The sequence below is a fragment of the Microcaecilia unicolor genome, chromosome 10 (genome assembly GCF_901765095.1).
Source record: "Microcaecilia unicolor chromosome 10, aMicUni1.1, whole genome shotgun sequence".
Classification (NCBI taxonomy): domain Eukaryota; kingdom Metazoa; phylum Chordata; class Amphibia; order Gymnophiona; family Siphonopidae; genus Microcaecilia; species Microcaecilia unicolor.
In genome coordinates this window covers 217,738,196-217,792,258 of record NC_044040.1, presented here as the reverse complement: position 1 = coordinate 217,792,258, position 54,063 = coordinate 217,738,196, and the positions used below count along the sequence as shown (strand labels likewise).

General features: G+C 44.8%; 1 protein-coding gene across 1 annotated transcript; it reads left to right on the top strand.

The window, feature by feature from the left end:
* Positions 1–659: 659 nt before the first annotated feature.
* Positions 660–42,872, top strand: B3GNT7 (UDP-GlcNAc:betaGal beta-1,3-N-acetylglucosaminyltransferase 7). Its single transcript, XM_030216117.1, has 2 exons — positions 660–1,051; positions 40,097–42,872. The coding sequence occupies exons 1-2, from the start codon at positions 1,041–1,043 to the stop codon at positions 41,274–41,276; spliced, it is 1,191 nt and encodes a 396-aa protein (XP_030071977.1). The 5' UTR covers positions 660–1,040; the 3' UTR covers positions 41,277–42,872.
* The last annotated feature ends 11,191 nt before the right edge of the window (positions 42,873–54,063 follow it).

Genomic DNA, 54,063 nt, shown 5'->3' with positions numbered 1-54,063 from the left:
CATGCTTTCCTTGCGTCACTTTGCCTGCACTGGGGTTCTAATGATTGTCAGCCCTCCATGCTGTATTTATGCTTTCTGTGTATGTGTGCTGCCCACATTGGGGTTCTAATGAATATCTGCCTGTCAGTCCTCGGTGCTGTATTCATGCTTTCCTTGCGCCACTTTAATGTTAATGCCTGCATTGGGGTTCTAATGAATGCCTGCTCGTCAGCCCTCCGTGCTGTGTTCATGCTTTCTGTGTGTGTGTGTGTGCTGCCCGCATCGGGGTTCTAATGAATATCTGCCTGTCAGTCCTCGGTGCTGTATTCATGCTTTCCTTGTGTCACTTTAATGCCTGCATTGGGGTTCTAATGAATGCCTGCTCGTCAGCCCTCCGTGCTGTGTTCATGCTTTCTGTGTGTGTGTGTGCTGCCCGCATCGGGGTTCTAATGAATATCTGCCTGTCAGTCCTCGGTGCAGTATTCATGCTTTCCTTGCGTCACTTTAATGCCTGCATTGGGGTTCTAATGAATGCCTGCTCGTCAGCCCTCCGTGCTGTATTCATGCTTTCTGTGTATGTTGTGTGCTGCCCGCATTGGGGTTCTAATGAATATATGACGAGGATTAGCCCAGCAGCTCTTGATTTCTGAAACCTCTTAAAGCTAGGCAAGCCATCGGTGAAGAGAAAGGTGAGTGCGCTGTGTCCAAGGTAGGCAGTTCTTGCTCTGAAGCTGCTGCCTCGCCTACTTTCACGTGAAATCCGAGGGTGAGAGGGGAGGGCTGGAAGGACAAGTTTCTGTGCCGCGACTGCTCCTACATCCCTGTACCTAACAAGCAAACAGGTTTTCTCCATCCTGTCCAGGGCTGCCGGCAGTGAAAGGGTAAACTTCCTGCCTGTGGCTCCACCTCAGGCAGGGGAGGAGGAGAGACTGTCCCTCCCTGGAGATCACCAGGAGTCCAGGACTGGTCAGTGGTCATCAGTGCGCGGCTCTGGCTGGAGCAGGGAATGTGTGTCTGTCTGTCTGTCTGTGGACCCTGAGCTGCCCAGTTACCCCTCCAGGATGTTCCAGTGGTGAGTACCTGAGGGGGTCCATTGCACTGTGCTTCCCTTGATTCTCGGAGAGAGAGGGGGGGGGGGGGGGACTCAATGGTCAGAAGCTGGATGGGGAGGGGAAGTGGGTTTTTTTTTTAAACAATTTTATTTCGTGGAGCCCCAGACAGTGATTTCAAGATTACAAAGCAGGAGTTAATTATGCAGATGGGTGTAACGACTTTATACTGGTGGGGTTGGGGGGGGGGGGGGGAATTGGGAATCCTACCCACTCTCTTCCTTCCTCCGTGTTTCGCTTTCTGTAACGCCAAAAAGCCTCTAATAAATTGAAACGAATTAAACCAAGATTTGAAAGCAATTTTGTGTAACCTCATAATGCCAAGATGACCAGTGATGTCACCAAACGACATCTCGTTGGTTTCTAATCAGTGCACAGACTATTTTAAAAATCGTCATTACGAAATATTAAACAAAAACTGCCTAAGATACAGTCGCAGTTATTGATTTAAACATTCACATTATATCTTGACGTGATCTGGGTACAAGAAATCCATATAATTTGGTCTTAATTTAACTTAGGCATAACATTGCAGGTCCCCAACGTGAACCATGTTCAACAGGTAACACTCACAAGCTCTTCTATGCTGGAGGGCAGTGAAATTGTCTGGGTGAAGATCTTTTGGGGTCTGCCACTTTCTCCCTGAAGGAACTTGTTAGGCAGCTGCAGCTTTATTCCCAAGGAAAATTAAGAACAAATTATATAGTAACCTAGTAAATGACGGCAGATAAAGATCTGAACGGTCCATCCAGTCTGTCCAACAAGATAAACTCAGTTTACATGGTATGTGATAATTTATACCCGAGTTTGATTTGTCCTTGCCTTTCTCAGGGCACAGACCATAGAAGTCTGCCCAGCACTGTTCCTGTACTAAACGTTCTGAAGATTCTGGAATCCTAAAGAGTTACAAGATTCCGGAATCCCAATTAGTAGCAACATTCCATGTAGAACCCCAAAGAGTAACATAGTAAATGACGGCAGATAAAGACCTGAACGGTCCATCCAGTCTGCCCAACAAGATAAACTCATTTTACATGGTATGTGATAATTTATACCCGAGTTTGATTTGTCCTTGCCTTTCTCAGGGCACAGACCATAGAAGTCTGCCCAGCACTGTTCCTGTACTAAACGTTCTGAAGATTCTGGAATCCTAAAGAGTTACAAGATTCCGGAATCCCAGTTAGTAGCAACATTCCATGTAGAACCCCAAAGAGTAACCTAGTAAATGACGGCAGATAAAGACCTGAACGGTCCATCCAGTCTGCCCAACAAGATAAACTCATTTTACATGGTATGTGATACTTTATACCCGAGTTTGATTTGTCCTTGCCATTCTCAGGGCACAGACCGTAAAAGTCTGCCCAGCACTGTTCCTGTACTAAAAGTTCTGAAGCTAACGTCGAAGCCCCTTAAAATTTACACTCCAGCCCATCCCTATCTATTCAGTCACAATCAGGGCACAGACCATGGATCTCTTGTACCCAGATCACAAATCCAGAACTGGCTAAAGGTTAGGCAGCTGTGGAAGTATCCGAGTACCTTGCTGCTATGTGTCTTAGGAATTTACCCTTTTATTATTTTATAAATAATTATTTAAAATGATAAGTGTGCATATTTGCCTCCACAATGAGTCATTGCTGCAGATTTCTCTAACTCTTGGATTTAGGTTTTAGATGGTTTTATTTGTTTGGATTTTGCTCACACCTTTTTCAGTAGTAGCTCAAGGTGAGTTACATTACTACTACTTAACATTTTTAAAGCGCTACTAGGTTTACGCAGCGCTGTACAATTTAACATGGAAGGACAGTCCCTGCTCAAGGAGCTTACAATCTAAAAAGACAGGTGTACAATCTAAAGACAAGTGTAGAGTCCGTCTGGTAGGTAATACTATATTTCATGAGAGGTTAGGTGCCGAATGCAGCATTGAAGAGGTGAGTTTTAAGCAGAGATTTGAAAATTGGTAGGGAGGGAGCTTGGCGTAGGGGTTGAGGAAGATTGTTCCAGGCAAAGGGTGAGGCAAGGCAGAATGAGCGGAGCCTGGAGTTGGCAGTGGTGGAGAAGGGAACTGAAAGGAGGGATTTGTCCTTGGAGCGGAGGTTACGGGCGGGAACATAGGGGGAGATGAGGGTAGAGAGGTAGTGAGGAGCCGCAGACCGGGTGCATTTGTAGGTAAGGAGGAGAATCTTGAATTGAATGCGGTATCTGATCGGAAGCCAGTGAAGTGACTTGAGGAGAGGGGCGATGTGAGTATATTGGTTCTGGCGGAATATAAGACGTGCGGCAGCGTTCTGAACGGATTGAAGGGGGGATAGATGGCTAAGTAGGAGGCCTGTGAGGAGTAAGTTGCAGTAGTCAAGGCGAGAGGTAATGAGCGCGTGGACGAGAGTTCGTGTGGTGTGCTCAGATAGGAAAGGGCGAATTTTGCTGATGCTGAAGAGGAAGAAGCGACAGGTCTTCACAGTCTATTGGATATGCGCAGAGAAGGAGAGGGAGGAATCGAAGATGACTCCAAGGTTGCGGGCAGATGGAACGGGGTGGATGAGGGTGTTATCAACTGAGATAGAGAGTGGAGGAAGAGGAGAGGTGGGTTTAGGTGGAAAGACGAGGAGCTTGGTTTTGGACATGTTCAGCTTCAGGTGGTGGTTGGACATCCAGGCAGCAATGTCGGATAAGCAGGTTACATTCAGATACACTGGATATTTCTCTGGCCCAGGAGGGTTCACAATCTAAATTTGTACCTGAGGCAATGGAGGGTTAAGTGACTTGCCCAAGATCACAAGGAGCAGCAGTGGGATTTGAACTCTGCTGTCCCAGGTCCTCAGTCCAATACTCTAATCATTGGGTTACTCAGCCACAAAATCTAGTGTTGAGCTGCTGTAGGAAACTGAATTCTAAGTTCCTGAATGTTTCTTAATTGGTTGATTTTATTTCGACTTTTGCTCACACCCTTTCGGTAGTAGCTCAAAGGTGACTTACATTTAAGGTCACTTAGCTTTAGACAATGTCTCTCTTCTATCTTTGTATTTCTCTGCCAGTGGAGTAAGGCTTGTCGGACTTTCCTATTCGGTTTTGTCTGCCTGTGGTCCCTTATTCGGTATTTCCTGAGGGCCCCTCTGTGTTCAGCCTGCATGGCCGAGGTGAGGGACATTGCTAGTGTGTAGATTAAGTTTAGGGTTCGGTCAATCCACCTTCTTCTTTATTCCCAATGAAAGTGTATTGGTGGTGTTCTAGAGCTCAGTTCTACATGTGTAAGTCTCGATCCGCCTTGTTCTCTTTTCCCAATGAAAGTGTATTGGTGGTGTTCTAGAGCTCAGTTCTACGTGTGTAAGTCTCGATCCGCCTTGTTCTCTTTTCCCAATGAAAGTGTATTGGTGGTGTTCTAGAGCTCAGTTCTACCTGTGTAAGTCTCTATCCGCCTTGTTCTCTTTTCCCAATGAAAGTGTATTGGTGGTGTTCTAGAGCTCAGTTCTACGTGTGTAAGTCTCGATCCGCCTTGTTCTCTTTTCCCAATTTGGAAGTGTTGTAGGGCTCAGTGTTTTGTGTGTGTGTATACAGATTAAAGTCTCGATCTAGAGATGGGAATAACATAGTAGATGACGGCAGAGAAAGACCTGTACGGTCCATCTAGTCTGCCCAACAAGGTAAACTCATATGTGGTACTTTTTGTGTATACCTGACTTTGATTTGTATCTCACTATATTAAACTTGGGTTCAAAATAATTTATCTTTTTTTATTTTTATGTATGCACTTTAAAAAAAATACTATAAAGTGTTTTAAATTATTTTAAATGTGCTCAGACCATACCGTTTACACCCATTATATCCCCAAGAGGAATATGTGGTGGTGTCACAATGGAACCATCATTGCACATATGATGTTCCACCTCCTAATATTTGTGTATGTACATACAGCTGAGCCCAAGTAGATCTTAATCACCGGTGTATGTGTATATCTATAATACATATGTATAAGTCATAAACTACTCACATTAAATATTGCTAGACTTGAGCTCAAACCTCCACCCATAAATTATGGTGCTTTCCTTATTACCATCTAATACATGGATAATAAAACATACCATTCAACATTTGTTTGAACCTAAAGGAGGTAAATGTTAATTCATGACACCCTGATCTCACTTCCCCCATATATCTTACATAAACCAACCCACAATGCGATATACACCAATATTCACATAATTATTTCACTTCCCTTGGGGTATATTGTGCTCGTGCTTCGTGGAGTGAGGAAGGGTTCCAGAGGCGATCCTACCCGGGGGATTTATGATGCCTGTAAATTGGTTTAAAAGATTAGTATTTTTCCCTTTCTGATGAAGACTTTTGAAACTCGGCCAGAGTTAAAGGGAGCAGTTATTTTGATGGCAAGATTGGAATGGATGAATGATATGTGATTTTAATGAAGCAAATATTGAATGGTATGTTTTATTATCCACTAGTAAAAAAGGCCTGTTTCTGACACAAATGAAACGGGCGCTAGCAAGGTTTTCCTCGGAGTGTGTATGTTTGGGAGAGTGTATGTGAGAGTGACTGTTTGAGAGTCAGAGTGAAAGAGTGAGTGTGTGAGAGAGAGAGTGAGTCTCTCCCTGAGCCCTGCCCTCCCAATCCATGGCCATCCATGTTTCTCTGTCACCTGCCCCCTCCATTCATCCCTATCCTGCATTTCCCCTCTCTGCCTGAGGCCTGCCCTGCAATCCATATCCATCCATGCCCATCTGTCCCCTCTATTCATCCCTATCCAGCAATTTCCCTCTCTCCCTGAGTCCTGCCCTCCCAATCCATGCCCATCCATGCTCCTCTGTCCCCTGCCCCCTCCATTCATCCATTTCCAGCAATTCCCCTCTCTCCATGGGCACTGCCCCCTCCATTCATCCCTATCCAGCATTTCCCCTCTCTGCCTGAGGCCTGCCCTGCAATCCATATCCATCCATGCCCATCTGTCCCCTCCATTCATCCCTATCCAGCAATTCCCCTCTCCCTGAGTCCTGCCCTTCCAATCCATGCCCATCCATGCTCCTCTGTCACCTGGCCCCTCCATTCATCCCTATCCAGCAATTGCCCTCTCTGCCTGAGGCCTGCCCTGCAATCCATATCCATCCATGCCCATCTGTCCCCTCTATTCATCCCTATCCAGCAATTTCCCTCTCTCCCTGAGTCCTGCCCTCCCAATCCATGCCCATCCATGCTCCTCTGTCCCTTGCCCCCTCCATTCATCCCTTTTCAGCAATTTCCCTCTTTCCCTGAGCCCTGCCCTCCCAATCCATGCTCCTCTGTCCCCTGCTGCCTCCATTCATCCTTTTCCAGCAAGTCCCCTCTCTCCCTTCCATGGCCCCCCCCTCGCATCCATGCTCCTCTCTCTCCCATGTCCCAGCCTGGCCCGCCCCCCCCTTCGCATCCATGCCCCCCCCTTCGCATCCATGCCCCCGCCCCCCTTCGCATCCATGCATCCCTTTTTTGTTTTTTTTATTCTTTTTAACTTTACCTCCGTGGCGTTTCCGGCAGCGAAGCGTCAGGGAAGGAGGCGGCGCTCCCGACGTCTAGCTTTCCCTTTGCTGTGTTCCGCCTTTTTTTGAAGGCGGAACACAGCGAAGGGAAGACTAGACGTCGGGAGCGCCGCCTCCTTCCCTGACGCTTCGCTTCCGGATTTGTTTGTTTAGACGCGAGGGCGGGGCAGAGACGGCTGGCTGGCTTGAAGGCTTCACACCACGAATCCACGAACCCTTCAGCCTGGGAGTGACGTCAGATGGCTTCATGGCTTCATGGCTTCACAGAACGTTGTCCTCAGAACGTTGAGGGTGCGTTTTATTATATTAGATGTATTAGATGGTAATAAGGAAAGCACCATAATTTATGGGTGGAGGTTTGAGCTCAAGTTTAGCAATATTTAATGTGAGTAGTTTATGACTTATACATATGTATTATAAATATACGCATACACCGGTGATTAAGATCTACTTGGGCTCAGCTGTATGTACATACACAAATATTAGGAGGTGGAACATCATATGTGCAATGATGGTTCCATTGTGACACCACCACATATTCCTCTTGGGGATATAATGGGTGTAAACGGTATGGTCTGAGCACATTTAAAATAATTTAAAACACTTTATAGTATTTTTTTTTTTTAAAGTGCATACATAAAAATAAAAAAAGATAAATTATTTTGAACCCAAGTTTAATATAGTGAGTTTAAGGTTTTACTTGGTTTGTGGATTTGTTCTTCCTGATTTTTTGTGATTTGATTTGTATCTGCCATTTTCAGGGCACAGACCGTAGAAATCTGCCCAGCACTAGCCCTGCCTCCCACCACAGGCTCTGCCACCCAATCTCCGCTAAGCTTCTGAGGATCCATTCCTTCTGAACAGGATTCCTTTATGTTTATCCCATGCATTTTTGAATTCTGTTACCGTTTTCATCTCCACCACCTCCCACGGGAGGGCATTCCAAGTATCCACCACTCTCTGCATGAAAAAATACTTCCTGACATTTTTCTTGAGTCTGCCCCCCTTCAATCTCATTTCATGTCCTCTAGTTCATTTGCAGATTAATATCTTTCAAATATTTGAACGTCTGTATCGTATCACCCCTGTTTCTCCTTTCCTCCAGAGTATACATGTTCAGGTCAGCAAGTCTCTCCTCATATGTCTTGTTATGCAAATCCCATACCATTCTCGTAGCTTTTCTTTGCACCGCTTCAATTCTTTTTACATCCTTAGCAAGATATGGCCTCCAAAACTGAACACAATACTTCAGGTGGGGCCTCACCAATGACTTGTACAGGGGCATCAACACCTCCTTTCTTCTGCTGGTCACACCTCTCTCTATACAGCCTAACAACCTTCTAGCTACAGCCACCACCTTGTCACACTGTTTCATCACCTTCAGATCCTCAGATACTATCACCCCAAGATCCCTCTCCCCATCCGTACATATCAGACTCTCACCGCCTAATACATACGTCTCCCGTGGATTTCTACTCCCTCCGAACTGCCACCCATCCTCCAGAGCCCATCTGTGGTCAGTAGTTTGCCAGCCCAGACCTCCTCAGGCACCGCGAGCGGCGGGACAGCAGAGGGCGAACAGAGAGGATGGCTTGAAGAGCGGAGACACGTGGCGACTGAAGCAAGAGAGAGATCGAGAGACGACTCCATGGGACGCCGATCACCCAACCAAGGCGACTATCACTGGCATATCGGGAGACCTAGTGCCCCGGATAACACTGGATGAAGAGAGACGCGAGGCGATTCAAGCAGGGTTGAGCAGATGAACAAGACAGGCCTAGAGGTGCGGAAATCGGGAGACGCCATCGGGGGGAGCCAACCATCCAGCCGAGGACGCCCTGGCTTCCAACACTCGCTGAAGAGAGGATCGACCAATCGATTGATGGAGAGCTGCAGAGCAGAGACTACCTCTGAGTTGCTGCCGGTAAATGCTCCCTCTGAATGACTTAAACACTTCACTTGTTTAACAACGCTACAGCATGCTGAAAGACTTCCTTTAAATGCTCCTTTAAATGATTTAAATGCTGTGCTTGCTTAGTAACACTGTAGCATACTGAAAGTCTTCCTTAAATGCTCCCTCCAAAGGTCTTAAATGCTCCTTCTAACTGCTTTGAATGCCTCATTGCTTAGTAACACTGTAACATGCTGAAAGGCTGCTTTTAAAAGTGTTAAATGATCTATCTGCTCAGCAATGTTGTAGCATGTTGTAAGACTTCCTGAAATGCCCTAAAAACTTTAAGTGCTTCCTCTAAATGCTCTAATATTAATGCACTAAACACTGTCTTCATAACTAACAAGTATAATACTCTAAAGCAATAGCATTACTGTTTGATAACCGAATCCTCTAACGCTTTAAACACACAAACTAACACTGATATGAACTCCAGCAAACTATTCCTAATTACCTACTGTCTCTCCTTAACTCACCACGCACTCACAACCCCTAATATAAACAACACTACTCCCACAATTCACAAACCATACACAACATGCCTATCCAAAATATGAAACAATGGCACAAAAAACCTACCAGCCACGATCACCATCAACAGACAGGAAATAAAGTACATAACAAACTCACACATCAAGAAGACAGACGGCTGATAAAAATTATCACTACCTCAAACCCAACTGAACATCACCAACAAATACAAATAGGATACATCAATGCCAGATCGGCAGTTAATAAAACCACGATACTAACCGACTGGATTACAGCCGACCACCTCGACTTCCTACTCATTAGCAAAACTTGGATCCATGACTCCAAAGATCCAATAATTTTAGAGCTCCGTCCCCCAGGATACAAAATTACCCACTGGACAAGAGAAGGAAAAAGAGAAGGAGGCAAAGCAATAATCTATAAATCTCAATTCACAGTCACAACAATAGCAGAAACTATTCTTCCCCAACTCGAAATAGCCTCAGTCAGAATCAACCACTCCAACCTACGTGATCATCTAAACCTAATCCTGTTTTACAGACCCCCAGGCAACTGGCAAGATGCACAAACGCACTTTCTGGATTTCATATCGAATACTTGTGTTTCCACCCAGAACCTTCTCATAGCAGGAGACATCAATCTGCACCTTGAAGATACCAACTCATGCAATGTACGCGAGTACAAGGACTTCCTCCAACTATGGGAGCTCCACTGGTCAAACATAAAACCCACCCATAACAAAGGTCATACACTAGATATCATCACCCACAAATTCTCATCAGAACAAAATCTCACACTAACAGACATAAAATGGACAGCCACGCCATGGTCCGATCACTACAGTGCAAACCTTTCCCTCCACTGGAGAACAAAAAAGACACAACAAAAACAAGAACAACAAACATATACTACGAGAGGCAAAATAGACCCACTAACATTCTGGCAACAATTCTACACCGACGAATGGACAACACCCACAGACTCACCCCAATATCTCCAAGAACGGGACAACAGATGCAGAACAGTTCTAGACAACATAGCACCACTTCAAACCAGAACCTCACATAGAAAAAACTCAATACCATGGTTTAACGAAGAATTGAAAGAACTAAAAACTCAGGTCAGAAGATTAGAAAGAGCATGGAGCAAGAAAAAAGACGAACACACACTCAAAGACTGGAAACAACTACAAAGAAAATACAAATACACCATCAGACAAACGAAAAGGACGTACTACAAAACCAAAATAGGACCAAATTACAAGGATACACACAAACTCTTCTCACTCGTAAACAATCTCCTAAATACTACAGTGGTTACCTCCAACAATACAAACACCCCATCAGCAACTAATCTTGTGAACTACTTCAAAGAAAAAATCATAAAACTCCGACTCATGATACCCACTAATATTTTTCAATCATTTTTATTAAGTTGACATAATCAGCTGTAACATTTCACATTACACAAGTAAGTTCCAGAACAGCAGTTGGCATATCTTCACATTTTGTATTTTTATTAATATTAGTAGTTTCCCCCCCTAAACTACTCCCCCTCCCCTCCCCTACCCCCCCTTCCCTCCCCCTTTCCCTTCTATGTCCAATAACAAGCAGAGGTTGATACCCACCAATATTACGGACTACACAAACATCCTTGAATGTCTAGACCCAAAACCTGGGGAAAGCCCAGCAGATCGATTATGGACCAACTTTGACATGCTCTCATCAGATGAGATCTCACATTGGCTCAGAAAATACGCCAAATCACGATGCAAATTAGACATTTGCCCTACCAGTCTAATAAGATCTGCACCCAAACAATTTAAAACAGACCTCACGGACCATGTAAACCACAGGCTGCAAAATGGGCTCTTTCCCACAGATAAAATAAACATCCTACTTACCCCGCTTCCAAAAGATGCTAAGAAAAGCTCAATGGACCTAACTAACTATCGCCCAGCAGCATCTATTCCGCTCATAACCAAACTCATGGAGGGCATAGTGACGAAACAACTTACTGAATACCTAAATAAACACTCAATTCTGCATGAGTCTCAATCAGGATTTCGGTCAAATCACAGCACTGAAACGGTTCTAGTGTCCGCAATGAACTCATTCAAACAAGCAATTGCAACTGGCAAAAACATACTCCTCCTACAATTTGACATGTCCAGTGCCTTTGACATGGTTAATCATGGAATACTACTACATATACTAGAATACTTCGGAATAGGAGGTACAGTTCTCAAATGGTTCAAAGGATTCCTGACCACAAGATCATACCAAGTAACAACGAACGCGGATAGATCACCCCCATGGATACCTGAATGTAGAGTCCCCCAAGGATCCCCCCTCTCACCAACCTTTTTCAACCTAATGATGATACCTTTAGCCAAACTTCTAGCCAATCAAAACCTCAACCCTTACATATATGCAGACGATGTCACAATTTACATCCCGTTCAAACATGATCTAAATGAAATCACCAACGAGATCAACCATGTAAGCCGCATTGAGCCTGCCAAGAGTGGGAAAGCGCGGGGTACAAATGTAACCAAAATACAAAAAAACAAAAAAAGCTTCCACATCATGCACACCTGGGCGGATGCATTCCAACTAAAACTTAACGCAGAAAAAACACAATGTCTTATATTCACCTCACAGCATAACACAAAAAACTTCTCCACCATAAACACACCATACTGTTCTCTTCCTGTGTCACAAAACTTGAAAATTCTTGGAGTTACCATTGATCGAAACCTCACTCTCGATGCCCACGTGAAGAACACGATGAAAAAGATGTTCCACTCCATGTGGAAGCTCAAAAGAGTAAAACCTTTCTTCCCGAGACACGTCTTCCGAACCCTGGTACAGTCAATGGTAATATGCCACCTGGACTACTGCAATGCACTGTATGCTGGCTGCAAAGAACAGACTATCAAAAAACTCCAAACAGCCCAGAATACTGCCGCCAGACTCATATTTGGAAAAACTAAATATGAAAGTGCAAAACCCCTAAGAGAGAAACTTCATTGGCTCCCACTTAAGGAACACATTGCGTTCAAGATCTGCATGATTGTACACAAAATCATTCACGCAGACGCCCCAATCTACATGCTAAACCTTGTGGACCTACCTCCCAGAAACGCCACAAAATCGTCCCGCAAATTTCTCAATCTGCACTTCCCCAGCTGTAAAGGTCTAAAATACAAGCTGATGTATGCCACTACCTTCTCGTACATGAGCACGCAGTTATGGAATGCATTACCCACAGACCTGAAAACAATTGAGGAAATAACTAACTTTCGCAAATCTCTGAAGCCATATTTCTTCAACAAGGCCTACAAAGAGGACCTATAGCCCAACAATCCACCTCACCAATCCATCCAGTTATGAAAGTCCACCTTCTAATCTTACCCGCCCAATCACTTCCTTCTTCTTCCCCTTACTTAATTTCTACATCTTACTAATTGTATCTGATATCCTGGAATGACAATATCATTACTAAACTATGTAAGCCACATTGAGCCTGCAAATAGGTGGGAAAATGTGGGATACAAATGCAATAAATAAGTGCATCATTTTGCATTTCTTCGCATTGAATTTTAATTGCCAAACCTTAGACCATTCTTCTAGCGTCTGCAGATCCTTTTTCATGTTTTCCACTCCCTCCTGGGTGTCCACTAGTGTACCACTAGTGAGGTAATTACATTTGCTGATGACACAAAGTTATTAAAGGTTCTTAAATCGCAAGAGGATTGTGAAAAACTGCGAGAGGACCTTACGAAACTGGGCATCCAAATAGCAGATGATGTTTAATGTGAGCTAGTAAAAGTGATGCATGTGGGAAAGAGGAACCCGAATTATAGCTACGCCATGCAGGGTTCCACATTAGGAGTCACCGACCAGGAAAGGGATCTAGGCGTCACTGTTCATGATACGTTGAAACCCTCTGCTGAGTGTGCAGCAGTGGCTAAGAAAGCAAATTGAATGTGAGGTATTATTAGAAAGGAATGGAAAACAAAAATGAGGAATGTTATAATGCCTTTTGTATTGGCCCACTGAGCAACCACACCTCGAATATTGTGTTCAATTCTAGTCACCACATTTCAAAAAAGATATACTGGAATTAGAAAAGGTGCAGAGAAGGGCGACGAAAATGATAAAGGGGATGGGACGACTTCCCTATGAGGAAAGGCTAAAGCGGCTAGGGCTCTTCAGCTTGGAGAAAAGGCGGCTGAGGGGAGATATGATAGAGGTCTATAAAATAATGAGTGGAGTGGAACGGGTAGATGTGAATCACTTGTTTACTCTTTCCAAAAATACTAGGGCTCAGTGTTGTGTGTGTAGATTAAAGACCCAGTCCAGAAGTGTACTGGTGTTCTAGGGCTCAGTGTTGTATTTGCTGGTTTTTCGTTGGTAGGACTGGTGCTGTGTGTCTGGGCAGTTGGTGCTTATATGGTTTGCAGGATTTTACATTATTTTACTCTCTCTCTCTCTCTCTCTCTCTCTCTCTCTCTCTCTCTCTCCCCCTCCCTCCCTCCCCTCTCTCTCTCTCTCTCCCTTGCTTCCTCTCACCCCAGGAGCTGGCTGTGGAGATGAAGACTTTGGTGGCCCTTTGGCTGCAAACAGTGTTTGGCTTTCTTGGCCTGAGATGGAAGTTGCTTCCTGATTAGTTTCTAGGGACCCAGAATTTCCAGGGTTCTCTCTACACTGTTCTACTTGCAGCACTGGTTCTGGTACCTCTAGCATGGGTTTTGCCCACTATTAAAGGTGTGATTCTCTCTGTCTCACCCAGTCACTGAGTAACTAGATGGGCAGGACATAAGAGCATCCATAATGCAGGCAGCTGTTTGCGGGGGATTAGTTGCACGGGCCTGTTTTCATTGGTCAGAACACATTTTGGACAGAGATTCTGATGAACATAAGAGTAGCCATACTGGGTCAGACTAATGGTCCATCTAACCCGGTATCCTGTTTCCAACAGTGGCCAAGCCTCGTCACAAGTACTTGGCAGAAACCCAAATCCCCATGTCTGTCTCAATAGCAGGAACTTGTCCAAACCTTTTTTAAACCCAGATACGCTAACTGCTGTTACCACATCCTCTGGCAAAGAGTTCCAGAGCTTAACTGTAGTCTTTACTGAAACAAATGATTCCTCAAATCAAAAAGTGGCTATGGGACCAGGTTCGGCTGCAGCTTCACAGCATAACAGGGGTTTGGATTCTTTCTCTCACATACTCCAGGGACACCCTCCTTCCCTTCCTTCAGGCTTTGCGTTCTGCTGGGTTTTTCTGACTTTCCAAGGACCTTTCTTGGTACTTGTTCCCCACTCCCCCCCCCCCGGGCTTAAATTTTCCTCTCCATTTCATCAACTCCTGTGGTCTCCTGCATTAAGTACCTGTTGGGATCCACTCCGCTGGATCCCTCAGGAACCATTACTGGGTTTTCTGACTCCCCAAGGATTCTTGCTACTTGTTCCTCCCAGGACTTGAATTTTCCCCTCCATTTCATGGCCTCCTCTGGTCTGCTAGATTAGGTACCTGTTGTGTAGATCTTAGCTTTCCAGTCTCCACTCCACTGGATCCCTCAGGAACCATTACTTCAGTAAGTGCCAATAGTAGCATTAACACTGGCCCTCTTTGCAAGGTCCACTGACTCCCTCCCTGTCCAGCACCAAAAACCTTTCAGGACCAGGAAACCAACTTTGCCTTTCCTGCTCCCTTTCAGGCCTAGGGTCCAGAAGTCTGATCGTCCCCTATCAAATCTAGAACCCTTCTTCCCAGAATCTTTATATGAATCCCCTGGCGTAACCCTGAGCTCTGCTGTTGCAGTCACTTAACGCCTGGAAGGGAGAAGCCGAGCAGCATCATTGAGTCCGTTGTCTTCTCACAACCACCTCCCAGGAGGCTCCTTCACATGTCTAGCAGCTATTTGCCTATATTGTGTCAAGATCTGGAAAAGACACAACAGTGATCTGTGTGCAAGGACCATGTTAAAACCTAAACTTTAGTGAGCAAGGGGAGGCTGTTTTGGATATTGGCTTGTTAATTTTGATACCTCCATGGAAGGAAGTCAAGGTGTTGGATTAATTAATTATTTGATTTGTAAGAATCAGTGACCTCACAGTGGTTGGGGTGTGTGACTGTGCTTTAAGCAGATACTGGACTTGCCTGGGACAGATTTGGAGAGCAGAGATGAGTAAAAGACTAGATGGGGAGGGCACTTAAGTGTTGGGTTGTATATTTTCATTTCATTTCAAACTTATAGACCCCCTTCCTAATTAAAACATTTACAATACAACAAAATATAATCGGACTAACATACATCCAGCTAACACATAGACCAACTGTACAACAGTGAAGCCTGTGAAATGCAGTCATTTGATTTACAATTCTAGCAAAGTAAAGTGAAGTACCTGGATGCTGGACTTCAAAGAGCGTCTTCCCCTTGTTCTCAAGATTAGAAAGCTCAAAATAGTTTTCCTCTGCTGTGGATGAATAAGCATTTCACAGGGCTGAGAGACCACCCATCCTCCTGGAGAATCTCAACCCTCCAAGAAGGGGGCACTTCAAAGAGACTCAAACTTTCAGCAAGTACTGTTTGCAAAATTAACACCTCCCTGTTCATTGCTGCCATGGACAAGCTGGCTTTTTGTCATACTGCATAGCAAGAGCTATGCAATCTGTTATTTAAAGAAGAAAGCTTCAACCCAGTAAACCAAAGATCCTCCTCAGGGCCGCCGAGAGACTGAGCCGGCCCCCCCACCATCGCTACCACTGTCGCCTCCCTTTCCTGTTTCCAGGCCACCGGCGCCATAGTCCCCAGTCTGCACCCGTCCATCTCCCACCGGGCCCCCTACATTCAAATCGGCAGCGCCAGTGAGCGGCAGATCGCCTCCTTTCGGGCCCTCCCTCACTGTGCCCCGCCCTTGTGGAAACAGAAAGATACATCAGACAAGGGCAGGACACAGTGAGGGAAGGCCCGAGGCGATCCGCCACGCTCGAACAGACGCGAGGCGCTGTGCCGCCAATTAGAGACTCTCAGGGGGCCCGGTGGCAGACAGAAGGGGGCCGCTGATGGAGCTGAGGGCAGGCAGGTGGAGACCGGGGGACTGCAGCGCCAGCGGCCTGGGAGCAGGAGGAGAGAGACCCCGGTGCCAGGCCCCCCCTGGGCCCAGGGAATTTTGTCCCCCCTGCCCCCTCCTCGGCGGCCCTGATCCTCCTACATCCAGTATCGACTAGGGAAGAGGAATCTAGAGACTCCCCACCCCCTCCATCTGCCTACAGATGCATACAAGATGCAAAACACCATGTGACTATACCCACATGACTATCTGCCTATCACCAAATTGCCACTGATGTTCCTTGGATCGCTGCTGCGCACCCCCCACCGGGTGCAGTACTCCCCCGGCGCATCACCTCTAACCCCCCCCCTCCCCGGTTGCATTTCTCTTACCTCCTGGGGGCTGCTGGGAGCAGCCACGTGGCTTTCAGCTCCGTCGGTTCCCTGTCCTGGAACAGGAAGTAACATCAGAGGGAGCAGGGAACTGGCTCTTCACAGCTGCTCCCTGCACCCAGGGCGGACCGCCCCCACTGCCCCATCCTCATTATGTCACTGCCCCAATTGCCCCTACAGCTACCAGACCGCTACTGAAAAGTCAGGGTCTGTGTTATATAAATGTTTTTCCATTAGGGTATTATTTCTATTCTGACATTTATCACATTTCTGTTATATGATTTTATTACCGTGCAGTTAAATGTATATATTTCTGACACTGTTTCATGTTAATCCTTTTACTAGGATTCAATTTGCTGTTTCCAAGTTTACCTCATTTCATTGACTGTATTTATGTTTATACTTGTTCATTTTACTATTGTTATGCTGTTAACAAAATTGTAAGTTTTATGTTAAACTGCACCTGCTGTAAACTGCCTCAGGTGAATCTCTGCATAAAGGTGGTTAAGAAATCCAAATAAATAAATAATAGTAAACCCCAGTATCCCAAAACACATACGTTTTAAACTAAACTTGTCCCAACACCACATAAATCTCCAAAATGTTATCCTTGGTGTGATCGCCAGACTCCCACATAGGCCCATAAGCAGCATGAGGATCATGTGTGTGTATTTCTGGATCTGGGTTTGTGTTAGCCTGGATTTTGTGACAGGTATAGTTTAGCTTCTGTCACGTAGATGCCACAAGGGGGAGCTCTGACTCCCTGATTACTGGTTGGGGTTAAAATAAACCAGTGGTCTTCATTAATTTTTAAGCTGGGGCCACTTTGGATTCTAATGAGCTGAAGAGGAGAGGTGCCACAGCCACAACACTGCTGACCACTGAGTGTAAATGACATTCATCCCCATCAGCCCACCTTCAGACTTGGGTGGGGGGGGGGGGGGGGTGGGGGGAGGGGGTTACCCTCAAGGTTATGAGCATTTCCAAATGTATTCTCTTTTGTCTATTGAGAAATACCTTGTCCTTCAAGCATATTGCTCTCCCCCCCCCCTCCCCTTTCACTTTCAGTCCTGAGCCTGGGTGTGTGTGTGTGTGTGGAGGGGGGAGGGGTGATGGGTGACAGCAGAGCTTCCAAGTTGCCCAGTTCCAGGAGGGAGCTTTTAGGCCAGTCCTGGATTTCTCACAACTCCATTCTGATGCATTATGGGACTTGCAACACTGATTTCAATGGATAGATTCAGGGTCTACAAATACCAAACTACTTTGGGGTGTAAGTTTAAAAGCAGGACTGGCTAAAAAGTCTCCCTCTTGGAACTGGGTAACTTGAAGGTCTCAGCAGGTAGGAGGAGTCTCAGTGTGGGGGTGTCACAGGGCGTGCTGGGTGGTAGTGTGTTTGTTGGAAGTTTCACTGTATGTGTGTGTATTGGGGGGGGGGGTAATGGGGGCAGTGTGTTTGTTGGAAGGTCTCAGTGTGGATTGGATTGGATTTATTAACTTGATATACTACTTAATTCCAAGGCTTTAAAGCAGTTCACATTAGAATAAAAATAAACAACAGAAGACGTTCAAATATTTGAAAGGTATTAATCCGCAAACTAACCTTTTCCGGAGATGGGAAGGTGGTAGAACGAGAGGGCATGAAATGAGATTGAAGGGGGGCAGACTCAAGAAAAATGTCAGGAAGTATTTTTTCATGGAGAGAGTAGTGGATGCTTGGAATGCCCTCTCGCGGGAGGAGGTGGTGGAAATTAAAACGGTAGCGGAATTCAAACATGCGTGGGATAAACATAAAGGAATCCTGTGCAGAAGGAATGGATCCTAAGGAACTTAGTCAAGATCGGGAGGCGGGGCTGGTGGTAGGGAGGCGGGGATAGTGCTGGGAAGACTTATACGGTCTGTGCCAGAGCCGGTGGTTGGGAGGAGGGGCAGGTGGTTGGGAGGCGGGGATAGTGCTGGGCAGACTTATACGGTCTGTGCCCTGAAGAGCACAGGTACAAATCAAAGTAGGGTATACACAAAAAGCAGCAAATATGAGTTATCTTGTTGGGCAGACTGGATGGACCGTGATGGTCTTTTTCTGCCGTCATCTACTATGTTACTATGATTGTAACATAGCAGGACACATTAGATCAGTGATTCCCAAAAAGTTTCTCAGGTCACGGCGCCCTTACCAATCAGGATTCCAAGCACATCATTGCAGGGGCATAGCCAGACAACAGATTTTGGGTGGGCCTAGGCAAGAAGTGGGTAGGCACCAAGTGCTCCCTCCCTGGCACCACCACCAAAAAAAAAATCTCAGCTGGCGAGTAAACGCTTCTTTCTACCTTGGCAGTCTGCAGCAGGCATGCGCTTAAGACTGAGCATGTGCAGGTGCCAGTATCAAGGAGAGTAGCGTTTTCATTACCGTCAGGGGGAGGTCTTCAGCTGATAGAGCTTGGGATCCCCACCAGCTACCACTAAATGTGTGCTACTGTTGGGTGGGCCTGAATCCTAAGTGGGTGGGCCCTGGCCCACCCAGGCCCACCTGTGGCTATGCCACTGCATCATTGCACTGAAATGCTGCTTGCACTCTATGATCTCATTTGGGCCTCGGTTTCCCTCGACCTTTCCTCTGCTTTTTGATCTCTTAAATCACTCCCTGCTTCTCCAGCGTCTTCACTCCATTGGGATCACTGCACTGTCCTCTGCTGGTTCTCCAGCTATCTGTCTGTCTGATTGCACCTATCAGCTTTCCTTCCAAACCACCGCAATCTCTCCCCTTTGTGCCCTTCCCCTTCCCTCTGGAGTTCCTCAAGCCTCCATTCTCTTTTCAACATCTTCCTCACCCCCCTTCTGTCATCCAAGACCATGCCTGTTCACTAATCTACTATGCGGACGATATTCAGATCTTCTGCAGGGTGTCTGATGCTTTCTCTATTCTCCAACTAAATAACTGCCAGACACAGGTAGCCACGTGGCTTGCAAATAATCTTCTGTACCCTTAACACATCAAAGTGCCAATCCATCTTATTCCCCTGCTCCGAGTGCCCCCCCTCCTCCTCTGCAACTGAATGATACCCCACTTTCATTCAAAGACTCTCTCAAAATGCTAGGTGTCACCATTGACTCCCACCTCATCTTCAAGCCTCAAATTGACTCTGTCCTCTGATCCTCCTTTTTTTTTTTGCACTTCATAAGGTTCAATATTGGCCCTTCTCTGCTCTGAACACTGCTTTCCTGTCTATGCCCGAATAACATCTAAGATACTTCTCATGGTCTAAAAGGCCAAGTCTCCACTTGCATCCGCTTACCTCAACAAACACCTAATTCCCTATGCATCCTTGCATTTCCTGGGTTCTGTTATTTATTTATTTTATTCATACTTGTATCCCACAATTATCCAAAACTGAATTTCAGTTCAATGTGGCTTGCATTTTAACGGTTGTTAGAGATGACATTGATTCAATTACATTTACAAGGTTGTATGATGCTGTGTTTTACAGTGGTTGGCAAGATAACTATTAGTGCATATGGAATAGTCATTGGGTTTCTTGAGATGATAAATGAAAAGATGCGTTACAATTAGAGGTTGGGTTGTGTATTGTTGTTCTAGAATGATCAGTGTATATTTTACTCATAGAATTTCCTGAAGAGGTAGGTCTTTAGGTCTTTTCTGAACTGGAGGTAGTTCATGAAATACCTCCTGGTTCTTCCCTCCCCCCTCACCACCTCCCGTCACACAGCCTTCCGTTATATAGGACCCAAATTCTGGAATGATCTTCCCCTGTACATCAGGAGCCAACCCTCCCTTATTGCATTTAAACAAGCCCTCAACACTCATCTCTTCACGCTTAACTCCCCCCCCCCCCATTGAAGATTGTATCCACTATTCTGCTACTCCGTCATTCTCTATTTTTATGATTATGTAAAAGCTGTAGACCCTCTAGCAGTATATCAAGGGGCTGGAACTAAATGAATAAATATTCAAAATTAAATCGTGATCTGTCAGCCAGTTCTCTAACAGAACAAGTTTTACAATTGAGATCTGACATCACCTGAAACTGATCCTCCTTCATGAAAACAATTATTTGTACGTCATCAGCAAAAAGGTGAAAAGTAAGCCGCCAGCTATTAAGCAATTGAGCTAAAGGAGCAAGATGTAAATTGAACAGCATGGGTGAAAGCAATGAAGTGTTCCTCTCTAAATGCTTTTAAGAAGATGACTCATAGTTCCAACATGGTAATTGAGGGTGATTAGAGGAATAGGATTCAAACCAATGCAAAAACATTGTATTAATTCTGTGATACTTTGTACCACACCCTATGTAACTATGTCATCTCGGATACTTTGTTCCATACTTTGTATTAACTCTGTGCTACTTTGTACCATACCATGTAAGCCGCACTGAACCTGCTATTGAGCGGGAAAGAGCAGGGTATAAATGCTACAAATAAATAAAACAGTGGAGGGAATGCCTCACTTACATGCTCAGAACTCCTTCGGTAAGCCAACCGCTGAAAGCGCAGAAAATGAGCTCACCAGTGCTCACAGGAAATGGTATGGTCTTATCTTCCGCCTGGACCGATATACTCACGTCTCCCCCCTCCTCAAACCACTTCACTGGCTACCGATCAGGTACCGCATACAGTTCAAGCTTCTCCTCCTAACCTACAAATACACTCGATCTGCAGCCCCTCCTTACCTCTCTACCCTCATCTCCCCTTACGTTCCTACCCGTAACCTTCGCTCTCAAGACAAATCCCTCCTTTCAATACCCTTTCCACCACCGCCAACTGCAGGCTCCGCCCTTTCTGCCTCGCCTCACCCCATGTGTGGAATAATCTCCCTGAGCCCATACGCCAGGCCCCCTCCCTGCCCATCTTCAAATCATTGCTCAAAGCCTACCTCTTCAATGTCGCCTTTGGCATCTAACCACTACTCAAGAAATCTAGACTACCCCAACTTGTCATTTCGTCCTTTAGATTGTAAGCTCTTTTGAGCAGGGACTGCCCCTTTTTGTTAAATTGTACAGCGCTGCGTAACCCTAGTAGCGCTTTAGAAATGTTAAGTAGTAGTATGAAAATTATATGTGCGCTGTGAAAGCAAAAGCAAGGAGGGGAGGGGGGACGTGCGTGGTGTATACGCAGAAGAGTTTCGGGGTAAGCATACCTGATCGTGGTGTCTGTTTTCTGTGCCTTTAATATATAAGCTTTTCAGTTTTTATTTTTAACTTGAGTAAAGTGACGTGGTCGCCCTGTTAGCTAGTCAAAAAATGTATTAAGTTAGTATCATCACCATCAGGGGGGAGGGGTTGGGGGGTGGGAAGGGAAGAGATGTAAAAGGAAGCATAACGGAGCTATTGGGGAGATGGATACCATCGGGGCAAAGAATTTAGTATGGGACTGTAATTTTTGCCAATATTAATATCGTTCTGGGATGGATCTATAAGTAATGTCTAAAGGTTGAGACACATACTAGTCTCTGGGGATGACCTGGAGACTTGACTCCCTTGTTTATGTCATTGAAGAGTTGGTGTCCTAACTGCATTGCTGTTTTAGTGCTGGATGTTGATTTTCTCCAGTATTGCTTGATGATTGTAAGACTATGCTTCGCTAAAAAAAGGAAGAGAGTGATAATGTAAAGGGGGGGGGGGGGGGGGGGGGACTGAACACTTGACACGAGTTAATGGTTGCATTATTTTAGTGTATGTTCAATAAAACTTGTTTAATTAACAGTTGAAGAACACATAGAGGGAGGGGAGGGGGGGGGAGATAAAATGATAAAAAAAAAATTTGATGACTGATTCACTTGTTTACTTGACCCGGAATGTATCTATGTATATTCAGAATGTGGAATGTGATTTCTGTTTGAAGTGTCATCAATAAAAACGTTGAAACATAAAAAGGTAACATCACCTTATTTTCTTTTCTATGTTGTTTTATTTGTTTAACTTGGAAGGCTTATATTTAAACACAGGAAACAGGCACCGACGTGTGGTTTCACCTTTGGGTTTGCTTGGACTCGTGCACATTTGTTTCTCACTACCAGCGCTTAGGGGCTTGCACGGGCTTCCTTCTGCTTCAAAATGAAATGAAAAGCGGCAGATTTAAAAGAAAGAATCATGAGAAATCCTCTCTTCAAACACGCTAATGTCTGCTCTGAGCTGGTGTTATTTTTTCAGCGCTGTTAGGGGAATAGGAAATGAGCTCATTAACATCCATTTACATAGTAACATAGTAGATGACGGCAGAAAAAGACCTGCACGGTCCATCCAGTTTGCCCAACAAGTTAATTTCACGTGTATCATTTTTTGTGTATACCTTACCTTGATTTGTACCTGTCTTTTTCAGGGCACAGACCGTATAAGTCTGCCCAGCACTATCCTCACCTCCCAACCACCAGCCCCACCTCCCAACCACCGGCTCTGGCACAGGCACAGACCGTATAAGTCTGCCCAGCACTATCCTCACCTCCCAACCACCAGCCATGCCTCCCACCACTGGCTAAGCTTCTGGGGATCCCTTCCTTCTGAGGAGGATTCTTTTATGTTTATCCCACGCATGTTTGAATTCTGTTACCATTTTCATCTCCACCACCTCCCCCGGGAGGGCATTCCAAGCATCCACCACTCTCTCCGTGAAAAAATACTTCCTGACATTTTTCTTGAGTCTGCCCCCCTTCAATCTCATTTCATGCCATTTGTGCTATTCTTTGGCGCATTCATTGTTTCCTGCGCTACAGCCTCTGCGCACTCTGCGCTGTCTTTACAGGCCACGCTGGCTTCTGAGCATCAGATCCCAAGGAACTTTGAGTGAGAAACAATATGGAAAGCTGCACTGAGATCTAATTGTATCCAGGTAGCATCGTACCAGGACATGGGTAACAACAAACACCAGAAGAGACTGCTGTGATGAGACCTGTACCCCCACTGGGGTGGTGCTGGGTGACAGTGTGTGGGTTGGAAGGGCTTCGTTTGATTGTGCTCAAGTCACTTTACCCTGCATTGTCTCAGATAGAAATTTACATTGTGAACCCTTGGGGGCTGATAAATATTTACTGTACCTGGATGTAACTGGCTTTGAGATAACTGCTGAAAAAGGTGTGAGCTAAATCCATAACAAACAAAAGCATAATGTAAAGGATTGTTTCTGCCCTAGAAATGACTTTGATTAAAGCACTTTAACTACACAGAGACTTCCTTGTGACCCTACCTTACCTTCTACCTCTATTGCTTCAGGCAAAAGATTTTGAGACCTCTGTAGACAAGGAAATACTGAGGCCCCGGTACTCAGAAGCAAATCCAGGCACGAGCGGCCGTTAGCGCTGGATTAGCTCCCGCGTTTGCTGGTACAGCATGCTCAAAAGCCCCTACCACTGGGAATAAGGAACAGGCCAAGGGGTAACACAAATAGCATTTAAATTATATTAAAATGAGGTCATTCCCTATTCCCCCCCTCCCTCCATGTTCAAAAAACAGCGCAACTAACTAGGGCACCCTTATAATGGGAAACCCTACGCCAGCTCAGATCTGGCGTTAGGATTTCTCAAGAAAAGCGGAGAATTGGCGGTGAGCTTTCCAAATGCCATTCTGCAACTGGAGTGGAGGAGTGGCCTAGTGGTTTAAGCACTGGTCTTGCAATCCAGCGGTGGCCAGTTCAAATCCCACTGCTGCTCCTTGTGATCTTGGGCAAGTCACTTAACCCTCCATTGCCTCAGGTACAAACTTAGATTGTGAGTCTTCCTGGGACAGAGAAATATCCAGAGTACCTGAATGTAATTCACCTTGAGCTACTACTGAAAAAGGTGTGAGCAAAATATAAATAGGTCTCCCTGGCCGCTCCTTTCCCACCTGCAACAACCAAAATCTGGGGAGAAAAGACTGAAAGTGGGTGAGGAGCAGGAGCTGCAGCAGGTCTCCCCCCTTCCTTTCGTGTACTGCAAACGTCTTTCAGGTAGAGAAATTGCCAGCTTCATTGAGAGAGTCCTTTACACCCTTCTTCCTGTATCCTCTTGCATTTTAAAGTGAGCTGATCACTCGCACTGCTCCTGAAATGTTGCTTTTTCTTTTGCTGTAGTAAATCGAAGCAAAGCTATGTCTCATTGCGGTAGAATTATAATAACGAATGGCCGTCGGGTCAGAACGTTCTGGAACTGCAGCAGTCGTAAGGGAGCCTTCGTGCTGGTCTTGTGCACATGTGCTGAGCGTGTCCTTCCCGCCTTATTTTCGGTGCACATTAAAATTCGCACACCATTAGTGGTGAGCATTGTTTTGTACAGCACTGGCCCATAATTGGCAAGTGAATATACTTACCTTGAGCTACTAATGAAGAAAAGTAAGCTAAATGAATGTGGTGGTGAATGGAATTTGCTCGGAGGAGCGAAAGGTAAGTAGTGGAGTGCCTCAAGGATCGGTGCTGGGGCCGATTCTGTTCAATATATTTGTGAGTGACATTGCCAAAGGGTTAGAAGGTAAAGTTTGCCTATTTGCGGATGATACTAAGATCTGTAACAGAGTGGACACCCCGGAGGGAGTGGAAAACATGAAAAAGGATCTGCGGAAGCTAGAAGAATGGTCTAAGGTTTGGCAATTAAAATTCAATGCGAAGAAATGCAAAGTGATGCACTTAGGAAGTAGAAATCCATGGGAGACGTATGTGTTAGGCGGGGAGAGTCTGATAGGTATGGGCGGAGAGAGGGATCTTGGGGTGATAGTATCTGAGGATTTGAAGGCGACGAAACAGTGTGACAAGGCGGTGGCAGTAGCTAGAAGGTTGTTAGGCTGTATAAAGAGAGGTGTGACCAGCAGAAGAAAGGGGGTGTTGATGCCCCTGTATAAGTCGTTGGTGAGGCCCCACCTGGAGTATTGTGTTCAGTTTTGGAGGCCGTATCTTGTTAAGGATGTAAAAAGAATTGAAGCGGTGCAAAGAAAAGCTACAAGAATGGTATGGGATTTGCGTAACAAGATGTATGAGGAGAGACTTGCTGAACTAAACATATATACTCTGGAGGAAAGGAGAAACAGGGGTGATATGATACAGACGTTCAAATATTTGAAAGGTATTAATCCGCAAACGAATCTTTTCAGGAGATGGGAAGGCGGTGGAACGAGAGGACATGAAAGGAGATTGAAGGGGGGCAGACTCAAGAAAAATGTCAGGAAGTATTTTTTCACGGAGAGAGTAGTGGATGCTTGGAATGCCCTCCCGTGGGAGGTGGTGGAAATGAAAACGGTAACGGAATTCAAACATGCGTGGGATAAGCATAAAGGAATCCTGTGCCAAAGGAATGGATCCTCAGGAGCTTAGTCAAGATCGGGAGGCGGGGCTGGTGGTTGGGAGACGGGGATAGGGCTGGGCAGACTTACACGGTCTGTGCCAGAGCCGGTGGTGGGAAGCGGGACTGGTGGTTGGGAGGCGGGGATAGTGCTGGACAGACTTGTACGGTCTGTGCCAGAGCCGGTGGTTGGGAGGTGGGGCTGGTGGTTGGGAGGCGGGGATAGTGCGGGGCAGACTTATACGGTCTGTGCCCTGAAGAGCATAGGTACAAATCAAAGTAGGGTATACACAAAAAGCAGCAAATATGAGTTATCTTGTTGGGCAGACTGGATGGACCGTGCAGGTCTTTTTCTGCCGTCATCTACTATGTATGTTACTATGTTACTTTGAGACTACGAAACAAAATCTTGTATCCAAGAAGTGCACTCAGAACTCCCAAGTACCTGGCAGAAACCCAATATAGGAGCAAGATTCTATGCTACCAATCCCAAGACAAGAACTTGTGGGGGGCTGGGGTAGAGAGTGAGCTTCTCACTGCAGGGTTAATTGGAAGACATTCCCTGAGTTGGAAATTTCAAGTGTGCAGAAGCTGGAGTAAACCTGCCCATGCGTGTGGACAATGGCTTGGTGGTACGGGGCTCCGACAACGAAAGTGCCAGCTCACGTCTCCACATAAATATTAGCCTGGCAAACATTTCTTGCACATAAGGTCTGGATCCTATAAATGGTGTTCAAAAATGAGAACCTGAAATGTCAGTACTAAGTGCAAGTCCTGGAGGCGAAGACAACAGATTTGTGCTGTTTGTTTCTTCTCTTTGCCCCTGGGCCCGGACTATAGTTTTTCCTGCTCAGTCTGTTGATTGATTGGGATTTATTTATCTTTATAAAGAGAGTCTCCCAAGGCAGCATACAGCAGACGCAGTTTGACATACCTTATTCTTTCAAAAAGTACTAAAATCGGGGGACACGCAATGAAATGGCCTGGAAATACTTTTAAAATGAATAGGAGGAAATATTTTTTTCTTTCAAAGAATAGCTAAGCTCTGGAACTCGCTGCTGGAGGATCTGGTAATAGTGGTTAGCGTACCTGGATTTAAAATAAGGGTTGGACAAGTTTCTGGAGGAAAAGTCCATGGTGTGTTATTCAGATGGACATGAAGGAAGTCCCTGCTTGCTGTGGGATTGGTAGAATGGAATATTGCTAGCTATTGGGTTTCTGCCAGGTAATTGTGACCTGGATTGGCCACTGCTGGAAGCAGGATACTGGGCTAGATGCACCATTGGTCTGACCCAGTATGGCTGTTCTTATGTTCTATTGTTATATTAAACCCAGATATGTTAAACCCAGTGATGTTATGTTAAACCAACATTACCACATCCTCTGGCAGCGAGTTCCGGAGCTTAACTATTCTTTGCATGAAAACAATATCCATGCAACTTCCTAATTCTGCTTTGTATTCCTTGTTGGCTGTGTTTCTGTGGATGCAGAAGTGGAGGAGCAGGATTTCTACTGAGATTCTGTTCCAGTCTCTGTAACCTGGGGTTAGTGATGGTGAAGTCTCTACCATGAGCACCACAAGGTCTGTTTTACTATTCTGGAATGTTGCCGGGTATTTGTGACCTGAATTGTTACAAACGAGATACTGGGCTTGATGGACTGTTCTGTCCCAGTGTGGCAATCCTTATGTTCTTATCTGGTCTTATCAAATAGCTGTGTGTGTACTTAGGAGTTGTTGGCTATGGGGCTGATACACACTTTCTGTTGTTTTTGTAGCAGTTTAAATGTTTGCTTCTCCCACATTAAATGCATCGAGTCATACCTGGATCTGCGTGTTTTAAGCAACAGTTAAGGAGTTGCTCCTTTCAAACTGCCTCTCTTATCTTCTTTACTCTGTGACACACACACACACACACACTCTCTCTCTCTCTCTCTCACTCACTCTCACACACTCTTTTTCTCTCTCTCACACACACACTATCTCTGTCTCTCTCACTCTCTCACCCTCTCTCTCATTCACACTTTCTCTGTCTCTCTCACTCTCTCTCACCCTCTCTCTCATTCACACTTTGTCTGTCTGTCTCTCTCACTCTCTCTCACCCTCTCTCTCATTCACACTTTGTCTGTCTGTCTCTCTCACCCTCTCTCTCATTCACACTTTGTCTGTCTGTCTCTCTCACTCTCTCTCATTCACACTTTCTCTGTCTGTCTGTCTCTCCCCCCCCCCCCCCCCCACATGAATCAACATTTCACCCTAACAAAAGGCTGCATCATTAAAATACAAGATAAAAAGATAAGCCATCACATAAAAAAATACAAATACTAAAAACATGAACCAAAAGGAAAATTAAGAAATTCCCAGTAATCCAGTCCCTGACATTAAAAGATCATTGTTAAAAGAAGTACAGTTCACAGTTCTGTGCAACACAACAAAACTAAAGTACGTAATGGACATAACACAACTCTTCCGTTCTCCCGATTCCCTAATGTGGCTGTGCCACATGAACTTGATCTTACCACAACATCACCCTGTATTTGTTCACACCGGAGCTTGCAAAGGCCTCTCCTGTACTACGTAAGCCACATTGAGCCTACAAATAGGTGGGAAAATGTGAGATACAAATGTAACAAAATAAAAATAAATAAATAAATGCGCTTGATCACGTAAAACAAATAAAAATTAACAAATCAGTTTCTCAATGCAAAACAGTGTTAGAAACAGACGACTAAGGCTACATTAATGTTAGTGGATAAAATGTTAAACAGCTCATCCAGCAGTTGTATCGGAGGCAGCACCAACATGTACAAAACTACACAGCCTATGACGCACACCCTTAACTACTTCCTCTCATAGGGTCAAAGTTCATTGAATCAAAATGTATAATAAGCTTAAAATTAAGACCCTGACAGCATAATCCGACATAAAATAACTGCAAGCCATTAAATAATTGTTTCACGAGTATTTACGTCCCAGCTACAACTAACTGTCAGATGTGGATTTTGTTTTCTTTGTAGAAAAGTCATTGTGAAACCTTTGTAATGGTTGCTACATACAGTGACACCTAGTGACTGAACTGTGTAATTTGCTACATAGAAAGAGAGAAAATGTAGGCAGATAAAGACCATATGGCCTGTCCAGTATCCACTCCCTTAGAGATCCAATGTACTTGTCCCAAGCTCGGTTGAATTCAGATATTGTTTTTATCTCCACCACTTCCACTGGAAGGCTGTTCCACGAATTCACCACCCTTCCATGAAGAAGTATTTCCTCAGGTTATTTCTGAATCTGTCCCCTTTACCTTCATCCTATGCCCCCCTCGTTCAACAGCATCCTTTCAATTGAGAGACTCTCCTCCTGTGTATTTATGCCATGTAGGTATTTAAATGTCTCTATCATATCTCCCATCTCCCCAGTGGCGTACCAAGTGGGGGCGGTCCGCCCCGGGTGCATGCCGCTGGGGGGTGCCGCAGCGCGCGCCTGCTGCGAGAGTTCGCTAACTTCTCTCGTTCGCTGCCGCTCCCTCTGCCCCGGAACAGGTTACTTCCTGTTCCGGGGCAGAGGGAGCTGCAGCGAACGAGCAAAGTTAGTAAACTCGCAGCAGGCATGCACTGTGGCACCCCCCCCAGCAGCATGCACCCGGGGGGGTGGCTCTTTCACGGGGGGGGGTCCGCGCTGCATTGGGGGGGAACGCTGCACCCAGGGGGCGGGGCGCCGCCCCGGGTGACCACCCCCCTAGGAACGCCACTGCATCTCCCAACTTTCTACCAAAGTATACACATTTGAGATCTTTTAGTCTGTCATTGACATCTTTAAATCTATCTGTAAGGAAGCACATCAATACCTATTGTACTAGGACAACGGCACTCAGTGGTTAAACTGTAAAATTCATCCTTTGAAATATGTTAACAGTGACATCTAATGGTTTGATGCATTATCACAGTTGGTTTCGTTATTCTTTCCAAACCAACAGAATATTTGGGTGCTGCCCATATTTCAGTCACTTCACCCCTCTTCCTTCCAGTCAAAGGCACTCACAGATACAACTCTGATTCACACAGAAGTATTGAAAAGAATTCCATGAGCCATGCTGTGTATGCTTTCCCTGCTTGTTTATGGAGAATTTGAAGTTGTGTTAAGTACATAAGTATTGCCATACTGGGACAGACCAAAGGTCCATCAAGCCCAGCATCCTGTTTCCAACAGTGGCCAATCCAGGTCACAAGTACCTGGGAGAAACCCAAACAGTAGCAACATTCCATGTAGAACCCTAAAGAATAGCAAGATTCTGGAATCCTAAAGAATATCAAGAGTGGAGGAGTGGCCTAGTGGTTAGAGCACCGGTCTTGCAATCCAGAGGTGGCTGGTTCAAATCCCACTGCTGCTGCTCCTTGTGATCTTGGGCAAGTCACTTAACCCTCCATTGCCTCAGGTACAAACTTAGATTGTGAGCCCTCCTGGGACAGAGAAATATCCAGTGTACTCAAATGTAACTCACCTTGAGCTACTACTGAAAAAGGTGTAATCTAAAATAAGTAAGATTCCATGCAGAAGTTCAAAGTGTAGCAACATTCCATGTAGAACCCCAGAGACTCGCAAGATTCCATTCAGAATCCCAAGTACATAAGTGTTGCCATACTGGGACAGACCAAAGGTCCATCAAGCCCAGCATCCTGTTTCTCTCTTTTCCAGGTTTACATGTAGGGCACAGGATTTGCAGAGCCTCCAGCAGGTTTAGGTTGTCTTGTAGATCTTTATAGGTAGATGATAGAATGACCAGAACATTTGCATATTGCCCAACCTGACCTTTTGAAGTAATTAGTAATTTTGTAACAGGAAATGAATTTTAATATATAAAGCACAGGTAGCTAGCAGCTGTACATGGTGGTGAAAGAGATTCTGGCGCTGCTGTGTGTTTTATAATGGGATCGGCAAAGTTTACAGCTTAAGACACAACCTTCCCTCTCATTCCCTCTGTTCCAGCTCAGTGAGAACTGGAGGCTGAGTATTTCACAAACTCTTTGGTTTCAAAGCAATTAAAGAAGAATTTAAGATGAAAGACTGTTTCTTGCCAGGTTAGAAGCTCAACTGCTGGAATAAAAAGGAGCAGTCTTAGGACAAGGGAAAGGGCTGGACACGGCTAACGTGAAACACACACCGAGCCTGAGGAGCTGCATTCCAGAGCTGAAAATAGGACAATATGTAGTTTTCTGTCCCCAGTGGGGTCGGGTAGCAAAGCATCAACACCCCATAATATGCAGTTTCTCAGTGTCAGCTAAAAAGCAACATGGGCTGCCCTCAGCAAGACTGGCACAAGGGTATTAGATACCCTACACGAATCTTCAGCCTTTGCCCTCCTTCAATGAATTTTGAGGCCTTAGTGCCCTCCTCCAAGATTTTGATAATTAAACTCAGTAATCATGATTGTCCCAAACACTGTCCCATTGGCAATGTGACTCACAGCTATATTGAGTAGTATCAGCCCCAGCAGCGATCCTTGAGGAACTTCCACTACTCACTTTTGCTTCCTCCAAGTGAACTCCATTGACCACCCCTCTCTGGCGTCAGTGTGTCAACCCATTTGTAATCCAGTTCACCACTTTAATTTCATTCAACAGCCTTCTATGAGGAACCATGTCAAAGACTTTGCCGAAATTCAAGTAGATGTCCTCGATACAATTCTCTGGTCACCCAATCAAAGAAATCAATCAGACTTGTTTGGCACAATTTACCTTTGGTACAACCATGTTGCCTCGGATCTTGTAACCCATTGGAGTCCAGGAAATTAATTATCCTTCAGCAGTGCTTCCATTATTTTTCCAGTGACTGAAGTGAGGCTCGCCAGCCTGTAGTTTCCAATTTCTTCTCTGTCACCACTTTTGTGAAGAGGGACCACATCTGCTCTTCTCCAGTCCCAGGGAACATCTCCCATCTGCAAAGATTTATCAAACAAATTGTTCTGCTCCCATGCTGCATGGAGGCAGGTAACAGTATTTGTATATGTATATATTAGGCACTGTTTGTACTAGATTGCATTATCTGTAAATGGATAGCACTGTGTAGTTTCCTGTAATAGACTCCTTTTGAGCACACGCTCCAGCTTCCTGTGTCTAATGGGGCTTTCTTATTGGGTACTGAGCAAGTGGTCTGCCCTGCTCCCCACCTCTCTCTTCCCTTGGGGTTGTAAGAAGTTTCACTTAACTGACCTTGCTGTGCATGCTTTGAAGTCTACTGTGATTCCACCAAGTTTTCCATCTCTCTTATATAATTATAAATGCTCGACATGTGCTGAGCCCTCTCCCAGCCTCTCGTGCCTAGGGAGCTCTGGTTGAAATTGGACTCTGCCAGCAGAGGCTACAATTCTTTCCAAGCAACTAAACTGTAAGTCTCTTTTCTCCTTGTTTTTGGTTGCTAAATTAAAGAAGAGTTGAATCAAGAATTGGGAGTCTATTCTGGGGTTGTTATAAACGTCTTTGGGTTTGACTGCATGCCAATCACCACATGCGAGGGCAGAACACAAATAAATCTTTGAGGACCCAACAGAACCTCTCAATATCCTGGGATGGACCTCGTCCGGTCCCATGGCTTTGTCTACCTTCAGTTTTTCAAGCTGTTCATAAATACTTTTTTCTGTGAATGGTGTGATATCTACTTCATTCTCATGTGTCAGCCAACCATGGTCCTTCTTCAGGATTTTCTTCTTAGCACATTCACTTTTTCCTCATCACTTTCCACATAGTGGTTCACGGTATCTTTTCAATCTTAAAATTCCATTTTTAGCCTTCTTCCTTTCATTAATATACCTGAAAAAAGTCTTGTCATCTCTCCTTACATTTCTAACCCTTTCGTTCTTCCACTTGTACTTTTGCCAGCCGTATATCTCTCTTCACTTCCTACAGTTTCATCCGGTATTTTCTGTGTTCATCCTCTTGAGGTTTTCTGTATTTCATGAATGCCAATTCTTTTACCTTTATTTCCCATCTGGGAGCATAATGCCAGGATTCATTCTCAAGGGGCCAATTTGGCCTCTAGGATTTAGGGACAAGATCACAGATTGGGCTGGAATGAAAGAAAGATGCTAGTTTTGACTATCAAATAAATTTAAACCTCCTCTCTCCTGTCTGACAGGAAAGACAGCAAAGTTGGCCAGTTGGACAAAAGGATAAGAACATGCAGAAATTGGTCAAGGGGTCCAACATAGTGGTATTCAGAAGAGGACTAGACAAGTTCCTGGAAGAAAAATCCATGCAAAGTTATTAGCCAGGTAGACTTATTAATTTCTCAAATTTATATACTGTACAATCTACCATTCTCTAGTACTCACTGTTCATCCCTGGAAATGAGCTATGGGAAATAGATCTACTAATTTGGGATCTGCTGGGTTCTTGCGATCTGCACTGGCCCCAGACAGAGCTAGGATGCTGAACTCAATGGTCTGACTCAACTCAGCCTTGTAGCGCTATAGAAATGCTAAATAGTAGTAATAGTAGTAGTAGTAGCTTTTCTTATGTTCTACAGATACCACCATGCAGCAGAATAACATAGATGATACAGGTGCTTGTGTTGATTCTGTGTGGTTCATTGATTTGTAAAATTCGTTCATTGTTGGTGTGGGCACGTATGAATATCAAAGAAGTATATAATAATAATGGAATTCTACTTCCACAAGAAAAAAGATCTTTATGATGTTTAGAGCACTGTGAAAGAGTTGGTAGGCTCTAAATACCTCAATATCGTTCTATGGTACAACTTGCAAGAGGACAGTTTGTAAGTGAGAAGATTAAACTTCATGTAACCACCTAAGGTAGCATTCTGTCAGGCTAGGACGTCATCTTTTCCAGACGCTGAGGGCTGAATTTTTACAAGTCGGCTTGTGTGAGGGATTAAGTAGCATGCCTCTGCTCCTTACGATGATCACCTTTCATGAGTGGATCGCCTTTCATGAGTTTCTGAAAGTGATGTTGTTTCTACTGTTGAATGTAGAGGGGTGTTCTTGACATAATCCCTGTCCTTTTGGGGTGGTCAGGGTGTCTAAGAATGGCATGTCCTTTTTTCTTAGTAAATTACTGGCTGCCTCTTTGGCTGCTGGCTTTCATCCTGAATCTATGAAGTAGACAGTCAACTTGTTCACCCTTTGTTAACAAAGTTTGCCTGTAGCGTAGCAGATCCTGTTAGCTATTGACCTGTGTCAAATTTGCCATCCTTAGCTAAGCTTATGAATAATTTGTGTTATATCAATTTAAAAGATTTTTTTTTTTTTTTTTGAAAGATCATTTCCTGGAGGAATAGCCTAGTGGTTAGTGCAGTGGACTTTGATCCTGGGGAACTGAGTTTGATTCCCACTGCAGCTCCTTCTGACTCTGGGCAAGTCAGTTAACCCTCCATTGCCCCTGGTACAAAATAAGTACCTGAATATAGGTAAACCGCTTTGAATGTAGTTGCAAAAACCTCACAAAGATGGTATATCAAGTCCCATCCCCCTTTCCCCTTATGACATCACAATATCAGAAGTGAGCCAAGTATTGGGCAATCAAGCCATTGTGACATCACTGATGAGGTTGGCTCTTATTGGTGGAATGAGTGGAGGAGTAGCCTAGTGGTTAGTGCAGTGGACTTTGATCCTGGAGAACTGAGTTCAATTCCCACTGCAGCTCCTTCTGACTCTGGGCAAGTCAGTTAACCCTCCATTGCCCCTGGTACAAAATAAGTACCTGAATATAGGTAAACCACTTTGAATGTAGTTGCAAAAACCTCACAAAGATGGTATATCAAGTCCCATCCCCCTTTCCCCTTATGACATCACAATATCAGAAGTGAGCCAAGTATTGGGCAATCAAGCCATTGTGACATCACTGATGAGGTTGGCTCTTATTGGTGGAATGAGTGGAGGAGTAGCCTAGTGGTTAGTGCTGTGGACTTTGAACCTGGGGAACTGAGTTCCATTCCCACTGCAGCTCCCTGTGACTCTGGGCAAGTCACTTAACTCTCCATTGCCCCTGGTACAAAATAAGTACCTGAATATAGGTAAACCGCTTTGAATGTAGTTGCAAAAACCTCACAAAGGTGGTATATCAAGTCCCATCCCCCTTTCCCCTTATGACATCACAATATCAGAAGTGAGCCAAGTATTGGGCAATCAAGCCATTGTGACATCACTGATGAGGTTGGCTCTTATTGGTGGAATGAGTGGAGGAGTAGCCTAGTGGTTAGTGCAGTGGACTTTGATCCTGGAGAACTGAGTTCAATTCCCACTGCAGCTCCTTCTGACTCTGGGCAAGTCAGTTAACCCTCCATTGCCCCTGGTACAAAATAAGTACCTGAATATAGGTAAACCACTTTGAATGTAGTTGCAAAAACCTCACAAAGATGGTATATCAAGTCCCATCCCCCTTTCCCCTTATGACATCACAATATCAGAAGTGAGCCAAGTATTGGGCAATCAAGCCATTGTGACATCACTGATGAGGTTGGCTCTTATTGGTGGAATGAGTGGAGGAGTAGCCTAGTGGTTAGTGCTGTGGACTTTGAACCTGGGGAACTGAGTTCCATTCCCACTGCAGCTCCCTGTGACTCTGGGCAAGTCACTTAACTCTCCATTGCCCCTGGTACAAAATAAGTACCTGAATATAGGTAAACCGCTTTGAATGTAGTTGCAAAAACCTCACAAAGGTGGTATATCAAGTCCCATCCCCCTTTCCCCTTATGACATCACAATATCAGAAGTGAGCCAAGTATTGGGCAATCAAGCCATTGTGACATCACTGATGAGGTTGGCTCTTATTGGTGGAATGAGTGGAGGAGTAGCCTAGTGGTTAGTGCTGTGGACTTTGAACCTGGGGAACTGAGTTCCATTCCCACTGCAGCTCCCTGTGACTCTGGGCAAGTCACTTAACTCTCCATTGCCCCTGGTACAAAATAAGTACCTGAATATAGGTAAACCGCTTTGAATGTAGTTGCAAAAACCTCACAAAGATGGTATATCAAGTCCCATCCCCCTTTCCCCTTATGACATCACAATATCAGAAGTGAGCCAAGTATTGGGCAATCAAGCCATTGTGACATCACTGATGAGGTTGGCTCTTATTGGTGGAATGAGTGGAGGAGTAGCCTAGTGGTTAGTGCTGTGGACTTTGAACCTGGGGAACTGAGTTCCATTCCCACTGCAGCTCCCTGTGACTCTGGGCAAGTCACTTAACTCTCCATTGCCCCTGGTACAAAATAAGTACCTGAATATAGGTAAACCGCTTTGAATGTAGTTGCAAAAACCTCACAAAGGTGGTATATCAAGTCCCATCCCCCTTTCCCCTTATGACATCACAATATCAGAAGTGAGCCAAGTATTGGGCAATCAAGCCATTGTGACATCACTGATGAGGTTGGCTCTTATTGGTGGAATGAGTGGAGGAGTAGCCTAGTGGTTAGTGCAGTGGACTTTGATCCTGGGGAACTGAGTTCGATTCCCACTGCAGCTCCTTGTGACTCTGGGCAAGTCACTTAACCCTCCATTGCCCCTGGTACAAAATAAGTACCTGAATATATGTAAATCGCTTTGAATGTAGTTGCAAAAACCTCAGAAAGGCAGTATATCAAGTCCCATTTCCCTTTCCCTCCCTTTTTCATTGGGCTGATAGTGGATTTAGGCAGGGCCAAAGCACAGAAACATTGTTCATCTCTGTGTTGCATCATTTCCTGTGTTGCTCCTTTATGCCCATCTCTTCTGCATCTCAAACGCTTCTTTTAACTCAGGTAAGTACATGTGGTCAGGTTAGGCAGATTTCAGCCCTATATGGTGGTTAGATGCCAGAGGACTTTTAAAGAGGTGAGTTTATCAGGTGCAGAGAAGGGCGACAAAAATGATAAAGGGGATGGGATGACTTCCCTATTAGGAAAGGCTAAAGCTTCTGGGGCTCTTCAGCTTGGAGAAAAGGCAGCTGAGGGGAGATATGATACAGGTCTATAAAATAATGAGTGGAGTTGAACGGGTAGATGTGAAGCATCTGTTCACATAGTAACATAGTAGATGACGGCAGAAAAAGACCTGCACGGTCCATCCAGTCTGCCCAACTAGATAAATTCATATGTGCTACTTTTTGTGTATACCGTACCTTGATTTGTATCTGCCATTGTCAGGGCACAGACCGTATAAGTCTGCCCAGCACTAGCCCCGCCTCCCAACCACCAGTCCCGCCTCCCACCACCGGCTCTGCCTCCCAATCTCGGCTAAGCTTCTCGGGATCCCTTCCTTCTGAGCAGGATTCCTTTATCTTTATCCCACGCATGTTTGAATTCCGTTACCGTTTTCATCTTGCATATAATGTGTACAACGCTGCAGTAAGAGCTTTAGAATGTTTTGGTTTTGGATTCTTCTCACACACTGCTGTATTCTTTTTAGGGGACAGTCCTTGAGACAGCCCATGGAGGCGAAACACGCATGTCGGATGTAGTGCCCCCCAGTCCGACAATATTTAAGAAGAGTATTGAATAATTAAATCACTTTTAATTGGAATAAGAATTAAATATAAGTGTACTCAATCGGGTGAGCCAATATCTTGCTAAAGAGGTTTCACAGGCAAGAAGCACCCGCTGAGGTCACCACTTGAAGTTCTTAATTTAATTATGCTCAATTATTTGCTGAATACAGTGTATACATAAGACTGACAATATAATCCATAGAGTGGGAGTGAAGAGACGTATTCATTTAAAGGGCTCGAGTGACACAGACCATATCACCATTTTGCAACCCCATCATACTTTAGCCTATTTAAATCATGCAACCCCCCCCCCCTCCTGAACCCAATCAAGCTGCTTATCCCAGAAATAAGCAGTGGATTTGCCCAAGTCCATTTTAATAATGGTCTATGGACTTTTCCTTTAGGAAGTCGTCCAAACCTTTTTAAAACCCCGCTAAGCTAACCGCCTTTACCACATTCTCTGGCAACGAATTCCACAGTTTACTTACACGCTGAGTGAAGAAAAATCACGCTTTCCAAAAATACTAGGACTAGGGGGCATACAATGCAGCTACAATGTAGTAAATTTAAAATGAATCGGAGAAAAAGTTTCTTCACTCAGCGTGTAAGTAAACTGTGGAATTCGTTGCCAGAGAATGTGGTAAAAGCGGTTAGCTTAGCAGGGTTTTAAAAAGGTTTGGACGACTTCCTAAAGGAAAAGTCCATAGACCATTATTAAAATGGACATGGGGAAATCCACTGCTTATTTTTGGGATAAGCAGCATAAAATGTTTTGTAGTTTTTTGGGATCTTGCCAGGTATTTGTGATCTGGATTGGCCACTGTTGGAAACAGGATGCTGGTCTTGATGGACCTTTGGTTTGTCCCAGTATGGCAATACTTATGTACTCATGTAAGTCTTTTTTGGTCCTGTGAGCTTGTTTGCTTTTGTTTTTGTTTCTTGCCTCACTGGTTCATCTTGTAGCCCTCAGTATGGGCTTTAAAGTGACCGGGTTAGGAACTAGTTGAGTGGAAGGCGACAGAGGGTAGTGATAAATGGAGCTCATTCTGAGGAAAAGAATGTTACCAGTGGTGTGCCACAAGGTTTGGATCTTGAGCTGATTCTTTTTAACATTTTTGTCAGTGATATTGCTGAAGGGCTGTCTGATAAGGTTTGCCTCTTTACGTATGATACCAAAATCTGCAATAGGATAGACACCCTTGATGGTGTGGACAACATGAAGAGGGACCAAATGAAGTTTAAAGAAAAGGTCCAGAATTTGGCAGCAAAGATTTAATGCTAAAAAATGCAGCAGGGTCATGTATTTGGGCTGCAAAAAACCGAGGGAACAGTACAGGTTAGAAGGTGAAGACATTTTGTGCACAAAAGAAGAGCAGGATTTGGATACAATCATTTGTAATGATCTGAAGGTGGTCGAACAGGTAGAAAGGGTGACTGCGAAAGCTAGAAGGATGCTTGGGGGCATAGGGAGAAGAATGGCCAGTAGGAGAAAGGAGGTGATGATGCCCCTGTACAAGACTCTGGTGAGACCTCATTTAGAATATTGTGTACAATTCTGGAGAGGCACCTTCAAAAAAATATATAAATAGGATGAAGTCGGTCCAGAAGGCGGTTACTAAAATGATCAGGGGTCACATGCCTATTTTGGAAGAAAGGCAGGAGAGGGGAGCTATGAGAGACATTTAAATACCTACATGGCATAAATGCACAGGAGGCGAGTCTCTCAATTGAAAGGAAGCTCTGGAACGAGGGGACATAGGATGAAGGTGAAAGGGGACAGACTCAGAAGTAACCTGAGGAAATACTTCTTCATGGAAAAGGTGGTGAATTTGTGGAACGGCCTCCCGGTGGAAATGGTGAAGACGAAAATAGTATCTGAATTCAAAAGAGCTTGGGACAAGTACATAGGATCTCCAAGGGAGTGGTTGGGAGAGTAGATGGTATGGATGGGCAGACTGGATAGGCCATATGTTTCTTCACCTCCTGCTTGAGATTTAATTTTAGGAGGAAATAAAGAAGGGATGTTAGAAACCTCGGCAGGCTTCCATAGTTCTGCCAGTCATCATCAGTGGAGGAGTGGCCTAGTGGTTAGAGCACCGGTCTTGCAATCAATCCAGAGGTGGCCGGTTCAAATCCCATTGCTGCTCCTTGTGATCTTGGGCAAGTCACTTAACCCTCCATTGCCTCAGGTTCAAACTTAGATTGTGAGACCTCCTGGGACAGAGAAATATCCAGAGTACCTGAATGTAACTCACCTTGAGCTACTACTGAAAAAGGTGTGAGCAAAATATAAATAAATAAAAAATCTTATAGCCCAATAAATGTTCCAGCCATGTTTGTGGTGTAAGTTTAATGTAGCACCAGCCAGTCACTCTTGGATTGCAGTTCAGAAGTACTCAACTTCCTTCTGCTACTGACTTTTGTGACCTTGGATGTCCTTATGTTTCCCTTTGCTCAATTCTAATCTCAGCTCTGTTACCGATTCTGTATTACCTCAGGGTGATACACAGTAAGCCATGGGACCCAGTTCTAATCCCAGCTTTGCCAATAACTTCACTGTGTGACCTTGGGATGAGTTACTGTATCTCTCTATACGTCAGTTTATCCATTTGTAACTTGATAATTATGGTGATCCTTGTTCGGCCTTCATTCTTCTCTTTGGAAAGTAACCTACTGACTGGGTATTTGCAGCAAGATATTTATATGTCATACTATGGGAATTATGTTTAGTATGTGACACACTGAGACTCGGGGGTGGCAGGCTAACGAAGGCCAAATGTGATTTACAATGATAGATTTCCTTCTTTTTGCAAGTGAAGGTCACAGTCTCATGTTCTGAAGATGTCCTTTGTCTTTCCTTACAGGAAGAAGACCATTTACAGAAGTGCTTGTTTATCCTTCCTACTTGTCATTACCTTGACCATTCTACAGAGGGGGACAAATCCTGGAAGCCTCTTTCAAGATCAGCAGTTTTCCCAAGATGCTGTGAAGATCCAAAAAAAAGAAGCTTCTCCCCCTAACAATTTCTGGGGGGATAAAAAGTTGGAAATGACCACAGAAATGATAGACGTCACCGAGGAGCAAGTGAAAACCTGGGATGTGACAACCATCAACTGCACTGCTAATGGCAATTTCACTGCAATGGACTGGTTCAAAGGGCTGGAACCCAACTTCCAGCAGTTCTTGCTTTATAGACACTGCAGGTACTTCCCAATGCTTATCAATCACCCTGAGAAATGCAGTGAGCGTATCCATCTGCTGATTGTGGTGAAGTCCATCATCACCCAGCATGATAGGAGGGAAACTATCCGTAAAACATGGGGCAAAGAGAAAGAGGTGGATGGGAAGAAGATCAAGACAGTGTTCCTCCTAGGGACAGCCTCCAAGGATGAGGAACGAGCCAATTACCAAAAGCTCCTGGATTATGAGAATTATATATATGGGGACATCCTCCAGTGGAATTTTTTGGATACATTTTTCAACCTGACTCTGAAAGAGGTTCACTTCCTGAAATGGCTGTCCATCTACTGCAATGACGTTGACTACATCTTCAAAGGGGATGATGATGTCTATGTCAGCCCTGACAATATTCTGGAATTTTTGGAGGGTAACGCAGGTGAAAACCTCTTTGTAGGGGATGTGCTACACAACGCCAGACCTATCCGAAGGAAGGATAATAAATACTACATTCCTAATGCCCTTTATGACAAGAGTCTTTACCCACCCTATGCTGGTGGTGGAGGCTTCTTGATGGGCGGCTCTCTGGCCAAGAGATTGTACAAGACTTCAGAGATGCTTGAACTATACCCGATTGATGATGTTTTCTTGGGGATGTGCCTGGAGATCCTCAAAGTAAATCCTATCAAACATGAGGGTTTTAAAACCTTTGGGATTGTAAGAAACAAGAATAGTAAGATGAACAAGGAGCCCTGTTTCTTTCGCGGCATGCTGGTGGTACACAAGCTACTACCAGCTGAGCTGAGCCACATGTGGGATCTGGTCCACAGTAACTTAACCTGCTCCAGAAAACTTAATCTGCTCTAGCTCTGGCAATTTAAACACAGACACTTGTATTGATGAGACTAGGAGCTCTCGAAAAAGCTTGGGACAAGGGTGGAGACTGTTTTTTGAAGTAGGGAGAGACAGCAATGGTCTGACTGGAAAAAGGACACTGAGGTGCAAATCCCCTTCTTGAGTAACTTTGTTTACAGCTCTAGCTTGTGTGTGTATGTTGGGGGTTGGGTGGGTGGAGAGGGTTTATACCAGGGTATGGGCGTAGGTCTGTGCCCACAGATGACCAGATGCAAAAGAGGACAGGATCATGTAAAGTCACCACTTGCAATTTGCAGGAACCCTCCTTCCTGTTCTAAAACCGGGCTTGTGTGTGTGTGTCTCTCCCTGCATGCATGCATTCCTAAACACATACCAATGCATGCATGCATGTATAGACTGGAGTCACAGAGAGAGCGGCAGAGACCTAGGAGAAGAGATGGGGAGCAGCTTGGCTTGATTATGCCTCACAGTTAACCCTTTCCTCGGAAGGTTGTGCTGCTTGTGGTTGACTGCACCTGTGAGCCATCTGGATGTCGAACTCTACAGGCATCAGTCAATTCAGCTCCCTGAGGCCAGAAACTGTGAAGAGAACTTGGGCTCATTTTACGCTTTTCTATTTAACCACAGTACTGTTATGGGCAGTCACTGGGTAGGGGTGGATTACAAGCACCCCGTCCCGTTCTGATCCCCCTTATCTGGCACTGATTGAGGAGGATTCAGACAACTGGAGAAAGATGAAGTCTTGACAAACTTCATTCTACCAAATTCAATCTGCTCTTCCTAGTTTGAGTGACTTTTCATCCAATAGGCTTCTATTACAGATGAAATCTCTTGGCAGGAAACTTGAGCCAAACCCATAGTACACAGGGAGACTTTTTTGTTTTCAATTGTAAGAAGGTTTAAAGCTTTCTGAACTTCAGGCTGCTATTAGACACTTAAGAAATGGATCCTCTCACTTCAGATTCTAGGCTTTCACTTTGGTTTACCCAGAGGTTGCCAGCTTGCTCTAGTTTAATCAGAAGCAGGGCTGAGAAATGGCTCAAGGAGCCTTCGCTGGCAGTTCCTCAGAGATTTCCCTTCACCTTCCCCCAGTACGATCATTGTAGTCTTTGGCCAGAGGTTCTAAATCCATTTACTATAACCCCAACGCAGTGACCTAGAACCCCCCACCTGCCCCCTCAGGGGCTGGGAACACTGTCCCTGCAGCTGTTCCAGGGGGTGGAAGAGCAGACCTGGGGACTGTGTGGATGGCAATGCACAGCAGTGGTGCTCAGCTGGTACTATTTTTACTCCCCAGGTTCCTGCCCTAGGAAATCTCCCATTTTTACCCCATCCCATAATCCTTCACGCCCTCTCCATTACCTCTTTTTAATGGTCCTGCTAGGGGTATGTGGAACCTGAGAGAGAATCAGCGTGGGACCAGTAAGTTGTGAAGAATTCCTGCTCACCAGGAAACATGTGTGAGGGTGGGTGGGGGTGCATTTAAATTATTGCAACATGTTACCCAGCTGTAGGCTGGAGATTTTGGGCAGTTTTGGATTCCTGACCACCCCATCCTGGTGCATTATAGGAGCTGCAGCACTGATTTCATTGGGCAGGATCAGGCACTACAAATCCCACGCTGCTTTGGGATGTAAGTTCAAAACCAGGACTGTCCCAAAATCTCCAGCTTGGAACTGGATAACTTGGCACCACCGAGTTTATAGGATACAAATACGCAAAGTTGGGCTTTGGAGCATGAAATATGGCGAAGGATCCTCATTCTGGTATCAGCTTCCACCACATGTACGTTTTACCTTCAGACTTATATGTTTTGTGTTTAAGATTGTGAGTAGGTTTGCTCTGTGTCATAGTTCCACTGCTTTGTTTTCCATTGCATAAGTAAGTTATTACAATTGCGGGGCAATTTGTTCTAATATTTTTCAGACAGATATATACTTTGTGAGAATTTGAGAAACGTCTTCCTGTTTCTATGAGATTATGTGTAAATAATTATATTTTGACATGTGTTGAAGACTTATTTATTTAGGAAATTGCTGTTAGCTAAAGATCTGATTTGGTTCACCGTGTACTGTATTATTCCCAGAAATGGCTGGATTTGTTATACTGTAACCTGCCTTGAACCACATTGCATGGGTTTTGGTGGGATAAGCCATCGATAATATAACACCAACACACAGATCCCATGTACCAGATTCTCTCTCACTTCCTCTGCCTGCAGCCACCTCCTGAAGCAGGAGCCACACCACCTTCGCCTCTAGGCACAGCTTTTCGGACACTAAACTGCTGAGCTCTGGATTCTCGGTGGGTTCTGGTACCTTTTACTGTTGAAGTTGCAGGTCAGCTTTCCAGACTACACCAGCCCTTTCTCTACCTGCAGCAGGAACCAGTACAGTTACAAAGACTCTAGTATATAATTTTATCACTATCATCTTGGTCCATTGGAGCCAGGCTGGCCTGTGATGGGAAGCGAGGGGCTTGTCACCACCGCTGCTGAACCCTTTGCCCACCCCCCCCCCCCCCCCCCCCCCCCCCCCCCACTCCCATCGCTGCACTGCTACCTCACAGAGCCCTGTGCTTCTGTTTCCAGCACAGATCCTGTGCTCTGCCTCCAGGCTGTTAGGTCCCAGGAGGAATTTGAGGAAACCAAAATCAGCGGGCCCCCAATTTACACCACGTAGTTTAACTAACGCTCAGAAGACAGGATGTTCTGTCTCTTTGTATTTTACTTATGCAGTGACTGTGAAACTTTATTTGTAAATGTTGGGCCCGATATTCAAAGGGATTGAGCTGGCCACTGACCTGTGAAATTGCTTGGTCAGTGCTAGCTGCTAATATTCAGCGGCACATTACTGGATAAGTGTCACTGAATGTCACGGGTAGTGCCTAAGTCAAAGCCGGCTATGTTGGGGGCGTTCTGGAGGGAGTGGTGTCAGCACTTGGCCTGCTTAAGGGCCGAGATTCAGTCCTTAAGCAGCCAGGTTTACTGCATAAATGGGCCACTTAACTCTGTCCTTTTTTTATGTGGTAACCCACCACCACCTAAGTCTTGAATATCGACTTAAGCGGCTACGTGTCAGCCGTCTTAAAAATAATGGATATTCAAAGTCAAAGCCCCAGGCCCGGCCTGTCCATTAGGTCACCTGAGGCGGAGGCCTCAGGCTTCACTCTTCCGGGAGTGACATCTCCCCCTTCCTTCCTCTACCCCATTCCCTGAGTTTACCTTCTTTATTCATGCTCCACAAGATGGTGGGGGCGGCAGGCCTGATTCACATATGCTGTTCTGCCGCTGGCACCCGCCTCTTCTGTTTACTGTGGCTGCCTTTCTGCTGTAACTTCCTGTTTCCTCAGAGGTGGCCGCAGTAGAGAAGAGGCAGGTGGCAGTGGCAGAATTGTGCCTGCCGCCATCATCTTTTGGAGCAGGGGCGTAGCTAGGTGGGGCCACAGGACCATGGGCCCCCACAGATTTAGCCCTGGCCCCCTCTACTTTCAACCCCTCCCACCCACCGCCAGGTACCTTTGCTGCGGGGGTCCCCAACCCCTGCCAGCCGAAGTCTTCTTCAGCGCCGCGTTCGCTGATCTGTTTCTGTGAGTCTTGATTCCTGATGTCCTGCGTGCGCACGTGTAGGACCCACAGAAACAGATCAGCGAACCGGCGCTGAAGAAAACTTCGGCTGGTGAAGGTTGGGTCAGCGGTGGCAGGTCGAAAGTAGCAGGGGGTTAGCGGCGGGCTAAACTGTGCCCCCCCCCCCCTGCCAAGGTCTGGCTATGCCCCGGTTTTGGAGCATGATGGAAGAAGGTAAACTCGAGGAAGGGGATGAAGGAAGGGGGCAGATGCCAGAACTTTCCCCGGGGGGGGGGGGGGGGGGGTGGTGGCATCTTGCCTTGGGCTTCCCATGCGAAGCCCACACAGGTCCTGTATATCTGGGAATAACACCGTCTGTGGTGAGCAAAACATTCACCACCACTGGCTGAATATCGGACTCAATTTTTATTTTGCTGGGGAGCATTAGGTGGGAATAAATTATTATTGAGTATTTAGTGCCCTCAGATTAAATGGCACTTTGAATTTCTAGTTGAAATTTATATTGTTCATGATAATAATAATGATAAAATGATGATAATAAATCCCAGCATGCTTTGCTGCAAGCACTGGCTGATCTTGTAGTATTTATGAATATGTGTGTTCAATGTATAGAAAGAAAAAGACAGAGACACATTTAGATGTTGTGTGCCTGGCACTGCCTTTTACACACTGGTACAATCACATGGGAGAGGGCTGAAGATGCTCATTTCTAAATAAAGGTTCTGAAAATTACAAAGCTTAGAGCGATTGGTTGTTTTCCCTGTTAGAACCTGAGAAATCTCTGTCAATTGTTGGGGTGAGAAATATAAAGAGGGTTTCATTGGACAAAAATGATACAACTTGCACCCTGCAAAGCAGGTACAGAGACTCCCAGGTTTTTAAAGAATATATATATATCTTCAATTCAGGTACAGGGGTCCAGCGGTTCTCTATTAAGAACATAAGAATAGCTTTACTGGGTCAGACCAATGGTCTATCTAGTCCAGTGTCCTGTTTCCAATAGTGGCCGATCCAGTTCAGACGTACCTGTCAGAAATCCAAATTGTGACAACATTCCATGCTGCCAATCCCAGGGCATAGTCATAGAGGATCCCTAGTTATGAAGAAGTGAGAGGAACCCTAGAGATGAATTGGGCTCACTGGCATTGCGAATAAAAGAGGACATTTTAGAGGGAATTAATGAACCTTTTTCTACTGTCCCTGCTTTGTAATGTGTAGGGAAAGACTCACTCACTACAACAGCAGTGCCTTAGGATGTAATTGAGAAGTGCTAGAAATCTGGAGCTTTCTTCAGACTAGCCCCGTGTCCGAGGCTATGAACTAGTTCTCTCACGGCTGCTCTTATCAATTACTCCCTGACACTTAAACCAGGAGAAAAGGGCAGAAGAAACTCGTACAAGTGCCAACACTTTGTGCCTTGCTATTGGCACAAGGTCTGTCCACCTCTACCTCCAACCTTCTGGGCTTATAATCTGTTGAATCATTATTCTGGTATAAACCTGCAAATATTCTGCCACAAAAGAAGACGGCTATCCTCAGGAACGCAGCCACATTGCAGATATTAATGACGCACCTCCAGGCCAGGTTCTTCTCTATCCTCAGTAATTTGGTGTGGAGGAGTGGCCTAGTGGTTAGGGTGGTGGACTTTGGTCCTGGGGAACTGAGTTCGATTCCCACTTCAGCAGTTCCTTGTGACTCTGGGCAAGTCACTTAAACCCTCCATTGCCCCATGTAAGCCGCATTGAGCCTGCCATAAGTGGGGAAAGTGTGGGGTACAAATGTAGCAAAAATAAATAAATGTGGGTAAAACTCTCACAGCTTTCTCAGAAGTTCAAGGTTAGTTATATTCAGGTACGGTAGGTAAATTCCTGTCTCCAGCGGGTTACAATCTATTGCTATGACTCATGTGTACCCCTGTCCATGGAATTAATCAGGGTTCGACACATTCCTAATCTCAGGAATTATTGACCTAGCTCAGGGCTCAGATGTCTCTCTAACCTTGAATGACAAGGGGCTGGTGATATCTCAAAGACTACAGGATTTTGGGGACAAGAGTTCTCTTTGTCAGATGTATGAACTGTAATTCTGACGAAGTGACTCGTCCTTAAAAGCTGTCACCTCAGATGGGTTAGTGCGAGGTCTCCACCAGCGCCTTTGTTATATTTGCTGTTGCAGACATCCTGAGATCAATCACTAATTCCTACAGGTATGGAAAAAAAACTTTCAGAGGGGTAGCTGTGTTAGTCTGAAGCAACAAATGGAAGACTGAGCCCCTTCCTAACAGTAGTACTGTGAGGCTACCACCCGGGGGCAGTAGATGCAATTTTGCACCCTGAGACCTATGGAGCTGGAGCAGTGGGAAATCAGTGCTACCCCATTCCCTACCACCACACCACAAGGGCTGGATCCTGGGAAAGTCCAGAGTGTTCTTAAGGGTTGGTGTGGGCATTGAGGGAAGGAAGTGGATTGGCACCTGGCGGTCATGACCTGGAAGTTATACAGGTGCCAGCATCTGAACAGATAAGCAACCTAAGTTTTGTGTGGTCCTATCTGGATCTATGGACACTGGCACTGAAGATTGCTGGTACATAACTCTCAGCTACCTTCCTGACTCTGCCCTCGACTGTCGGGTTTTGACATGGGAGGTTAGAGCTAATATTCAGAGCTGCCCAGTTAAATTGCTGTGAATACTGCCCCCCCCCCCCCCCCCCCCCCCCAGTTTGTACTTTAAGCCGTTGAGGGTGAAGTGACTTGCTCGAGATGACAAGAAGCTGCAATGGGATCTGAACCCACTTCTCCAACCATTAGAGCTACTCCTCTAATCTACAATGCCAAACCTCAATGAGAGTATGGGGATTGCAAGCTGATTTATGGCTTGTATCTTCCACAATGTTAAAGCACTTTTCAATAGCAGTTTGAAGCTCCTGCAGTATTCAGTACTGACCTTTTCTCCTAGTGATTTCTGCTGAATTATTGCTCCATTCTTTGCGTTTAGTTATTTATACATACCTTCCTGCTCACATTCCTTTATGCCAAAAGTCATCATTCAGAAAGATCTATTCAATTCTGTTTGACTTTCCTCTTTGGAAAGTTGCTTAAGCACATTTGTTCAGTCGTTCCACTGGCTGTTGGTAACTGGGACTCTGTATGTTCAAATCATGTACAAACAATAAATTATGTTACCTCTGGGTCTAGAGGGTGACTGAAACAGGTTTGTTTTTTTTGGTCGGTTTCAGCTGAAACCGAATCAAAGACCGAAATTCACGGCACGGTTTCGGACAAAGCTGAAACTGAAAATAGTATGTCATGCCCTCTCCGCAAAGAAAAGGAGGCCCCCACTCCAAACCCTCTTGAACAAAATTGCCCCCCCTCCCCAGTTGTTCTTGCCCTTGCAGGCTCCACAATTAAAATGACTGCTGTGACTTCCTACACACCAAAAGATTTAGGCCGGGTGAACCCTGGCATCTCTGAGCTGGTGTTCATGGGCCAGGCCTTCTCCTGGAACCTTACAATCCCAAGCCCTAAATGTGTCCATAACTTAATGCCATTCAACAATGAAGGAAGACTTTTTTTTTTTTTCTGCCCCCATGGGCAAACTGCAGGGGATAATTTTTTTTTTGTTTTGTTACATTTGTACCCCAAGCTCTCCCACTCATGGCAGGCTCAATGCGGCTTAGGTACTTATTTGTACCTGGGACAATGGAGGGTTAAGTGACTTGCCCAGTCACAAGGAGCTGCCTGTGCCTGCAGTGGGAATTTGAACCCAGCTCCCCAGGACCAAAGTCCACCACACTAACCACATGATTTCAAACTGCCTTCATTATAGCAGACGTCACATGTACTGCAAGCTTTGCAACCCATTTTCAAAGAGAACCAATGTGCCCATTATTTAATTGACAGTACATATGCTCACCCACGTCCGATTTTCAATAGAAAAGTTCAGGCAAAAATTCGAAACATCCATCTTTGTACATACTTTCCCATCCTCAAAAGTCCACCCAGCCCTGTCTTTACATTCCAGCTACTGAAGTTGCCGTCGTCGAAGCTCACTCCAGTGTATCCAAATCCATCTTGTCATTTGTGGGACAGACTGTAAAAGTTTGCCCACCACAGTCTGTCCGGCACTGTCCTCACATTCCAAATACAGGAGTTGCTGCCAAAGCCCTCTCCAGCCCATCCTAAACTGCATTGCCCTATACGAGACACAGACCCTACAAGTCTGCTCAGCATTGGCCTTGCTTCTTCAAACTAGACGCCAAGAGCCACTGGACACATTCACACACATGCAGCCATTTAAGGTTTTTTTTTTTTTTAAATACTGCCTATTTTCTAATTAACAATCCTCTGTATTCATCCCAGGCCTTTTTGAATTGTCATCATTTACATCTCTAACGTCCCTTGGGAGGGCATTCCAGGCATCTACCACCCTCTCCGAGAAAAAGCTCCTGCCATTAGGCAAGCGATCTGCAAACTCCAACGTGGAAAATAACACATTTGTAATATGTATATTCTTACATACAAAAGACTTGGATTGAGGCATCAACACCGCCTTTCTGCTGCAGTCTAGTATCCTTCTGGTTACAGCAACCACGTTGTCACACCATTTCGTGGCCTTCAGATCTTCTGACACTATCACCTCAAGAGACCTTTCCTTTAGGCTAATTTATACATCAGTCACTGATGATCCCTGACTAGCTTTTCAGAGTTAAGCTGATCAGCAGGTGTAGCAGGGACTCTGCACCCAAGTGCAGCTCTGCATCTTAGGACCTGTTTGAATAGCAATGCTGCCACCTGCTGCTCTCCCACAAAAGTGCACCTAGGGACCTGCATCCATTTCCTGGCACCCTGGCTCTTAACCACATTTATACTTCCCCAAAATGGCTGAAAAGAAATGAGTCTGTAGCTACAGCAAGAGCTGTCAATAATGAGCACATATTCTCAGTTGGGTCTATCATTCTTTTTAAGCACGTACTAACATTCTGTGATGATATTTCCATGGTAGCCTGTATTTTTCCCTAATGACTTTAAAATTAGATTAAGCATTTATAATGGTTTCTGCAGTGGTTGTATTTTAAACGACTGCCCTGGAGTGCCTTATGGCCACCCCACATCATTTTAAGACAATAGACACCAGGGTGTCCCCAAAGTACTAAATAAAAAGAGACACAGGTACTTGGAAAATAAGATTCCCAGTGTACCTGAATGTAACTCACCTTAAGCTACTACTGAAAAAGGAGTGAACAAAATCCACATGAATACATGGAAACTAACACAAAGAAAATATAAATACGCAATAAAGCTGACCAAAAGATCATACTATAAAACCAAAATAAGGCCAGATTTTAAAGACACAAAGAAACTATACCAACTCGTACAAACTCCTAGACACCAACCTGGTCACCACAACGAACTCAGACATCCCGTCTGCTGATCAACTTGCCAAGTACTTCAATGATAAAATTATAGACCTTCGCAACACGCTAGCTCAAGACACCACTGACATCGAACATTTCCTCAATGAGACGGACCCAACCAGTGAAGGATACCCAGCTGAGTATCGCCCCCCCTTACCATCGAAACAGTAACCCAGGCAATCAACAAGTTCTCCAACACCCACTGCAAACTAGATACCTGCCCCAGCTATCTACTGAAATCCACCCCCGATTGCTTCCTAGTGGACCTCGCATCCCACCTAAACTACATGCTTCAGCAAGGTCTCTTCCCCAAGGAAAATGGAAATATCTTACTCACCCAAATACCAAAAGACACAAAAGAAAAAATCAAATGAAATCACCAGCTACCACCCAGTAGCATCGATCCAGTTAGTAGTCAAACTGATGGAAAGCATGGTTACCAAGCAATTCACAGATTACATCTACAAATGCTCAATACTACACGTATCAGTCAGGCTTTCGCCCCTCCACAGTACTTCTCATTCTCCTAGCCACCCAAGCGTCTTGACCGGTCTGGAGGGTCGCTGAGGAAAAGCTGTTTGTCACACCAGGCTTCACAAATAGGAATCTGGCAGGCAGTCATGTTCTGTGGCTGGCAGGTGGCATATATCTTTTACAATATATATATACAATATACAATATATACAATATATATATTGTATACAATATATACAATATATACAATCTTTTACAATATATATATACAATATGGGCAAAGTAATTAGGCAGACTGGATGAGTTAGTTGTGTGGAGGAGTAGCCAAGTGGTTAGTGCAGTGGACTTTTGATCATGGGAACTGGGTTCAACTCCCAGTGCAGTTCCTTCTGACTCTGGGTGTCACTTAATCCTCCATTGACCCAGGTACAAATAAGTACCTGTATATACTATGTAAACTGCTTTGAATGTAGTTGCAAAAACCACAGAAATAAGATGAGTGGAACAGGTAGATATGGATTACTTCTTTACTCTTTCCAAAATTACTAGAACTAGGGTGCATGCAATGAAGCTACAAAGTAGTAAATTTAAAATGAATCCGAGAAAATATTTCTTCACTCAATGTGTAATTAAACTCTGGAATCCATTGCCAGAGAACATTATAAAAGCAGTTTAGCTTAGCAGGGATTAAAAAAAAAAAAGGGGTTGGCTATCTTCCTAAAAGTCCATGAGACTTGAGAAAATCCACTACTTATTTTATTTGCACTTTGATCACAAAAAGCAGCAGTGGTATTTGAACTGGACACCTCTGTATGTCAAGACTGGTGCTCTAAGCACTAGGCCACTCCATTCAAGATACACACAATCCTAGAACAGGACAGCACAGTCACACAATCCAGGCCCCTTACACAGAAATATAGAATGGCCTAAAAAGGCACCCAGGACATTTCAGAGTGCCCCAAGAACACCATGGGGCTCAATTTGAAAGCACATAGACTTACAAAGTTCCATAGGTTACACCTCAACTTTTGTACATTTAACTTCTTTGAAAATTCACCTCTGTGCCTACAGCAAACCATCATAAATGAGAGCCTTTTATCAGGACAGGAGGGTCCAGCACTGGCAAGGTTCTGCTTACTTAGTCTCTCCCCATGCATGCCAGGTACCCAGGTCTGGCTCTGTCGTGCAGCAGCCCTGGCCTTTGAAATCAGTCCCAGTACAGGCAGTAAGTGCCACTACTGCTCACCCAAAAAGTGAGAAAGCAGTTGTGAATCTAACACAGTATCACATATAATGAACTGAGTCACAATCAGGCTCATGGATGTTGGTCCTAGCATAACCCGTTTCATTAGAAGCCAGAAGGAGAAATTAGATCCTACCTGATAACTTTCTTTCCTTTAGCCCCGCCCCCCCCCCCCCCCCAAGATGTGCAAGTTTATGCATTTTTATAGCAGATGGAGAGAGAACCACTGACTTAATGATGTCACACTTAAGTATCCTGTGCAGCCCTTTTACCATTCAGCATTTTGATAAAGAGGTGATTTAAAAATAAAACCCATCAACCTAGGGAAGACGACAGACAACTAACAGCCTGCAGACAGTTTTACACTCCTACAGCAGCCTAACACTATCATTCACTGCCTTTTCACAAAGCCAATATTCTCTCTCTAAGGCCCAGCATTAATTCTATACAAAAATGTGAGCCGATGACCAAATTACTGCTTTATACCACCCATTTGGAAGCAATGGTGAGGTTTACTTCAGAAGTGTGTTTCACTCAGTTATGGATTCTGGCACAAGGGCATGGTAACCCCATTGCTGTATAGCAAAAACAGATGGAGTCTGATAGCCAGTGAGAGGATCTGGAATTGAGCAGCTAAGAGCACTTCTTCAGTTCTTGCATGTCTTACAGAGTCCAAAAAAAAAAAAAAAGGCTTTAAACATTATTCTAAGATTATTGAAGGAGCCTCAACGTAAAATCAGGCCAAATCTGTTCTACCCTGTATTGGTTGTGATAAGCTAAAACAGGCAATAGCTGGATATGTAGAGCTGTAGTTTTTAAGACCAGAGTTAGAAAGATAAGATGCCTGCAGTAACAAGATAGGAGACAAGAGTCCAGTTTAAGCAAACCCAAATACAGAATGCAGAAAAACATTTTAGCCAGTTCATAAAGTGTGCAAGATGTTTGTGTAATTTCAAGAGCACTGGCATTCATGGCCTTAAAAATTGGTACTTTACTAGTCTTCATAATTAACTACACAATTATTCAGTATTGTCATTTCAGTTATTAAAGCATCTAACATAAGTGAAACATACATCTATACCTTGCAATTTCAGCATGGCTCAGGGTGGCTATGACATACCTTTATTCTAATTATATTTAATTTAAAAATAAAAAGGACCCCCCCCCCCCAAAAAAAAAAAAAACAGGCATATATTAAAACTTACTCCTAATTTTAAAATCATTTCACAATTAAATCTGAAACATCCAATACACACATCAAGCAATACCTACACAAGAATGCCCCAGAATCATTCCCAATGTAGAGCAGACAGGTACGTTTATAAGGAGAAATCAGGCCTTACCTATTAAATTACTTTCCTTTATGGCAGGGGTTCTTCAAGCCAGTCATTTTCAGGACACCCACAATGAATGTGTGTATGAGCGATCTGTATGCCCTACCTCCACTGTATGCAAATCTAACCTCATGCATATTCATTGTGGTTATCCTGAAAACCTGACCGGCTAGGTGTGTTCCAAGGACTAGATTGAGAAGCCCTACTTTAGCCTCACCTGCCCATTCCAGACAGGTAATCCTATACAGTGCACACCCCAGCAACATTTTCATACATAAGCAAGACTGACCTACATAACATACTAACCCCCACCCCTATTCAACAAGGGATTAATTCAGAACAAGTTTGTAACAACTAATTTACAATGGACTCTCAAGTGATGAGGACAGAACTAAAACTATAACAGCCAACAGATCTCCTAAACATTTGTCTGGTCAGGTTCTGGAAATAAAATAATCAGGTTAAAACTAATTTCTCCTTCCTTAGCATCCTGCCAGACCAGACCTGTAGGAAGTACAAAAGCAGTATTTCCTATGGGGAGGGGGAAGGGATAACCCAGTCAACCCTGTAACTAGTACCCAACTCCCAAAACCTGCAATAATCAAGCAGCCAACCCACAAATTTCCAGTAGAGGAATAAAGCCATGCTTTGCTCAAGTGACAGCCTATGCCAGCGGCACCCTGGTGCACCGAAACAAACTTGCAGGGGTGCCGTGGCAAATCCTGAA